General features: G+C 38.1%; 1 pseudogene; it reads right to left on the reverse strand.

Moving 5' to 3' along the window:
- Positions 1-23,403: 23,403 nt before the first annotated feature.
- Positions 23,404-39,628, reverse strand: LOC140515365 (cleavage stimulation factor subunit 3 pseudogene; annotated as a pseudogene).
- Positions 39,629-72,089: the final 32,461 nt, after the last annotated feature.

The raw sequence follows: 72,089 nt of genomic DNA on the forward strand, positions 1-72,089 counted from the left end.
CTGGTATAGACACAATTAACAGCAAATTTATGTGTGCATGTCATTACACACCACACATATAATCAGATTTAACACCAAACAATAATTTACTGAATAAATCCAGCTTTCAAAGTCATCTTTGTTGAAGAAAGGATAAGCTTTTGTCATTAAAAATGTCTCTCCCTGTTTGATTTGGATTATTTGGTTCATCCAGTTGGAGTGATACGGAGTTGGAGCTAGCAGGCTGAATGTATACACTTAGGAATGAGCTGCATAGACATGATAGCTGAACCCATAGGAACTAATGACAAATGATGACCAAGTTCATTTGTTTTTGCTTATTTTCCACGGGGGTGGGGTAAAAAGAGAGAAAAGAATCCAAGAATCATTTCCCCCCTTTTATTTTGTCCTTCTGCTCTGCCCACTCCTCTCCAGGTCTGCCTTAACTTAACTCGACTCCACATAGATATTCATCTGTGCCCAAATGGAGCTTCAGGTCTAAATCTAATACTATTAGAGAGGGAGGGAGGAAGAGAGAAAAACTAGCTATAATCTTCAAGGTCCTCTTCCAGGACAAAAAAGAAGTCAGTCCAAAGATCCTTTGTTCACATTTTCATTATAGTTCCAGCTATCACAGTAGCTAGGGAGTTGAGTTCCCACAGCCTGCTTTGGTACCAACTTATGTTAGCCTCATGGTAAGCCAGTCAGCTGGCACAGGTAGGTGGCACTACAGTGCACAGAGTGTCAGACCTGGAATGGAGAAGACTCATCTTGCTGAGTTCAAATGTGGCCTCAGACACTAGATGTGTGACCCTGGACAAGTCACTTCAGCCTGTTTGCCTCAGTTTTTTCATCTGTTAAATGATCTAGAGAAGGAAATGGTGAATCATTCCAGTATGTTTATCAAGAAAATTCTAAATGGGATCATAGAGACATGACTGAGTAACAACAAGTTTATAACAGACATAGAAAGGTACAGTTATCAATAGCCTACCTCCCATATAGTGAGTGCAGTTCACTTCAAGCCCTAGACTGGCAGCCCAAACTGCCCTAGACTCCCAAATACCAAGGAGGAAAGTAGGTCCCATTGTTAAACAACTAGGAATGCAAGTGGAAGTAACAAGGCATTTAAAGAATCCTCCCTTCCCCAAACCTCCCTCACAGACATACCAGTGGGCCAAGGTGGAAAAGTCCAAGTTGGTATTGCTGCTGTTGCTCCTGCTCTTGTTGCTGCTGCTACTTCTGGTGCTATTGCTGATGGTCCTCGTGGTGTTGTTGGTGATGGTGGTGGGGCTGTCCTTGCTGTAATTATTACTCCTGCTGTTGCTGTTGTTGTTTTTCTGCTTTGGTTGGTGATGCTGTTTCATTATTGCTTCCATCGTTGATATTTTGGCTGCTACTGTTGTTGGTGCTGGTGCTACTGTGCCGTTGGCACTGTTTTAACCACAGCTGGTCTTCGTAGTGTGGAAATACAGCTGGAGTCTGAAGCTGGCTAGTTTTTCCTAGGCTTGCAGAGCACAGCAGGCTTTGAGAATGCCTTCCCTATTCCAGGCTAAAAAACCACAGACTAGGAGAAACCAATAAACTTAAACCATAAAAGTAAAACTTAAAGACATGCCTATCCTGTAAAAAGTCAATTAAACCACATAGTATTTGGGCCTTTCAACCTGATCCACAGGCCAATGATACAACTGTGTTTACCATGGTGTAAGATATTCCTTAAAGACAATAAAAAGCACTGGCTAAGTGTTTACTATGTACAAAGCACTATTTTAACCCACTAGGAAAACAAATAGAAAAATCAATCCTAGTTCTCAAAGAATTCACACTCTAATTGGGGGAGATAAGATAAAGAAAAACAAAGGTCAGCAGTAGAGAGGGTGGAAAATCTAGCCAAGCTAAGGGTGTGTGGCCTAAGAAAGGCCCAGGAGCCCTTAGGAAACCTTGAAATGCCTTCCCAGAGGGTGAACACAGAGGAGAGCAGCCAACACCACTGGGAAGGGGCAGAAGGAAGCAGTGATTCTGAGTTCCTCCAATAGGAGTGAATGTTCAGAGATCAGAGGAATGGGGAGGCCCTGCGGGGTGCCAGTTCTGACTGGAGCACACCCAGCACCCCATTCCAAGGTGGAGTTCAAGATGGGAGGGGGAAGGGGGTTCCTGTTTGACATCTTTATTAGAGTTTACATCAATCACATATTTTAGGCTGCTATGTGTATAATCAGATGTTTACAAATACAGCTATAATACTTATGTGATTGACATCTGTCTTTCTCCTACTTTATACTATGGGCTTTCTATATTTGGGCTGAATATGATTTTGTTACTAATAGAATTTTTTTGACTTCTAGATAACTGGACAAGTACTGATTTATATAAACCTTCGTGTCTCCAGAATGTAGCCCAGTACTTGGTACCTAGAAAACACCTAAATGCATCCTTCTGAATTATCATCTTTAGTTTAAATAATCTGGAATAAATCCAACATTGAACATCAACTCCAGGTTTCCAGGAGTTTATTTGGTTTTTTTTCCCTTGTTGGTATGGAAACTGGTTCTGTGCTACTTTTAAATTGACATTTTACCTAATCAGCATACCACAAGCCCAAGATTCAATGAGGGTCCCCATGCATTTTGTTAATAGAAAAATAAAGAGCTCGTTAGACAAGAGGGTCTCCTTTTATACTCCTCCAGGCCACCCCTGCAATACAGGGCCTTCTTCCTAGGTATACTTACTTTTTCAAATGCTAATTTTGGAATCCTCTTTTCACTGAGGTCCTGTAGTTTTTGTCTATTTGGAAGTGTAGCATATATTTCTTAAGGTGAACTTGCAATAGTATATTGATGTAGGATTATTTTCTGCCTTATTCTCAGAAAAAGTCACTAACAACAGTAGGAAATAGATGCACTTTCTAAACCATCCAATCCAATCCAATCCAATCATTTTTTTAGAGTGCCTTGAGGTGCCAGTCACTGTGCTAAGCACTGGGGACTAGGAAACTGAATTGACAATTAGCAGTCATTTGATTTTTGGAGCGCAGCCCCTTTAGAGAAAAATGCAGATAATTCAAGACAGGAGCAACAAGACAGAATAATTCAGAGAAAACTCATTTCCCCTAGAATTCAGGAAAAAAGGCCTTGCTTTCAAGAGCCTGCTGACTGTGTGACCCTGGGCAAGTCCTGTCATTGGGCAGTGCTCTGGGGAACTTCCTTCTCTGCCCCGATTCCCTCCCCCAATTAAATGCAAGGAGAATTTCTAAAGCAGAAATTATTTTTTAAAAATTAATTAATTTTTAATTTTTAACACTAGCTTTTATAAGATTTTGAGTTCTAAATTTCTCCCCTCCCCAAGATGACATGTAATCTGCTATAGGCTATGCATGTACAATCATATTAAACATATTTCCTCATTAGTTGCGTTGTGAAAGAAGAATCAGAACAAAAGGGAAAAACCACGAGAAAGAAAAAGAAACAGCAAAAGAAAGAGAAAATAGTATGCTTCGATCTGCATTCAGACTCCATCGTTCTTTCTCTGGATGTGGATAGCATTTTCCATCACATGTCTTTTGGAATTGTCTTAGAACCTTGCATTGCTGAGAAGAGCCAAGTCTATCAAAGTCAGTCATTGTACAATGTGGCTATAACTATGTACAATGTTCTCCTGGTTCTGTTCATTTCACTCAGCATCAGTTCATGCAAGTCTTTCCAGGTTTTTCTAAAGTCCACCTGCTCACCATTTCTTATGGAAAAATAATATTCCATCACATTCATATATAACAACTTGTTCAGCCATTCCCCAATTGATGACTATCCCCTCAATTTCTAATTCTTTGCCATCACAAAAAGAGCTGCAATAAATATTTTTCTACATGTGGGTCCTTTCCCCTTTTTCACGATCTCTTTGGGATATAAACCTAGTAGTGGCATTGCTGGATCAGAGTGTATGCACAGTTTTATAGCCCTTTGGGCATAGTTCCAAATTGCTCTCCATAACACTATCAACAATGCATTAGTGTTCTGATTTTCCCACATCTTCTCCAGCATTTATCATTTTCTTGTTTGGTCATGTTAGCCAATCTGATAGGTGTGAGGTGGTACCTCAGAGTTGTTTTAATTTGCATTTCTCTAATCTATAGTGATTTAGAGCATTTATTTCATACAACTATAGATAGCTTTAATTTTTCCATCTGAAAACTTAAGGCAGGAATTCTTAACCAGAGGTCTGGGAACATTTTTTTTAAATACTGGATATATATATATATATATATATATATATATTTTATGTTTTTAAATGTTTTTAATCATATTTCTGGATATATTATATATATATTTCTGAATATATACATTTATATGTAATTGCTTTTCTTTGTAACTCTATATATTTTATTTTAAGCATTTTAAATCATTATTCTGAGAAGGGACCACTAGGCTTCACCAGACTGCCAAAGAGATCTAGAGCACAAAAAAGTAAGTTGACAAAACCCTTTGCTAAGAATTTTAGTTATAAAGAAGGTCATGATGTGCATTAGTAAAAGGAAACTCCTCTCCTGTGAGTTCTAAATATTCCAAATAAGATCTTAGACTGGGAGCTCCTGAAGGGGGCGGGGGGGGGGGGGACAGGGAGGGGGAGGAAGTCTTCTGCCTTTCTATCCCTAGGGCTTAGCAGAGTGCCTGGCACATAGTAGGTGCTTAATAAAAGTTTATTGACTGACTCACTGAGTTGAAAGGTACCATAAAAGCCAGCTAGTCTATCCTCCTCATTTTACAGATGAGAAAACTGAGGCCCTGGGAGGCTAAGTAACTGTCATACAGGCAATAAGTGTATTAGGCAGAGTTTAACCTTGGTCCTCTGATTCCACAGCTGCTTCATTGTCTACACAATAAAGTTAAATAATATTCTACCAAGCTTTTAAAAATCCACACTCTTCAGGATCAAAATTGAGCTGGTAAAATCCTGAAATGTTAGATTTGGGAAGGAACTTTGAGATAATTTAGTTCAACCCCCTTGTTTCATAAAGGAAGGAAGTGAGACCCAAAGAGATATCGCTTGCCCAAGATCACACAGCTAGCAAGTGGCAGAGGCCAGGAATCAAGCCCAGCTTTCCTGCTGAAGCTTCAGGACTCTTTCTACTATACCTTGATACCTAGAGAAAGGGATTATCTAGGTTAACTCAGCAAAATCTCTATCATCTCTAATTTATTTGATTATATAAAAGCTTAATAAAACCTATAAAATATAGTTTTCCATTGCAGTTCTAATTTGAGATATTCAAATGATACATTATCTAAGAATTTGATCATTATATTTTCAGAAATTTCTATGACAGGCATTGATTGCCTCTGTTAGAATGGTATTACAGTGCTCAGTAATGACAAACACTGTGTATTACCATCATGTGGATAAAGAATAAAGATTAAGGTGGAAAGCTATTTTGTGTAATAGCCATTTGTCAGTTCAGAGCTGTTGAATGATGCTTGGAAGACTAAGATGAATTATAATGGTCCATTTTTCATTAGGCAGATGTTCCATCTTATTGTGGAAGGTTCTTTTTATCTAAAAAGAAGTTTTGTCATTAAAATACAGAATTTTTTAAAGTATAGATTAATATACTTTATCATTAAGTCAATTGATTTACCAAGTAGAACAATTAATGTCTCAAAACCATTGACATTTTTAGTCTACTACAAAAGCCTTTCATGTTTTATACAGTAGCAAATAAAATATATATGAAAGAAAATCTTCTATTGGAATAATACTTTCCCGGCCATTGGATAGGACTTTAAAAAAAGAGTGGAACTCCCTCATAATATGTCTCATTACATGATATCTCATATACTAAAGGACAAACAGTGTCCTTTAAAATATAACTGTATAGTGACAAAGCCAGATCTAACACAGTTAGTCTGTATCATATCTCCTCCTAGCACTGACATAAGAAAGAGTCAGAGACTGGCTAAGACTGGAAAAAAACTTGAAAATTCATCTATGTCCAACCCTTTTTTTGGACAGTAGCTCAAGAAATAAGTCATATATTCATAAAAATAGAATCTCAGAGTGGAAAGGCACTTCAGAGATATAGTCCAACTACCTACTGAGTGCAAGAATCACCCCTCAGAAGCTTGACAGATGGCCATTCAGCCTCTACTTGAATATTTCCTGTGATGATATGTTCACTCTCTTAGAAAACACCTCTCACTGTTAGAAAGACTTCCATTATTTTTTAACTAAAATCCTTCTCTCTTTATGGATAGAAGTTAGTTTTCCTCATTAGAGACATACAGTATTATTGCAATCCTTCTTCTCCATGATAGAACTGGTAGATTGTTTTTTAAAAGCCAATATTATTCCTTCCAAACTTTTTCTTGCCCGATGTCATCCTGCTAGATATTAACAGAGACTGAATTAGACCTTGGCTTCCCTTCCTTTAGTAGTTCTGTTGAATAGGAGACTGCTGCTATAGCAAAGCTGACAAGATCTGAGATATAGTTGAATTCTCTGATCCTATCCAAAATACTGAAGATAAATGAGTTTTTCTTTTGGAAAAAAAGAAATAATTATGGTAGCAGTTTTGACATACTGGTTCATTTTTTAAGTAGTGTCTTACTTTACCCAATTTTATCTAAAGACAATTTCTAGCATTCATTTTTATAAGATTTTGAGTTCTAAATTTTTCTTCCTTCTTCCCTTCCCTCTTCCTAAAACGGTAAGCAATTTGATATAGGTTATGTATGTGCAATCATGTAAAACACCTTTCTATATTAGTCACAGTTATGAAAGAAGAAACAGATCAAAAGGAAAAAAAACCATGAAAAAAATAAAGTGAAAAAAGTATGCTTCGATGTTCATTCAGAGTCCACTAGTTCTTTCTCCGGATGTGGATAGCATTTTTCATCTTGACATACTGATTCTTAGTTCATGTTCCTGAACTCACACTGAGATTCTATACATTGGTTATTATATGTAAGCTTAGGCACCAAGAGAGAAATTCTTTGGACTTTTTATAAGCAAGGACTAAAAGTGATTTTTCTTTTCAATCATCCTTGACATAGCAACTAGAAATAAAGCTTCCTTTGGAAGTCTATTTTTTAATCAGTCTCAAATCCTATGCCAAAGTCATTTGAATTTTCCAACATTTCTTATGTCCTTCAGGAACAAGATTACATCACCATGTTCCTCCCCCATCTTTTGTCACCTACCTAGTTGCCATAAGAGAGAACAAGGGACTTGTTTATTTCAGCTCATGAAAATGATGCTAGTCTGACAATAATAATAATAGCTAGCATTTATAGCGTCCTTGAAGGTTTGCATTGCACTTTGCACTTTTTATCTCATTTCATCCTCATAGCAACTCTGGGACGAAGGTGCTATTTTTATCCCCATTTTATAGACGAGGAATTTGAGGCTGAGAGAGATTAAGTACCTTGTCCAGGGTCACATGGCTATTGCTAAATGTCTAAGGCAAGATTGGAACTCAGGTGTTCCTGACTCCAAGTCCAGAGCAACAGTTGCTCACCATTGATCACTCATGCCCAAGAACAGCCACAAAGCTAAAGAGACAGTCTAGTCTCTGGATTTTGTAGGCCAGTACACATGCTCTAGCTATGTTTGGGCAGTTGTGAAATCTAGGGGTAGGGCAGGGCATCTGGGACCTGATCTAGTGCTGGTCACCATATCTCAAGTCCCCATGAGAAAGTTAGAATTCACAGTTCTAGAGTAAAAGTATCTGCTAATTCTCTTTTTAAACTAATAATATCCCTTTCCCTCACCTCAGCAAATCAAATGGGGGCATACTTGCCAAATTTGTCCATATCCTTAACTCTGGAAAAGTCTTAAGGGTTCTGAGGAGACTCAGGTACTTTCTCTTGAAGTTTCTGTTCCAGTGCTCTGCATCAAAGAGTATCCAGAAAGATCATGTGGGAAATCTTTCAATGGCTTCCCCAAAAGTCATATCAAAGAGTTCCAAACAGTCCACTCAGGAGTTTCCTAGGATATTCCTTTTCCCTTGCCTTTCCTTTCTTTTTGTAAAATAATAAAAATATAACAAAACCCACATTTTACTGATCTTCACAACCTCTCAAAACTCCCCTAAAGAATTTTGCACAACAGATAAACTAATTGAAGCTTTTCTCACAGGGTAACATTGAGAAGTTGAGGCAGGTAACAGTCTGATGAATTAAGAGCAGGGAAGGCTAATTCCTAATGCCTAATATGTTCATTCAGTCCTCTCTCCTCCAACAACCTCCCCATGGCAGGGTGGTACAACAAGATCTGCGAGCTGATACTGTAGTTTCTGTCAGCACACATTGCCTCTTCCCCTACTCCACTAATTTGTGCCAATAAACAAAAACTCAGTTATTCTACCCTTCCTCCTCATTCCACATCCCTGTGTGAAGGAAGTAGAAATATAGGAAAATCATAAGCATGTGCTCTCCAGGACTTCAGTGTACTGCTATAGCAGCCCTCAGAGAACTAAAGAGTAGAGAGAACTGGGGCAGGGGATCAGGATGTGTGGGAGGCTGCATCAGTCCTTAAGAAAAGGCAACTGGCATCCAGATGGGGCCAGTTCTGTCCTATCAGAAATTATTTGAGGCATGGACTGATCCCAGTGGAAAGTAAATTCTCCACCATGTGAGGAAATTGAGACAGTTTCCAGGTCTAGCCTTCAGGAGATCTGCCATAAAAGGGTAAGGAGTTGGCAACTGAGCAATAGCAGAATATAATCGAAAAGAACTGAAATTACCAAAGATCTCAGGAGGAAGGAAACTCAGCTAAAAACCTGGAGCACAAACAGATAAATCAGTGCCAAGATACTAAAGAGAAAAGGGAATATGGGAACCAGGACACTTAAAAGAGTCCAAATATTTCTGAATAAATATGGCAAGACCAAGGAAATTTAATCATCACCTGAAGAAGCAGAGGAACTTTTAGATTCTCAAGAGAGCATGGAATTACAGCAGGATATTCCCAAATGGTTCAAACAAGAAATATATTTTATGAGAGCAGAATTTATTGCCTGCATAACAGAAATAATTTGCAAAATAGAAAAACTTTAATCTACAATGGCAAGTCTCTCCAAGAAAGCAAAAGGGAAAATAACTGATTGGGAATGCACCAAAGTGAATGTACAGACTGGGAATGTACAGAAGTTAAGAACAATCTAGAAAAAGAAGACAAAAGCAATATCATTAAAAGAAATCATGATCTCCATGCAAGCAAAACATACTGATCTCAAAGACAGGAAACACAGAGATAACTTAAGGATCATAGGTCTCCAGGTTAAAAGACCTAAACACTATAATGCAATAAATAATGTAAAAAAAAAACTGGCTAGAACTGTTTAATACAGAAAACAAAGTGCCAATTGAAGGAATTCACATATTGCATCCAGGATAAAAAAACAAAAAACAAAAAAATCAGTATACAGAAACCTCCAAGACACAAAGTATTCAATTTTTTAAAAAATAAGTTTTTTATTGAGATCTTACTTTTCTTCTATCATCATAATTATCCCAAGCATTCCTCCTCCTCTCCCTCCCAGAGAGCCATCTCACTTAACATGTACAATGTATAACACTTGTGGACCTCCCACCTCCACAGAGGAGTAGATTGGGGGTATCCTCTTATATCTCTTCATTCATGTCTTGCTAGATCTTTGTGATTTTATTACATTTACTTTAGTTTTTTGGTATGTAGTCATTCTATCCATTTACATTGCTGTAGTTACTGTGTACATTATTTTCTTAGCTTTGCTCACTTCACTTCATATCAGTTCATGCATATTTTTCCATGCTTCTCTGTATTCATCACAGAGGTGTGATGTGTGTGTGTATATATATATATATATATATATATATATATATGAGATGGGGAAGGAGTACTGACTGAGCTCAGGGTATGCGAGCATCAGGTCATGGGGTTTTTTTTAACCTTTTTTTGGATTGTGGGTATCTCAGATCATGGAAACAGCCGAAGTTTCTTTATCTTTGTTTCATAGTTTATGTTTTAGAGAGGTTTGAGAGGTTGTGGGGATCAGAGAAAACGTTTAGGCCTCCATCTTGTTGCTTAAATGACCTGGAAGTCCCCTAAGTGTTTAAATTTATTTTTAATTCTAAAAAAATATTTACTTACTTATTTTTAGTTTTCAACGTTCACTTCTATGTTTTTTCTTCAATTCAAGTAGTGAGCGTTGGAGTGAGCAAGATTCTTAGTGAATGGCCTATTTGTGACAATTCGTGGTAACAGAAAATCAAAATATGTTGCATTTTGGAGTTTACGGTGTTATTGTTGACACCAATAAGAAGTGGGCCAAATTTTAAGAATAGGAGTCTCAACATTCACTTTTATAAGATTTTGAGTTCTAAAATTTCCCCCCTCCCTTCACTTCTCTCACTAAGACAGCATGCAATCTGCTACAGGCTATGCATGTACAATCATATTAAATATATTTCCACATTAGTCATGTTGTGAAAGAAGAATCAGAACAAAAGTGAAAAGCATGAGAAAGGAAAAAAAGAGAAAACGGTATACCTCGATCTGCATTCTGACATAGTTCTTTCTCTGGATGTGGACAGCATTTTCCATCAGCAGTCTTTTGGAATTGTCTTAGATGATTGCTGAGAAGAGCTAAGTCTAACAAAGTCAATCACAATCAAATCACAATCAAAGTGTTTAAATTTAACAATTATGGTGACAATAAATTCTGGGTATGATCACAAGAAAACTTTCAAATATAAAGGAACATAGCTAACAAAAGACTGCTCTGCACCCACCAGAAAGCATGAAACCACAGAAGAGAATGGCATGATGTGTTCTGAAAAACAAATGGAGTCCAAAATGTAGTCCAAAGTGACATACCCTGTAAACCTGAGCTTAATCATCAATGGAAAAAGATGGACTTAAATAAAATGGAGGCATTTGAAGCATTCCTACAAAAAAAAAAACCCAGACGTGAGCAGATTTGTTCACTTTGCAAACAAGTGCGACAACAGAAACACAAGAAAAGTAAACAAATACAGTTACCAAGGAAAGCATAAGAAAGTAAATAAATTAGTCCAGAAAAAATGGGGAAAAGTAGAAAAAGGAAGATTAAATAAGGGATTAAACAAGAATAACAACAACAACAAAAACTAACAAAAGGACCATTAAGAGATTTCTTTCTAAATGTACACAAGGTGATACAGATGAAAGTGGAACTTAAATGGAATAAGTGATGATGGAGGAACAGGCCTGAAACATCATGGACTAAAACTCACAACACTGACTAGAAACAAATTAATTTTTTGTGAGTTTAAACTATAGAATGGGAGAGCAACTAGACGGAGGGAAAGGAAGGAAGAAGAGAGAGAAAAGCATGATGCAATCTAATCAAGTCAATGGTAAACAATGCTGGGAAATAACTCCTATAGCCTCTCCCGAATAATAAGGGGTATTGGAGAATGGATGAGGTGGCAAAAGAAAGGACTGAAAAAGAGGGAAAGAAGGGGAAAATCTCAATTCAATAGTGGGAGGGTAATCAAACTCAGAGATATTTTATGTAATGGGAGATGGGGACCTTACAATGCATATAATCCACAAGTATTTAGGGTTCAGAGGAACTACTATGTCTGAGACAGTGTCCCTCCAGGGAGAGCATCCTACCTTAAGAGCAGAGGAATTAGAGTTCTGGGGGCAACAAATATCCAGACTAGTGTGAGGATATAGACCCAGAGAGGAGACTTCATGTCAGATGGGAAAGAAAAGGATCATGGAGAAGGCAGGGGATAGAAATAAGCCACACAATCAAGTGCACGGGATAATTTCTACCATGGGTATTACTTCTATTCTCATTATCTCCTATTGAATACTTCTAAGAGTGAGGCATGACAGAAACTAAAAGGAAAGTATGGGAAGATCTACAAGGTAATAACATAGAAATTGTTCAAAAGAGGGAAATCAAAATAAGTACATTAATAGTTTTAAATTAATGAAGAACACAGAAACTAAACAAGTAATCAATAAAATATAAATATAAATAAATAAATCATAAACCAGAGAATAAAAGTTTAGAATCGAATGAGAATTAATGAAGAGAACAAATGAAAGAAATAATTTTCAGAAAAAGTCACAGAAAATGTAAAGAAACCAACAAAAGAATTTGAAGGAGAACTGAGGAAGGAGGATTATACTTAACTAGGAGGGGAAAAAAGAGGAATAATGAGAGAATTAAATAAAAGGAAAAAAAAGAATTGATAAATTAGGTAAAACTCCCAAACTAGGGGAGTGACAAAGGATACTTGAGAGTGAGAAGAAGTGAGAAGACCACCTATGGGGAATAGGTTTGCCTGTAAGTTTTGTTATTTAAAAATATTTGTTATATGAGATGGCTATTTGGGTGGGTTGTTGTTGTGTTTGTCCGTTGCCGAAGAACACCGTGCCATCAGAGAAATGATGACATGAATTGCGCTTGACTTTGTTTTGAGTGAGGGAGGGCTGTGCAGGTCACCAGCCTCACTTCTCCTCCAGAGTCATCTGAATCCAGTGACCAGATATTCATCAGGATGACTGGAGATGACCCAGGGTGAGACAATTGGGATTAAGTGACTTGCATCTCCCAGGATGCAATGGGAGACCTTAGCTCCTTTAGGTCAAGGCCTATTCAGTACCCACTTAGGGTGAGGTGACACCCATTCAGTGCATAGGCCTGTTTAAGAAGTAGTCAGGGGATGGCCCCTTTAATGAGGCAAAGAAAAATAACTACATCAGGTTGGGAGGAAAACAGCAACAGTTCCTATTGATAATCACTCAAACCACATGGGGCCAGAAAACAGCCCTTAAGTGGAGCTTGGGCAGGAGCCTAAATTGTCCAATCTATGGGTGTCAGAGTACAGTAGGATTAAGGTTTTGGGAAAGGAAGGTGAGGGGAGGGGAGGAGAGGGGAGGGGAGGGAAGGAAAAGAAAGGAAAGGATCTAGCCAGTAAACCCCAAGTTAACTGGGCATCCTCTGGCCACCCAAATTTACTTTCCTTTGGATAGGAGAAGGAGGGGAGAGGGAGACATATAGGAGAGGATAAGCTGAGGGAGAAAGTTACTGGAAGAAATCTGGGACATATAAAAACAAAAGAAAAATAAAGCAGTATTTTTTTAAATGAATGCTTAGAAGTGCTCTATATTATTAAAGCTCCATTTTCTCCCAGTAGAATTATAATCAGTTTTTCTAGATAAAGTATTCTTGGTGGTAAGTCTATATCTTCTACCTGTAGGAATATCACATTCCAAGCTCTCAACTACTATATAGTTGTGGCTTCTAAATCTTGTATTATTCTAAATGTGTCTCCTCAATGTTAGAATTCTTTCTTTCTGGCTGCTTGAGCATTTTTTTTTTGAATTTTTGCTATGACAGTTTTCATTCTGAGGTTTCTTTCAGAAGATGACAAGTGGATTCTTTCTATTTTCATTTTGTCCTTTTGTTTGAATAAATATGAACAGTTTTCTTTCATGATTTCTTGAAATATAATATCCAAGTTTTTTTGGTCATAGTTTTTAGGCAGTCCCATGATTCTTAAACTCTGTGTTCTTAATTTGTTTTATAATCAAATGTTTCCAATAAGAAATCTCTTACATTTTTAAAATTTTTCAAGCTTTTGATTTTGGTTTAATATTTCTTATAGGCTCTTGGATTTATTCATTTCTTTTTGGTCCATTCTAATTTTCAAGGAGTATATTACTTGGGTAAGATTTTGTATTTATTGTGGTAAACTCTTAATTCCCTTTCTAAGTCTGCCCTCCTCGTTTACCATCACTTTTTCAATTCTTTTTTCTTTCATTTCATTACTTTTTAAAAATTCTTCATTTCTTGCAGCAATTCTAGCTGAACTTGTGTCCAAACTGACGCTTTTTTTGAGATAAATGTGTTGACGTGTTGGGAGTTACCATGTTACCATAATATTCTTTACGAAGTGGGATTATTTTTTTTACATATTCATTCAGCCTTATTTTTTGAATTAGGACTTTGTGTTAGAGCCAGGTTCTGCATACTTCTGGAGGGAATTCTGGGCTTTGCTTGAATAGTCTTTGTATCCTCTTAGGTGTTGCTGCTTTCTTAGGGTACTGAATGCTGTGTTCTTCAAGGATCTCAGAGGTGGCTCAGGCTGGAGACCTGCAAGCTTTTTAGTGTGCCATAAGTTGCCTGATCCGGGGTGAAGTATGATTGCTTCTTTCATTATCTAAGCTTTGCAAGCTTCTGACCTGGGTCTGAGCTTGGGTCTGGACAACACAACTGTGAGTTTGCTCCTTATTGAACTCCAGTCATTTTCAGTTAGCTAGAAGGTTCTAAAGGATCAGAGCAAGAACCATTCTTTGGTTTGTAAGTTTATCCTATGAGCTGCATAACAAGCTTTGGCAGGAAAACTGATTTTAGTAAGTGAATATTCAACTGTATCTCAAACAGATGGAGTATGGAAAATAATTTGTGAAAAATATCAAGCACTGAATTCTAGATGTTTTATTGAATGACATTGATGGCAACTTCTCTTTGATGAAGTAGCCAAATTTAATAAAGAGATAACACTTGGTGTTTTCTGCTGTGGGCCCAGTTCAATTTTCAAGACCCTCCATCAACTGAGAAACCAGTTGATGCTTATGAGATGATATTTGAATACAAAAGCTCTCCCTTGGTTTGAGATTCCTGCCCTAGCTTATTTAGCTATAGCCTTCTAACTGGACTAGGGGCTAAATTTAAGACCTTGCTCAACCGTAAGAACCACACAGTTGATACTAGTTTCTGTTCCAATTTCTTATCCTAGCATACAACCCCAGACCTGAGAATGCTCCCTGATCTATGCTACCACCCCTAAATGCTGATTTCCCTCCTCTGCCTGCTTGGATTTGTGACCCAACTCTGGGACACAAGTGACAGAACTGGCAGTTGGCACCTTTTCCTTCTTCTTGCATAGTGTCAGGCCCATCTGTGTAGGATTCAATACTTTTTGCCTTAAGATATAAACCAGGGGTGAAGAACCTGCTGCCTCAAGGTCACATGTGGCCCTCTAGGTCCTTGGATGTGGCCTTTTGACTGAATCCAAGTTTTACAAAACAAATCCTTTTATTAGGATGTGTTCTGTGAAGTTTGCATCCAATTAGTTGGCCATACTTGAGGACCTAGAGGGCCTCATGTGACCTCAAGGCTGCAGGTTCCCCACCCCTAGTATAAGCAAAGGGACCAGTTGAGTCTCAATGCTGAAGGTTCCATGTGTGGATACCTTCCTGGACAGACTACATCCCCACTATCTGCAGATCCCTGTCTGCCTCTCTATGCCAGGCTGGGTTGAGAAAATGATTCACTGTGATTTTTCCCTGGATTTCCCAGTTAGGACTTGGTCTGGTGCTTCTCTAGGCCTTTGCTGGAGTAGTAGGAAGTTTGAGGGGAGGTGGACTGGATTGTTTCCTCCTACTCTACCATCTTGACTGCTCTCCCACTTAGCAGTTTCCAAACAATTTCCACTCAACAGTCCTTATGGAATATCCAGGCTAACCAAAGCCAGGAGTCCTGGAAATCACTATATCCTCAAATACAGTAATGCGAATTTTTTATATGATTGCTTATAACACTTATCTTCTGGGCATAGTTCTTAAAGACCCAAGGTATATTCATGTGAGTCTTAATCACTGAATGCCCATAGATAGTTTTTAATCTCCCTGAGATCCCTCATGGTATGTGGTCAGAAGCCCCTTGGCCAGAGTGTACAAGACATCAGGGTGTCCAATCAACCAGGGCTCCTCTTTCATGTTGCCTTTCCCCCACTTTGACCACGAGGTCTTTCCAGTCTGGTCTTAACACTGTCAAATGATCTGGGCCATGACTGACTTAAGGCATGTGGTTAAGATTCAGGACTGAAATGGAAGGAAACATTCATGGACCATCTAACACTTAACAAAAGGAAACTGACTTACCAATATTGAAATAGTATTTAGGAAGGACGTGGCATTTGTTCAGTTGGGTATGGTTTCTCTACCTCCACATTTGCCATGGTAGAGGGTAGTTCAGAAGTGGGTCAACCCTCAGAGAAGAGCCTAACTCTTCCTATACTGTGTTTTGCATTTAGGTGACCAGGAAGCTAAGCTAGAGGTCCATGTCCTTGTCCCCTGGATCAGTTAAGCCTAAAAGATGATTTCAATACCTTTTAAGTAAAAGCTAGTCTAACCTGTATAGGGTAAATATTGCTTCTCCAATAATTTTCAAGCTATATATCTTTGTGACAATTTAAAGTTAGAACTTTCAAAATGCTGGTCGAAATCATTCATAAAATGTGAAAAAGTGTCAATGCAAAAAGTCAGCTTTATTCTATATTAGACCCTTGAATAGCTTTAATTTCCTCTTGGCAGCTTTCCTTAGGTAAAGTGTCAGTAATACAAACCAAAACTATGCTAGTTAAGACCTTTTGCATGGGATAGTTCCCACATTCATCTTGTCTTTTAATAAGGCCAGCTTAATTTAAGTAATGAATCAGTAGTCCTTTATTTCCTCCTGAAGAACTCCAGTGGTTTTCTAAACTCATCAACATGGGTATTTTTTCTAATGACCCAGATTGCAATTCATTCATGCCTGCCTATCCTGTACAACTCTTGACTATGTCATCTCCATAAGTTCAGTACAGGTGAGTCACCTGACACACTAGAGGTCTTCCTAGAGTTCTCGACTTTACAAGGGTACTGGTGGAACACTAGAATTTGTCCATTTGTTATCCTTCACTCTCAGCAGGTAACTGTTAGTCCATCTTTTTAGTCATCTGACTTCATGTCAAGACTGACTCAACTCACTTCCTCTAGTACCGTATCTATTCATTGGTCACTGGGAAAACAATATAAATTTTGAAAAGGCAAAAATTAAGTTACTATATGTAAGTGACCTAAAATCTGTGATTCTAAGCACATTCAAGTCCCTTTTCTGCCATCATTGCTGCATAAGTACAAGAAAAGCAGGGTAAAGGACTGAAGGTCATTTTGTATGTTTTTCTTTATTTTATAGGTTGCCATGGCCAAAGAATTCATTACTAAGCGGTCAGTTGATGATAAGCCTCTTTGTACTTAGCTATGCCAGTCCTTATAAGCAGATGGGGGACAGGTTGTGTGACCATACCTCAAGTCTTTCCAAGATGGTAGAACGCTTCAGAGTGTGTGCTCTTCTGCCGTAGCTTTTGAGAAGACAGGGTCACCTCTAGACCATTATGAGGTACTGAAGGGGGACTCTGTGAATATCAAAGGGACTTACATGGTTTTATTTCTAGACATTATTCTAAAAAGTTCAAGCCCTAACCTTCATCCTCCAGTATGCCATAATCATGCCTGCTAATCACGATAACTTATATACGACTTTTTGTTAGGTGTGGCAGCTATATTAAGAAAGTACTTCAAACCAGTGAGGATTTTTTTCTAATGATGACAACTTGGAATGGGCATAGAAAAATGAAACAGGTGTATTATCAAGAAAACAAGTGATGGCAGTGTAAGAGGGAAAATGCCTACATCAAATGAAGTAATTATGCTTAATTGTACGTACTTTTGTCTGGCACTTTAATTACTCAATTTATCTTATTAATTTTTTCTAGAATCAAAATTGTACTGAGGATTAAAAACTCATATTTTACAAAGGACATTTTGTAAAACAATGTTCCAAAAGTAATCTTCTTTAGTTGATGATATCTGAAGGAGAAAAAAAGTGCTTTTCAAAATAATTTCATTTTTATCTTTGTTGACATGAATAAAGTGAAGAGAAAGGAGAGTACTCTTCAATTGCTTTTCATATTATTGCTATTTTTTGACTATAGTATAACATAAATGGCTTAATTCCAACTGCTACTTATGATAACCATAAGATTTTATAGGTGTTTTAGTCTGAGGGCTTTGCCAAAAAGAGACTAGTTTTTCTAAACTATCCCCCTAGATGCCCCTGAAGCAAACCACAGCCCTCACTTCCACAAAGAAAGGAGATGTTCACCAAAACCACAACCTCTGTTTCCACACACAAAAAGGAAGATATTCCAAATCATTCTCTCCACCTTCTGTGGTTTTTATTGATGTAGATTAGGCAACTCTTCAGTTGGTGAGCCTGTGAAATGGTAAGGTTAGAGGAGGTCTTCATGTTTAAGCCCCCTCCCTTTTACCACCCCCATACTCATACGTACACATACACGCACAATGCAAAAAACGTGCAAGATATTCCTTATGACAGGTAAGTAGTATTGCAATTATGACAGATTGTGATTGGAGCAGAGGCAAACAAGGAGAGAATGTTGAATGTTTGACATTTGTTTTAAAAGTACCTTACTACCCTATACCCTTTACCATCTGTCTGTTATCCCTCCAAATACCCACCTCCATCTTCCCACAAGGTCCTATTGTGTGCAGTTCCTGTTTCTCAGGGGCGGAGCCGCAGGAGGCAGCCATGGGTGCTATAATAAGCACCTGCAGCCGGCACAATGGGCTGTGGGTGCCTGTGGGAGAGACAGATTGATGTATTGTGCGCGGGGGAGGAGGGCTGTCACTTGAATCCATGTGAACCCAGGCTTCAGGGGCAAGGAAGATTGACAGCTTTTGTAGGTCGCCTTTCTTTTTTCAAAGCTCGGCTTTCATAGACAGTAAGTTTGGGGCCCCAGGCTCTCACTCCCATCATTCTAACCGGGGCAATCATGAGTATTCAGAATTTCGGTTTTTTCCCCCCTTGTTCCGCATTAAATGATTTCAGTAAAGGAATGTGCAGCATTCATTAGAATTTGTTAGCAGATACCGAGGGGAAAAGTTTCTTCACAACAACTCTAGTAGATGTCACTTGCACAAAGACCTCTTTGTTTTCTCTCCCCATTACATTATCACTGCAATATGTAAGGTAGTGATTCTTTTCACTGGAATTAAGTGGAAAGCTACTAAATCTTGTTTGATTCTCCAAAAAGAATAAGGTCCTTAACACTTATCTTTTAACTTCTTTCATTCCCTAAGGTCCATGTTTGCTTTTGCTTTCAGTGCTCTTCATTTCCTGGTCAGCCTGGTTGGAGATCCAGTTTTGTGTACCATTTAGCTCCTACAATGGCAGCCGATCCCTCCAAATATATAGGGATTGTTGTCTTGTGAAAACATCTACTGTTAATATTTAAGATCAAGGACACACTAGGAGTTTTGGGGAAACATGCCGTGAAACACAAAGTTCGTGGTACCGACTTTGCATTGTAGTTCATTCTTCTAAAACCTTTATCCCTGTTTGATATTTCACCTTAGATATGACATGAAATTGATAGAAGAATGAGGACCCAGACCCAGGAATGCTTGTTTTCTTTTTTCCACAGGAGGAACATTCTGAAAACATTTCACCTCATTTAAATACCAAGGGACTCGAAAATGACTCTTTTCAGCAAGGTTAATGACCTTGACTATGGCCTTTTATTTTTATTTTGTTAAACTTTCATTTTTTACTGTTTTGGTCTATTTTGGATGAGAGCCAAGCAGGGCATACACTACAATGCAAACAGAAGCAAACTGTCTTTGGCATCTGAGGATCACATAAAGCATTCAAATGGTTTGGGGACATTTTTTCCTCACATCTCAACTATATGAAACCATTCCCATTTCCCACCCCCCTTCCCCTGTAAATGAACTGAAAGCCAATTGAATCATAATTTTTCTTCAGATTATTTTACATAAATTTGGAAGAGCAAAAGTGAAAAAAAATTTCTCAAGAAGAATGTATTCCTACATTGCTGTCTAGGTATTAGTAGCATAGTGGTAACTGGGGCACGAAGTACTCCTTTGTCCCTCTCCATTTTTAAAAATTTCAGCGTTGGATTCAACATTTCAGCAAGGAGGCAATGAAAATTACATATTAGTGCTCGTCTGCTATAAGTACTAATTAACTAATTAATCAGGTGCTGAAACTGAATAGAGTATCTCAGCCAGACCACTGCCGCCTGAGCAGAGAGGGCTGCATTATTAAAAGACAGTACAGCCTTTCTTCTTGGTGTTTAGGCCATTCAGAAATAGAAAGGGGAATATGCTATCCTACTGTCATTCATTTTAGCCCAAGTCTCTTAAATTAGGGAATATAAACTATAAACATGGACCACTGATAAAAACTAAGGCAAAATCTATGATTGGTAAAACCCAAAGCACTGGAAACCTTTTTGACTACTAGTACATAACACAGCAATGCTTCTGTGAAGACAGAGGAGAGCAGGTATCTTTACGTTTTTCTTCTATACATGGTGGTTGTGATGTGTGTGTGCGTTTTTTAATGAATTTGAACAAGAAACATCTCCCCTTTGGGGCTGATCTTCGCTCTTTTGCCTCATCCCTCATGCATGTAAATGAGAGGAGTCCAATTACACATATGGGAAAAAGGTCTAATGACTCGTGAAAAGGCCCAGTTTGTGGAAAAAGGGCACAACCACCCTACCTCCCCTCTCCCCTTATCTTTTTCTTTTTTAAACTTAGAAACATCTATTTCTCCTTTTAGGCAAAATACCAGAGATTATTTTATTTGCTTCTTAGTTTTTCACGTGTGAAATATGAAATATACCTTTCCAAATGAATTAATTTCTTATGCCTTCTTTATACTGCAGTTATTTCTAGGGCTTTAGCAAATAAATCACAACAAAAGTATACAAGATAATTTTTAATATATTTGTCAAAAAGATGAGTCTTTCTTAATAATAGCAATATAGCTCTTTATTTTTACAAAATGTTTCCTCACAAGTTTAGTCAGATACAAATAATGCTTACTAGCCTTTTATCCAGACTTTTCTATAACTGTTGCATTGACAAAGTATTAGAATATAATAATATAATTCCCATTCTTCTTTTGGATAGCTATAATTGTCAGGAAGTTATTCCTTACACCAGAAATAAGGAAGCTTTGGCCTCGAGGCCACATGTGGCCCTCTAGGTCCTCAAGTACAGCCCTTCGACTGAATCTAAACCTGAAGTCCATTCCAAACTTGGATTGTGTCAAAGGGATGCACTTGAGGATCTAGAGGGCCACATGTGGCCTCGAGGCTGTAGGTTACCCATTCCTGCCTTACACTCATATAAAATGAGGGGGTTAGAAGAAATGACCTCTGAGGTCCCTTCCCACTTTAGAACTATGAAAACTTTACTCTTCCCAACTTTTCTACACTGGCTGTAGTTTTATTCTCTAAGGCAAACAGATGAAGCCTAACTACTCTTGCATATGACAACCTGTCAAATAAGTTAAGATGGACTACTTTGAAGTCTTTTCTTTTTCTTCAGGCTAAACATGACCAGTTCTTCCAGATGATCTTGGTATGGCACATGTTTTTGTACTCCCAGCATTTTGGCTGATCCATCTGGACACATTCTAATTTGTCAATGTCCTCTCTAAAAGTCTACATCTCAAAAAGAACTACAGTGTACTCTTCACCAAAACAAAATTAGAGAACTGGGGAAATATTCATTGTCCATGAAGCCAAAGTATATCTATGCTACCTATATTCATGCTTGGATTTAATGCTATATGCCAAACTACCAATCTGTTACTTTATAGAGCCACACAAAATAGCAAAATGCAACTGGAAGAACAAAAGGCAAAGAATCTCAAAGAAAAAAGGGGGGAGTGACTTACCCAGGGTCACACAGCTAGTAAATATCTCAAGCTATATTTGAACACAGATCTTCCTGACTCCTGGCCCAGCATTCTATTCACTGTACCACCTAGCTGCCTTTTTGGCACTCAAATACCAAATAAATTCATCAGAATGATTAGATGGCCAATTCTGGTTCCAATGTATAAATGATTCAACATGTAACAGGAGGAGTTTATCAAGAAATGATTGTGATGTTGGAAAAAAAACAATAAATTTTATCTTAGTGGATCTAGATCATTGTTATTTATTTATCATTGTCATTGAGCTGTTATATTGCATAGGGTGGAAGTAGTCAGGTTGGATGCCATAGTAGTCCAGATCAGGGGTTTCCACATGTACTTACATCACAGATATGTTGGGACTGAGTAAGGGGGTATACTAATTTCATTAATTAAATCTATATTTTCTTTATGTCCTTCCCCCATTCTGCCCTCCCTTCTATCACACCCTCCCTTCCCTTATCCCTATCTTCTCTCTTTTCTATAGTCTGCCAGCAGTTCAGCTGTCTTTGGCATTTGTGGGTTGAGCAATCCTAGAACTGCTGCTGCTGGTGGCTCTCTGAAACCTGTTTCAGGTCCTGGTGCTGCGGTGCCATGCAACCCACACTAGGCTGCGCTTCGCTCCACGCCCTGTGCAATAGACCCTTTCTGTTGGCCTTCCATGCGTGTGTGCGTATGCCCATGCATGTGTGCGTGTGCGTGGGTGCCCATGCGTGGGTGCGTATGCGTGGTTGCCCATGCGTGTGTTGCGTGAGTGCCCATGCATGGGTGCGTATGCGTGGCTGCCCATGCGTGTGTTGCATGAGTGCCCATGCATGGGCGCCCATACGTGGGTGCGCGAGTGCCCATGCGCGTGTGCGTATGCGTGGGTGCATATGCGCGGGTGCCCAGGCGTGGCTGCCCATGCGTGTGTTGCGCAAGTGCCCATGCATGGGTGCCCGTGCGTGGGTGCCCATGCGTGGGTGCGTATGCGTGGCTGCCCATGTGTGTATGCATGGGTGCGTATGCACGGCTGCCCATGCACGTGTGCGTATGCGCGGGTGCCCGTGTGTGTTGCACGAGTGCCCATGCGTGGGTGCGTGTGCATGGGTGCGTATGCGTGGCTGCCCATGCGTGTGTTGCGCGAGTGCCCATGCGCGTGTGCGTATGCGCGTGTGCGTATGCACGGCTGCCCATGCACGTGTGCGTATGCGCGGGTGCCCATGCGTGTGTTGCACGAGTGCCCATGTGTGTGTGCGTATGCGTGGGTGCCCATGCGTGTGTTGCGCAAGTGCCCGTGCATGGGTGCCCATGCGTGGGTGCGTATGCGTGGCTGCCCATGCGTGTATGCGTGGGTGCGTATGCACGGCTGCCCATGCACGTGTGCGTATGCGCGGGTGCCCATGCGTGTGTTGCACGAGTGCCCATGCGTGTGCGCGTATGCGTGGGTGCCCATGCGTGGGTGTGTATGCGCGGCTGCCCATGCGCGTGTTGCGCGGGTGCCCATGCATGGGTGCCCATGCGTGGGTGCCCATGTGTTGCGCGAGTGCCCGTGCGTGTTCACTTATGCGTGGGTGCCCATGCATGTGTTGCGCGAGTGCCCATGCATGGGTTCCCATGCGTGTGCGCGTATGCATGGGTGCCCATGTGTGGGTGCGTATGCATGGGCGCCCATGCATGTGTGCATATGCACGGGTGCCCATGCACGTGTTGCGCGAGTGCCCATGTGTGTGTGTGTGTATGCACAGGTACCCATGCATGTGTTACCCTCATATGTTTGCTTCAGTTTCCTCAAATGCAAAATTGAGATAATATAATTTCTACTCTTGTTAGCAAAATGTTTCAAAGAGATTCAGATTTTATTGGAGCACTGGAGCACTAAAATAGCCATACAAGAAACAATCTTAAAATTCATATTTGGATATAAGTTCTTTAAAAAAAAATGGCTGAAAGGATATTATAATTATATAAAGGATATATACATAAAAAACAGTTCTCAATTCACAGGTTTTGGTATCTGAATTTTAGTTCATATCTCAGTGGAACAAATTTGGTCATCTCATTTATTCTACAATCTTAAAATACAAATGGAGTTTGAGATACGAGGTAAGAAGTATGATACTAAGAGTTAGGCAGGACTTTACCTGCCATAAATAAAAGCAATTAGGCAGGACTTTACCTGAGCAAACAGAGTACCTTTCAGAACAAGTGAATTAAAATAAAAGTTTTTTTGAGAGCCACTTGACAGAAAGTAGTACTGATGACAACATAACTTTTTCCCCAGATGCTTGTGACAAAGTGTTGTCTCTTAAACAAAGTACTTAACAGGCAAAAGGAATATCTGTACACAAGTCTGTCTTTGGCAGTAGAATTCTGCACTTGTCTCACCAGAATCTCTGGAGCTGTCAGGTTCTGTAGGTGTCATCAATGGGCAGATTCACTGTGCCATTTTTCTTTTCATCCTCTTCCAAACTGTCACTGGGTCGTTTGACCCCTCTTTGGAGCACAGTGTCGCTTTCTCTGGGGTTGTTCCCTTCCACTGCTCTATCTTGTATTCCTCCTCTAATGATCCTCACAGTTTCATCAACAGAGCTTGGGATATTGCATCTTCGGAAAATTTCCATCAATACGTCTACTCGCACAAAAGGACCTTGGAAACAGATGGGAGGAGGGAGGAGTTTCATTAAATCTACAGCAGCAGGTGGTATTGGAAACACTCCACCAGGCACGGGATGTAAGCCTGGGGGTGCTAAACGTCTTGGCAGAAAGGGGATCATTTGTTGGACGTCTGGCTTGCAGTATTTAGGTTTTGCATCTATCTCATCTTTAACGTCAGGCTGTATGGAAGGAGCTATAGAGTTGGAAATAATGGTTGCTAGCTTGTTCTGAAAGATGTCCTTATAGCCAAGAGCCTTCAGTTCATTTGCAGAGCAGGGATACAAATCCATGAATTTGTACCTATGGACCAGTAATGCTGTTTCCCTGTATTCATATTCTTCCTTGAATGTTGTGAACAGTCTTTTCTCCACTTTCAGGATACTGGCCAGATCACCACTGCTACTTTCGAAAGCTAGGAATCTGGCCCAGATTTCTCCAGATTTCTCAGGTGGAAGGATTCCAGAGGTTAATATTCGTTCAAACAAAAGTCGTGTGTCATTATTCTCATTCAGGTGAGAAAGGTAGTCAATATAGGCTAATACATATTCTGGAATGTCCCCATATTTTTTGAACCCCAGCTCAAAAATCTTAAAGGAGATTAATTTATCCTTACTAAAGTAGTACTCCATTAATGCTGCAGTAACATAGATATGATAGCGTGTTCTAGTATCCTGTCTTGCTTTTTTAAATACCATCCTTCCAGATTTGATGCCTTCTGCTCGCCTTGCAAACTTCATATACTGGATATATACCAGAGTAGGGTCAATATCCCTAATTGCCAGGAGTCTATTGTATATGCCATGTACCTTTTCAAATTTCATTCTACCCTCTTCATAATCTGCATATGCAAAATAAAGAAGCATATTTTTTTTCATTAAAGTGCTAATAGCTCTCTCATATATCTTAGCAGTTTCATCGCTAAATAATTTAGCATGAATAGTGTCCCCTTTCTCAGCTAGCAGCTTACTGGCCTGCTCCAGGTACTGGGCAGCTTCATACCAAATATCTGGGTGATGGCCCAGCACTAGCAGGCACTGCTCATATGCAAAAATAACTCTTTTTATTATGAGCCCCTGGTCTTCGGTTTGGAGAGGGTTGTTCTTTTCCCACCGTATATAGTTCTTCCACATGCCTACTTGCTGAGCCTCTTGGAGAGTATTCTGTGGACGTACTGGAGGGGCACTGCGGTCTAAACCTTTCATTACTGTTTCATACTCCTTTGCTACACGTCTCGCATTCATGTAATTTTTTCTCCTATCTTCAATCATTTTTTTAGCTAGATACATGTTGATGCCCTCTTCATATCTTCTGTAATCCCACCAAAGGTACTCAATATTGACCATTGGATTAACACAACCTCGTTGATAAACTCGTCGGACAGCTGCTATTCTTTGATTTTCTGCATAACATCCATCAGCTTCCATGCCTTTCAAGAAATTAATGTAATCCATCCAAATCGGAAAAGATGTAACTTCCATTCCAATTTTACTCAAAGAAAAGTCATATGCTTGTGCCAATTTTTCTTTGTAATTGGGTAGTTTTGTCTTGTTTTCTCTGATATATGAAAGATAACACTTCCACAAATCAATATTTAAAACCTTTAAAAGACATCTCTGAAATAACTTTTCAACCTCCTCATAATTTTTAGTTTTGAGCTCCGCTTCAATGTATAGTTTCCAGAATCTGCCAGAACTGGGGAACTGGGTAACAAGGCGTTCATATGTCTTCCGAGCTTTGTCTATAGGATGATTCTGTGCATCTTGAATCAGAATGCTCCAGGCAGCAAGGTCATATGGATTCTCTTCTAATTTCTTTTCTGCTTTCTTCACTTTTTCTGGGACGTATTCAGCAGCCTGCCTGACGGCTCCATTGCCAAACATCATGTTGCAGTGCCTGGTGAAAGCATATGACTTGGTCCACAGTGTGGGACTAGAAAGAAGAAACAAAAAGGAAACTCAAAGTCACCTCCTGAAAAAAAGAAAAAGCAGATAAGATGCCTGCCCCTGGAAGGCAGCTCCAGACCGTCTGCCAGCACCCATTGCCACCATTTTCTATTCTGAGAGAAGTTAAAATGATGGCACCCTAACCCTGTCAGGGGCCTGAAGGGGGAACATCCTGGGAACCAAGAGCTGCTGTTATGTCATCAGTGCTCTTACGCAGCACCTAGACAACATAAACCATGAGGCCCTTCTAATATAAAGTCATTTAAATTTATACTATGCTTTAAAAGTGTTACAAAATGCTTTAAATAAATTTTCTCATTTTATCTTCAACAATATTACCCATGATTATTTAGGGTTAGAGTTTGACAAATGAGGCAAGTGGAACTTAGAGAGAAGCCAGTTACTTAGCGTCATACTAGCTTTTGTGTGTAATGGGGGAAGAGGTTTTAAACCTGGGTCTTGCCTAACTCCATGCAACAGATTAAATCCCACCACTCATACTACCCCTGCAGCAGGCAGCATCAAGACTAATGGAAATGATTTTGGTGGGTACCTCCTCTATTCACAATTCTAAGGAGCTCATTTTCATTTGGGCTGGCCTAGAGCCACAGGATCTGAACTGGAAGGAACCTTCTAAGCCACTTGTTTAACACAGAATTTGTAAGCAGCAAGCTCCAAAGATCCAATGGGCACACAGTTAAGAGTGGTTATTAACAGCCTTGATGATAGAAAGTTGGAGGGACCTGCTGTTAAGGCACATGGCACCCAATTTAGCCCTTGTTCTTTCCATTCCCTAAGTCAAAGACTTGAATTTTAAGTGTGGCTACTCATCTCTAGTCACATTCTTGGGCTTTTAAGAAGAAAACCATGAGGCCTGGAGGCATAGTACTTCCAAAACTCAGCAGAGGGGTGCAGAAAGAAAGTTTAGGAAGCAATCTTTATTGAGAGAGGATACTCACATAGTATAGAGATGGTCAGAGGGAAGGGAAAATCGAGAGAGTGTGGACAAGTAGGGAAATCCTCTGGAATTCCAGATGGTCAGGCACCTAATGTGAGGTAAAGAAGATAGGTTTTAAAGGGAATGGAGCCAAGATGGCAGAGAAAAGGCAGGTACTCACCTGAGTTCTCCCAAATTACCCTCCAAACAACTTTAAATAATGCCTCAAAACAAATTCTGGAGCAGGAAAATCCACAAAAGGATGGGGTGAAACAGTTTTCCAGCCCAAGACAACTCAGAAAGTAGATGGGAAAGGTCTATTACATTGATGTGAGAGTGGAGCACAGTTCAGCATGGGTGGTGTCCCAGCAAACCAGCAGCAGGCTTTGGAGATGACTGAATTAGCAGTTGCAGCAGCTGCTTCCACAGCTCTCAGACTACAGATAGTAGGGGTTCAGAGATCTGGTCAGAAGGAGATTATAGGGGTCCCTTCTTTGATGGCACTAGGGTGCAGAGCTCTGTTGAACTGTTCATACTTGGATAAGTCACAGTTTTAGGGCAAGAAGGAGCACTAGCACACCGGAGGTTGTGGAAAAAGGGACTGGGGACCCTGGTCACAGTTCCAGGGCACAAAAGAATATACATAGTTGCTCACAGACCAGTATACAGGCCAGGACACTGGTAAACACACATCTTCTTAGATCATAGCACTTTGGAAGAACTGGAAACTTATAGGTCCCCAAAACTAGCTCTGAAAATAGCTACACAAAAAACATAAAGCTTGAGACAGGGCCTCTTCTACCCTGTGAACAGAGCTCAACTTTCTTTTTTTTTTTTTTCTTTCTTTCTTTTTTTTTTTTTATTTTGTAATGTTTAACAATCACTGCCATACAATTGTGATTTTATCCCCCCCACCTACCCCCCACTCCCCCCCTCCCTCCCCACGACTGCATACAATTCTGTATAGATTCTACATATACTTTGCTATTGAGTATATTTTCACTATAGTCATGCCATGTAGTCAGACTAAGATAAATGAAAGAAATCGTATAACAAATCAGAACATGATACACAAACACATACACATACACAAACATGATCTGCTACAATATGTGAGTGACTTCCATATTTCTCTCTCTGAGTGTGGCAGGCATTTTGCCTTGAGATCCTCCATTGGGATTTTTTTTTTTTTGGTAAGAAGTTCTTGTGTTATTACAAAAATCTAAGTCTACCAGAAAAAACTCTCACACACTATGGTTGTTGCTGTGCATAAAGTTCTCCTGGTTCTGCTCCTTTCACTCAGCATCAGGTCATATAAGTCCTTCCATGCCTCTCTGAAGTCTTCTTGTTCATCATTTCTTATGGCACAATAGTACTCCATTACATTCATATACCATAATTTATTCAGCCATTCCCCAATTGATGGACATCCCCCTGACTTCCAGTTTTTGGCAACTACATAGAGTGCTGCTATAAATATTTTTGTACATGTGGGACCCTTTCCCATTTTTATGATCTGTTGGGGATATAGTCTTAGTAGCGATATTGCTGGGTCAAAGGGTATGCACATTTTTGTAGCCCTTTGGGCATAGTTCCAAATTGCAGAGCTCAACTTTCATGTAAAGTTAAAAGTCAAGAAACTGGCTGGAAAAATGAGCAGACAAGAAAAAAAGAACCTGACCATAGAAAGTTACTGTGGTGACAGGGAAGATCAAAACATAGACTCAGAATAAGAGAGCTAAATAAAAACTACTACATCCAAAGCCTTAAAGTAAAATGTGAACTGGTCTCAAGCCCCAAAAGAATTTCTGGAAGACCTCATAAAGGATTTTCAAAATCAAATAACAGAGGGAGAGATAAAATTGGGAAAAGAAATGAGAGTGATGCAAGAAAATATGAAAAAGGAGTCAACAGCTTGGTAAAGGAAGTACGAAAAGAATGAAGAAAATAATACCTTAAAAAACAGAATAGGCCAAATGGTAAAAGAGGTGCAAAAAAATCTACTGAAGAAAAGAACACTTAAAGGTGTTCTTTTAAAGAAGAAGAATTGGCCAAATGGAAAAAGATGTAAAAAAATTCAAGAAGAAAAGAACTCCTTGATAAAGTAGAATTGGCCAAATGAGAAAAAAAGGTAAAAATTAGAATTAAGCATGTAGAAGCTAATGATTCCATAAGACATCCAAAAAAAATAAAGCAAAATCAAAAGAAGAAAAAATGGAAGGAAATATGAACTATTTCATTGGGAAAACAAGTGTTCTGGAAAATGGATCCAGGAGAGATCATTTAAGAATTAATGGACTACCTAAGACTCATGATAAGAAAAAGAGCCTAGACATCATCCCTCAAGAAATTATCAAGAAAAACCACCCTGATATCCTAGAACCACAGTGTAAAATAGAAATTAATAGGATCCACCAATCACCACCCAAAAGAGATCTCCAAATGAAAATTCCCAGCAATATTGGGGCAACTAGGTGGTGCAGTAGATACAGCACCAGTGCAGGAGTCAGGAGGATCTGAGTTCAAATCTCACCTCAGACACTTGACACTTACTAGTTATGTTACCTTGGACAAGTCACTTAACCCCAATTGCCTCCTCCTGGGTCATCTCCAGTCATCCTGATGAATATCTGGTCACCAGATTCAGATGGCTCTGGAGGAGAAGTGAGGCTGGTGACCTACACAGCCCTCCCTCACTCAAAACAAAGTCAAGTGTAAGTCATGTCATCATTTCTCTGATGGCATGGTCTTCTTCAGCAAAGAAGGATGAACACATACCCAGGAATGTTATAGCCAAATTCCAGATCTCTCTTGTCAAGAAGGAAATATTGTAAGCAATCAGAAAGAAACCATTCAAATATTGTGGAGCCATAGTCAAGTAACAAAAGATTTAGCAATTTCTATTTTAAAGGACTGAAGAACTTGGAATATGATATTCTAGGGGGCAAAGGAGCTAGAATTACAACTGAGAATCACTTACCCAGCAAAACTGGGTATAATCCTTCGGGGGAAAATATAGATATTCAATGAAATAGAGGACTTTCAAGCATTCCTGTTGAAAAGATCTGAGGTGAATAGAAAATGTGACTTTCAAACACAAGATTCAAGAGACGCATAAAAAGGTAGGCAGTACAGAGAAACTATAAGTTATCCAATAAGGTTCAACTGTTTATATCCATACATGGGAAGACATATAACTCCTGAGAACTTTATCACTATTAGGACAGTTAAAAAGAGTATATATAGACAGAAGGTACAGGTGTGAACTAACTATGATGTGATGATATACCCCCAAAAAATTAAAAGATGAGAAAGAGGGGATGCATGGGAAGAAGGAAGGAGGGAGAGGTAGAATGGGGAAAATTATGTCAAATATAAAAGGTGCAAAAGAGCTTTTATAGTGGAGGGGATATGTGAGAGAGGAAACACTTGAACCTTACTCTCACTGGAATTGGTTCAAAGAGGGAATAATGTACACACTCAGCTGAGTATAGAAATCTATCATACTGTAGAATAAAGTAAGAGGACAGGGGGAGAAGAGAATGAGGGAACTGATAGAGGGGAAGATGTATTGGGGGAGGTGGTGCTGAGAAGCACAACACTGGTGAGGAAAGACACAGTGAAAGGACAGGAGGATAATAGGGCAAAAAATAGGATAAAGGGAAATAGAGTTAGTAATCATAAATGTGACTAGAATGAGCTCACCTTTAAAATGGAAGCAGATAGCAGACTGAATTAAAAAAAAGAATCCTACAATATGTTGTTTAGAAGCAACATACTTGGAGGAGAGTGACACACATGGAGTAATGGTAAGGGACCAGAGTAGAATCTATAATGTTTCAGCTGAAGTAAAAACAAGCAAGAGTAGAAATCATGATCTCAGACTAGGCAAAAGCAAAAATAGATCTAATTTTAAAAAAAAGCAGAGAAACTACATTTTACTAAAAGGTACCATATATAATGAAGTAATATCAATAGTAAACATATATGCACCAAACGACAGTGTCCAAATTCTCAAAGGGCAAAATTAAATGAGCTACAGGTGGAAACAGACAGCAAAATATTATTAGTGGGGTACATAAAATTTCCACTCTCAGAGCTAGATAAATCTAACCAAAAAATAAACAAGAAAGAAGTCAAGGAGATGAATAGTATTTTAGGAAAATTAGATATGATAGACTTCTGAAGAAAACTGAATGAGAATAGAAAGGAGCATATCTTTTTCTCAACAGTACATGACACTTACACAAAAATGACCATGTATTAAGGCATTAATAACCTAACTACCAAATGTAAAAAAGTGGTCATATTAAAGGCATCCTTTTCAGACCATTATGCGATCAAAATTACATTCACTAAAGGGCCATAGAAAAAAAGATTAAAATTAATTGCAAACTAAATCATCTAATCCCAAAGAACAGGTCAAAGAACAAATCATAGAAACAATAAAAAATTTCAATAAAGAGAATGACAACAAGACAACATACCAAAATTTATGGGATGCAGCAAGCAGTATTTAGGGGAAAATTTATATCTTTAAATGCATACAGCAATAAAATAGAAAAAACAGATTAATGAATTGAGCACACAACTAAAAAAGAACAAATTAAAAATCCCCAATTAAGTGCCAAATTGAAAATCCTGAAAATCAAAAGTGAGATTAATAAAATTGAGAGTAATAAAACCTTTGAATGAATAAATATAACTAGGAGCTGGTTTTATGGGAAAAACAATAAAATAGATAAACCATTTGTTGATTTGATAAAAAAATTACCCATATCAAAAATGAAAAGAGTGAATTTACCACTAATGAAGATGAAATTAAAGAATTTATAAAGAACTATTTTGTCCAATCATATGCCAATAAATCTAACAATCTAAATGAAATGGATGAATATTTACAAAAATCCAAACTTCCCAGATTAACAGAAGATATAGAATACTAAAATAACACTACCTTACAAAAAAGAAATTGAATAAACCATCAATAAACTCCCTAAAGAAAATCCCCATGACAAGATGAATTCACAAGTGAATTCTACCAACCTTTAAAGAACAATAAATTCCAATACACTATAAACTATTTGGAAAAACAGGCAGAGAAAGAATCCTACCAAATTCCTTTTATGACACAAAATGGTACTGATGCCTAAACCAGAAAGAGTGAAAATGGAAAAAGAAAACTACAGACCCATTTCTCTAATGAATATTGACACAAAAATTTATATTAAATACTAGCAAAAAGATTTCAACAATATATTAAAAAGAACATGCTCTATGACTAAGTGAGATTTATGCCAGGAATTCAGGGCTGGTTCAATATTAGGGAAACTATCAGTATAATTGACCACATCAATAACAAAACCAGGAAAAATCATGGTTATCTCAGTAGATGCAGAACTTTGACAAAATACAACACTCATTACTATTTTAAAAAAAACAAACACTTGAAAGCACAGAAATAAATGAAGCTTTCCTTGAAATAATAAGTAGTATCTATCTAAAACCATCAGCAAGCATTATCTGTAATGGAGATAAGCTAGAAATCTACTCAACAAGGTCAAAGGTAACTATAGTAATAAGAGAAAAATAAGAAATCGATGGAATTAGAATTGGCACTGAGGAAACAAAACTATCATTCTTTGCAGATAATATGATAGTAGACTTGGAGAATCCTAGAGAGTCAACTAAAAAACAAGGTGAAATAACTAACAACTTCCACAAAATTGCAAGATATTAAATAAACTCATATAAATCATCAGAATTTTTATATATTACTAACAAAGTCCAGCAGCAGGATATAGAAAGAGAAATTGCATTTAAAATAACTGTAGACAATATAAAATACTTGAGAAACTGTCTTCCAAGAGAAACCCAGGAACTATATGAACACTATTACAAAATACTTTTCACACAACTAAAGTCGTATCTAAACATTTGGAAAAATATTAATTGCTTGTGGGTAGGCCTAGCCAATATAATAAAAATGATGACTGTATCTAACTTAATTTGCTTTTTCAGTGCAATACAAATCAAACTACCAAAAAATTATTTTATAGAGCTAAAAAGGTAACAAAATTGATCTGGAAGGACAAAAGGTCAAAAATATCAAAAGAATCAATTAAAAAAATATGAAGGAAAGTGGACTAGCCATACTGGATCTTAAGCTGCAATCAACAAAACAATATGGTACTGGCTAAGAAATACAGTCGTGGACAAGTGGAATAGATTAGGTACACAATACACAGTGGCCTTGATATAAAGGGAGATATAAGGCAATCAGAAGAACATGGAACATATTACCTATCAGACTCATGGATGGGAGAAGAATTTGTAAAGAAATGAGACAGAGAGGATTGTGACATGTAATTCACTATAGTTATCTAGTCTTTGATAAATACAAAAATCCAAGCTTTATGGACAAGAGCTCACTACTTGACAAAAACTGCTGGGAAATTGAAAAGCAGTTTGGCAGAGACTAGGCATAGACCAACATCTCACACTTTATACCAAGATAAGGTCAAAATGAGTACGTGATTTAGACATAAACAGTGATACCATAAGCAAATTAAGGGATTATGGAATAGTTTACTTATCAGATCTACAAATAAGGGAAGAATTAGAATTGGCCAGATGGAAAACAGGTACAAAAATTTACTGAACAATATAATCCCTTAAAAGTTAGAACTAGACAAGTGGAAGCTAATAACTCCATGAGACATCAAGAAGCAATAAAACAAAATCAAAAGAATTAAAATAGAAGAAAATGTGAAATATCTCACTAGAAAAACAACTGACCTGGAAAATAGATCGAGGAGAGACTTAAGAATTCTTAGCTACCTAAACTAACCTACCTATTCAATGCTATCCCAATTAAATTACCTAAAAAAAATTTTATTGAGTTATAAAAAAGTAATACAATTCTTTTGGAAGAACAAAAATTCAAGAATATCAAAGGGATTAATGAAAAAAATGTAAAAGAGGAAGATTTAGCAGTACCGGATCTTAAACTATAAGGCAACAATTACCAAAATTATCTAGTACTGACTAAAAATAGAAAGGTGAATCAGTGGAACAGAGTAGACATATAATACACAGTAATAAATGATTATAGTAACCTTGTGTTTGACGAATGTAAAGATTTAAGCATTTGGGATAAGCATTCACTGTTTGGTAAAAATTACTGGGCAAATGGAAAATAGTCTGACAGAAGCTGGATATAGACCAGGGGCAAGGAACCTGTGCCCTTGAGGACACATATGGCTCTCTAGATCCTCAAGTGAAACTCTGAATCCAAACTTCACAGACCAAATCTCCTTAATAAAAGGGTTTGTTTTGTAAAATCTGGACTCAGTCAAAAGTTTGCACCTGAGGACGTAGAAGGTTTCATGTGGCTCTGAGGCTGCAGGTTCCCTACCCCTGGTATAAATGAATATGTTACATCATTTACCAAGATATCAAAATGGAATGTGACCTTGATACAAAGGGATATATAAGGAAATTAGAAGAACATGGAACATATTACCTATCAGACTTATGTATGGGTGAAGAGATAGAGAGGATTGTGAGTTGTAAAATGGATAATTTTTATTACATTAAATTAAAAAGATTTTGTAGAAATAAAACCAATGTAGCCAAGATGAGAGGAAAAACAAAAAAGTGGGGAAGAAGTTTTATAGACAGTTTTTCAGATAAAAGTTCATATCATTTGACCATTTATCAATTGGGCAATGACTCATTCTTATGAATTTGATATGAGTCATTGCCCAGTTGATAAATAGTCAAAGATATGAACAGGAAGTTTTTAAATCAAGAAATGAAAACTACATATAGCCATATGAAAAAAATTCTCTAAATCACTATTGATTGGAGAAATGCAAATTAAAGAAACTCTGAGATATCATCTCACACCTATCTGATTGACTAAAATGATAGAAGGGGAAAATGACAAATGTTGGAGGGGATGTGAAAAATTGGGGACACTAATATACTGTTGGTTGAATTGTGAACTGATTCGACCATTTTGGAGAGCAATCTGGAATTATACCCAAAGAGATATAAAGATGTGTATATTCTTTGACCCAGCAATACCACTATTAAGTCTATTTTTCAAGGTGATCAAGGAAAAAAGAAAAGAATCGTTATACCCTAAAATATTTCTAGCAGTTCTCTTCGTGGTGGCAAAGAACTGGAAATTGAAGAGATACCCTTCAATTGGGAAATGGCCAAACCGGTTGTGGTATATTATCGTGACAGAATACTACTGTGTAAAAATGATGAGCTGGTTGATTTTAGAAAAACATGGAAAGACTTGCATGAAATAATGAAGAGTGAAATGAGAACCAAGAGAACATTATATATAGTAACAGTAATATTGTTTGAAAAATAACCGTAAACAACTAAATTATTTTGAGTATTATAAATACTCAGATCAACTACAAAGGACCTATGAAGGAAAATGCTATCTCCCTCCAGTGAAAGAACTGATAAATATATGTATGCAAAGTATGATTTTACATCTATCTGTCTGTCCGTTTGTCTATCCATCCATCCATCCACCCATCCATCCATCTAATTCAAATAGTGACCTCTGATGTAGGTGGGGAGGTGCAGAGAGAGGGAGATAGCTTGGAACTTAAAATGTAAGAAAAAAATAAATAAAATTTTAAAAACTAATATGCTTGAAAAAAGAAATGACTTAAAAAGAATTATTGGACTACCTGAAATCATGACAAAAAAAGCACCTAGCCATCTTCTTTTGAGAAATTATCAAGGACAACTGCCCTGAGATTTTAGAACCAGAAGGTAAAATCAAAACTGAAAGACTCCACCAATTAATTCCTGAAAGAGAAACCAAAATGAAAACTCCCAGGAACATTATAGCCAAATTCCAGGGTTCCCAAGTCAAGAAGAAAATACTACAAGTAGCCAGAAAGAAACAATTCAAATGTTGTGGAGCCACAGTCAGGATAACACAAGACTTAGCAGTGCTGACTTTTTCCCCTGATCTAAGTGAATCATATATGTGCTTGATTAAAGTGATTGTTGTCCCCTCAAAAGTTGCTTTTGTTTTAGAAAAACAGATCTACGAACCTGTACAGCAGGCCTTCTTGTGTATGCTGGGGTCCTTCCTGTTAGAAAATGTCAGAGATGAACAGAAAATTTAGACTTTCAAATACCACACTCAAGAGAATCAAAAAAAAGGTAAACAGGAAAGAAAAATCATAAGCTATTCAACAATGTTAGACTGTTTACATTCTTACATGGGAAGATATATGCTACTCCTAAGAACTTTCTTATTATTAGGGCAGTTAGAAGAAGTATACATAGATGACATGGGTGTGAGTTGCTTATGATGGGATATCTAAAAAAATAAAATTAAGAGGTGAGAAGGAAATGCATAAAGAGAAGGGGAAAGGGAGAAGCAGAATGGGGTAAATTATCTCAGATAAAAGAGGCAAGAAAGAGCTTTTACAGAGCGGGGGAAGATGGAGGAAGTTGAGGGATGGAGGAAGCACATGAACCTTAACTTGTAATTGGCTCAAAGAAGGAGTAACATGTACACTCAGTAAGGTATAGAAATCTATCTTACCATACAGGAAAGTAGGAGGAGAAAGGGATAAGAGAAGGGGGAGGGGCTGACAGAAAAGAAAGCTGATTGGGGGAGGTAAAAGTCAGAAGCAGAACACTTTTGAGAATGGACAGGGTGAAAGGAGAGAGAGAATACAATAAACAGGGAGGAAAAATAAGAAGGAGGGAAATACAAGTATATCACAATAGTTTAATTACAATAACATGATATAATATATTACATAATAAATAATATGTATTTATATAACATGTAATGTACAACATATCGATATCATATAATGTTATAGTATAATATATAATCATAACTATTAAAAATTTATAGCAAGTTTCTCTGATAAAAGCCTCATTTCTCAAACATATATAGAACTTAGTTAAATTTATAAAAAACAAGAACCATTCACCAACTGATAAATGGTCAAAGAATAGGAACAGGCAGTTTTCAGATAAAATAATCAGTTACCCACAGTTATATGAAGAAAATGCTCTGAATCATTATTGATTAGAGAATTGCAAATTAAGACAACCCTGAGGTACCACTCCACATTGATGACAAGTCAATATGATAGAAAAGGAAAATGACAAATGTTGGAGAGGGTGTAAGAACACGGAGACACTAATGTACTGTTTGTGGAATTGTGAACTGATCCAACCATTCTGTAGAGCAATTTGAAAGGATGCCCAAAGGGCATATACCCAGCAATATCACTGTTAAGTCTATATCCACAAAAGATAAAAAACTAAAAGGAAAAGGCCATATATGTACAAAAATATTCATAGCAGCTCTTTTAGTGGTGGCAAAGAATAGGAAAACGAGAGGAAGTCCCTCAATTGGGGGTGACTGAACAATTTGTGGTATATGAATGTAATGGAATACTATTTTTGTGCTATAAGAAATGAGGAGCAGGATGCTCTCAGAAAATCCTGGAAATGAGCAGAAGTAGAGGAACATTGTACACAGTAACAGTAGTACTGTAGGATGATCAACTATTAATGACTTAGCTATTCTCATCAATACAATGATCCAAGACAATTCTGAAGGACCTTATGATGAAAATGCTCTTTATCTCCAGAGAAAGAACTGATGGAAGTCTGAATGCAGATGTAAGCATGATTTTTAAAATCTTTTTTTAAAATTAATTTTTAGTTTTCAACATTCACTTTCTCAATATTTTGAGTTCCAAATTTTCTACCCATCTCTCCCCTCACCCCACCCCAAAAAGGTATGCATTCTGATTACCCCTTCCCCAAATATGCCCTCCCTCCTATCATACACTCCCCTTTTCTTATCCCCTTCCCCCCTATTTTCTTGTAGGAAAAAATAGATTTCTATACCCCATTGCCTGTTATCTCTTATTTCCCAGTTGCAAGTAAGAAATTTTTTTACATTTGTTTTTAAAACTCTGGGTCCCAAAATCTCTACCTTCCTCCTCATTGCCATTGAGAAGGCAAGCAATTTGATATAGGCTATACATGTGTAGTCATAAGCATACTTTTGAAAAACTTTCTTTTTCTTTTCTGGGGTGGTGGTCTGGGTTTTCTTTCATAACATGACTAATATAGAGCTATATTTTGCATGACTGCACATGCATAACCTATATCAAATTGCTTGCCTTTTCAATGAGGGGGGAGAGAAGTAATTTACCGATTCATTCATCCATTTATTTATGTTTATATCTATATGTATATATGGAGGCAATCTGGCTTAAGTGACTCACCCAGGGTTGCACCGCAAGCAAGTATCTGAGGCAGGATTTAAACTCAGGTCCTTCTGCCTCCAGGGCCTGTACTCTATCCACTGCACCACCTAGCTGTACCAAAGGCAGAGAATGTAAAACTCGAAAGTTTAAAAGAAATGAATGTTAAAAATGGTTTTTACATGTAATTGGGGGAAAAATAAAATATTAAATAAATAAAAGATGTGTTTTTAATAGGCTTGTTTTTTGGGTCAAGTAGGGTTGGACTGGGATGTAGCCAGGGAAACTTGGACCTGGAGTCAAGGTTCAGGACTGGTGCTGACTCACGCTGCGGGGTGGGGGGAAATGGGGAAGAGTGGTAGGCTGTATTTCCTGCTGGTGGGGAAAAAGGGGTTTGTGGAAGTTCCTTCTGGTATCACTCTGTCTCTGTCGCTCTGACAGAGTGATAGTGGGGGTTTTTTGTTTTTTAGCTTCCCAGGGTTTCATCTTGTAGTTGATTGGGAAGGCTACCTCATTCTTTATAACCATTAATTCCACTGTCCTCCACCTTCATTTTACAAAAGAAGAAATGAGACCAGCGCTGTGGAACTCGTGGACTCCAGGCCACATGTGGTCTTTTTCCTTCTTGGGGTGTGGCGTTTTAACCGACTCCAAATTTTACAGAACAAATTCCCTTAAAAAAAGGACTCAGTCAAAAGGCTGCTCCCAAGGCCCTAGAGGTCCACCTCTGAACTAAACAGGGACCTAAATTTAGAACAGGGTCAAAATTGACAGCTGGAACTTCTGACCCCCAATCCAGCACCATTTCTATTGCGTTGAACCAGCCACTGTCTTCTCATCAACTTCCTTCATGCCTTATCTTTCTACTTTTGACTCTTTCCACGTGATTTGGAGGCGCAGCATCAGCGCAAGCGCCAGGTGCAGCCCCAAAATGGTTGCCGAAAGGGGCTCCGCGGAGAGTTATTAGGCGTTCCGCAGATGAGGGGTCCTTGGTCAGAGAAAAACATTTACAGACCTGATCGAGAGAGCGGCGGCCCACTGCGGCATCGTTTGGGCCAGGTTTCTGCCAGCACCCATCCCCCTCTCCAGCCCCTCACCGAAGCCCCTACCTTCTCGTTGCTTTTGCGTCGAAGCCCCACGTGCGGAAAGGCGGTAGAGAGGACACTGCCTACTCTCTCGAGCTTTGCTCTCGCGCTGGCATGTTTCCCATTGGCTCTTCACAAGCCCCACCCCCTTCCCCCAAGCTGGCTATTGGATGTGAGGTACCGGAAGGGGGGTGAGGGTGAAAAGGAGAAGAGGCCTGTGTGTCTCAGCTGGAACTCGAACCCAGGGCCTGTTTCTGAGCTCCTCCGCCCACCTGACGCTGCGTCTGGGGGCAGCATCACCAAGTCCTCCATCTCCTTTTCTGGGCAGCGTGACACCGCCTAGTAATAGGACAGTCCTCGATGTACCCCAGTCATTGTCCCTGGGCGGGGCGGGGGGGGGGGGGCGCACGGAGGGGCAGGGCTCATCCCAAATTGCTTGTAAATCATGATCTGATTAGGAAGTGATATATTCATCGGGGACTCTGGCATCAGACTTATTCGCGTATTGTGACAAAATAAGTACTGTTTACTTTCCACCGTTTTCTGTGAATTCTAAAGATTTCTTCCACCTTAAAGGCTCCAGTGGAATCTGCAGGACTGGGGCTTGCCCACTAAGAGTATAAAGGCATGCTAAGTTAAGTTGATTTGCCTGTGAAAGAAACGCTTCCATTATTCATGTCAGTAGCCTGTCACATCAAATTGAGGGAGTGGAGAAAATCCTTTTTTATCTACATTTAGAACCAAGAAAAACCAGCCATTGAGCCTTGAATTTCAATTGGGAGAAAGTCAGGCTGAAAGCAGGGTTCAAAAAAAAAAAGTGGGCATTTGTCTAGTGTTGGCTGAAACTTCTTATGTAGCTAGCCAGAATGAAACTTCTTAAAGCCAGCAAGTACTACATCCAATCTTGATGTCTTTCATGTGTAAACGTGTCAAAAGTAGTTAAGCTAATTCAAATTTAAAGCTCTTTGGATTTCTATTCCTGGACTTTTAATTTGTTTAGTTTAAAGGATTTCCCCACTGCATCTCTTTGCTCTTGAAAATTTGATGAATATATTTTGTTTTTCAAACTTTGGAAATTTTATAGTGTGGACTGGGAGATGAAAAAGCAGGTCCAGCGATGAGAGAAAACGGAAGATAGTGAAGGCAAACTCTCTGTACACTTGTCTCTGTCCAAATATTGTTTCCATATATGTATGATGCACAAGACATCACTTAAAATGAGAAATAAGATGTTATGAAAATTGAAGTTCTCAACCTGAAAGGATTATTCCTGTGGACATAAAATGTTGTTGGATTGTCTGTTTTCTTCAGGAAATCTTTTTAGTACTTATAAAGAGTGGTTTCAGCTGAATCTGTAAATATTTGAACATTAATTTGAATACCTGGTAAACACAAACTGGTAGAAAAAAATTATTTTTATATTTCCATACTGGAAACTCTTGCATGCTTTTCACTCTTTCTCACTTCTACCTTGAAGAAGATGCATGGTTTGGTATGGTAGAGTAAAAAGAACTCTGATATTAGGTTCAAGAGCCCAGTGTGTGAGTTTCTGCTCAGACACTTATGAGCTCTGCATCTTTGGAAGAGTTATTTGTTTGAGCCTCAGTTTTCCCATCTATAAATTCAAGGTGCATAACATAATATCCAAGATTTCATTCAGTTCTAACAGTCCATGGATGCACTGTAATGTAACATGAAATCATTGACATTCATGTGCTGGAAGAAGTGTTAGATATCACCACTTATAGAAACTTATTTTTTAAATTCAGCAGATTAATCTTTCCAAAAAGTGTTTTGATTTGTGCTCCATAATTGTTGAGTGCATTAAATTATTAAATTGGATGCTTTTGCTAAAAGTAATATTCTAGTGTGGGTACTTTGGTTTTTATTTGATTTTATTAAATATCTTTCAGTATACTGGAAAAAAAAAAAGGCATTTAACTCTAGCTTCTAACTTGTTACCTATTAAGACATTGTAAGATTTGCGTCCTTAAAATACCTCCCCCCAATATTGTGAAGAACATTTTAAAGCTTTCAAGAAACTCTTGCCCTGTCTCTATTATGATGCATAGTTTTTTGAGCTTTGTAATTCCCTGACTTAAACCATTGCTACAGTTGAGGTGGACCCTTCTGTAATACATTATGGTATAATTAAATTTTTATGCTAAACTGAAATTTATGGTCAGGGAAAATAAGAATAATTTTACCTCTTGTTAAAGTAAAAGTAATTTTACCTCTTGGAGTGGCCATAGATACAGACAAGTTGTTATTCTGTTGGAGCAGTGAATTAAGCAGAGAGGCAGTTGTTCTGTGGAGGGTCGTAGCAAGACAAGAATTAATGGCGTAAAGATTAATATTTTGGCTTGCTTTCAGTGATGTTATAATCTCCCATGTGACCATTAATGAGGAATCTATAAAGAAAAAAACTAGAAAACTTGGATATTTATAGGCAGAAGTTCAGTGACTAACACATTTATTTAGAGGCGGTTTTAATGATTTTGATATTTGCAGTTGAAAAAATGATTAAAGAGAAATGCTCAGCCCTGTTTCTCTTGTCTGGCGGTTTGTAGTTAAATACAATATACCAGTCCCAGAAGGTAAACTTTTGTATGGAGAAGACATGATAGTCTCTGTGCAATGGAAATGAAAGATGATAAATTCAAGTTTCAAACTGGTCCTGTCTTTTTATGTTTATTTCTTTACAAGATGTTGAATATGAAATAAACTAATGTAAAGGTGATGTTAACATGTAACCTGTAACTCCTATTTCTTTCTTGACTTATAATTGGGATATTTCCCATCCATTTAGTTAGTATTTCATTTCCACTGTCATAGAGAGGATTGAGAATAGCAATTTCATGTAGGAGTTTAGATCTTGGGGCATGTAGAATGGATCAAACTGAACTGGAGTTTTACTTTGAAATTGCTTGGTTCTAAAGGACCTACAAATTCTGCCTCTGCTTCTTAATGGGGTGATCATGGGCAACTGGCTTAACATCACTGTGCATCAGTTTTCTTGTACATAAAGTTTATATATTTACTATTTTCTATTTTACTTGTAAAGCAGGTATTTTTTAAGATTGGTATAGGGATGGGGACTAGACTTGTGATTTTATCGGTATAAGGATGAGAAAACATCCTTTCTCAGTGCAAGTCAGAGCCTTCTCTGAAGCTTATAGTCAAGAGAAGTGTTGGCAAACTCAAACAGAAACATGAGCCACAAAACAGTTCGTAAAGATCCCTGTAGGCTAAAAATTGATGTAGCTTTAAGATATGATATAGCTACATTTTATTGTATATTTATTTTGTTAAATGTTTCCCAGTTATGTTTTAATTTGCTTTATGCTGCACTTGGGAGTGTTGTGGACTGCATACTGGTGGTTATGTGTCTGGCACCTCTGGCCTAGAGCACTGAGAAGTTAAGTGACTTGACCAGGGTCATACATCCTTTTACATGTCGTTGATGGAACTTTAACCCATTCTTTTATCTAAGGCCAGTTCTTACTATGCCACACCACTTCTTCTACCTTCAGTTTAAGTCAGGAAACATCCCAAATGTGTGCTAACCATAACTCTTTCATAAGTATAATCACTGTAATCTTTCTTTATTAATCAGGTAACAAATGTGAAGAGTTTACTTTCCTTGATTTCAAATACTTTGTTTTTCACAGTTATCTATCAGATATGCAGGGTTCAGGAGGATTTTTTAAAAATGCTTTTGCTAATTATCATCACTGAGAAAAATGACATTTTCTTCTTTAAGTTCAAATACCTATCAAAGTACTTTGGTGCAAGAAAGGCACAATAAAGCTCTGATATCAACATGCAATTTGTTAAAATTAAAATGCCTTCCCTTTCATGAACTGTTTTTAATACAGTTGATTATTTTTGTAACAACTTGGAAAAGTAAATCTAATTCTCACTCATCTTTCCTAGAATAAATGGTGATTTGTGGAGCAGGTAATTCAAGCAGATTAAGCAAGGGGCCACATTTACCACTAGTGCTTGTAAAACTGTGTTTCAAGCTGGCATTGGTTGAGTTCTTTTGTAGGAGAGCCAAATTCAACTCCTCCACATGATATCATTTTTAGTCTATAAATTATACTGAAACTTTATTTTGATGTAAAATAGCTAATTGATAGGTTTGCAAAGTAACAAATCTTCTCTACCATCAGTTTCTTTAAGATTATATTGGTATCTTGTTTTTACATTATCTTCTTCCCAAATATTTTCCTTTCCCTTCTCTCTCCCACCACAGAGAGAATATTATCCTTTATTATAGAATAAAATAGAAAAAATGAAAATAAAAACAGTTGAGCATAAATAACTAACAAAGCAACTGTATATGGTGGTATATAAAATTTTCCCTATTCATAGTGTCATAGCTCTAGTTCTTCCTACATTCTCATTTTAAGAAGGACCAAGCCTACCTTGTCTTTCTTCCTCTCCAAGTAGTATTCTTGACTCTTATTACGCTCCTGCTCTGGAGGGTATCTGCTGTCCCCTTTTTCAGTTCCTTTTAATGTGTTATCTTATTAGAACGTAAGCTCCTTTAGGGCAGGCTTTGTCTTTCTGTTTGTTTTTATATTCGCAGAACTTAGCACAGTGTTTGGCATGTAGTAAGGGCTTAATAAATGGGCACTTAGGTGGCTCAGTGGATAAAGTGCCAGGCCTGGAGTCAAGAAGATTCATCTTTGTGAGTTCAAATCTGGCCTCAGACATTTACTGGCTGTATGACCCTAGGCAAGTCACTTAACCTTGTTTGCTTCCATTTCCTCATCTGTAAAATGACCTGGAGAAGGAAATGGCAAACCACTCTGGCATCTTTGCCAAGATCCCCAAACAGGATCTTGAAGAGTCAGACACAACAGATAACTACAACAAAAGGGCTTAATAAAGGGCTTTTTTTTTACTTGACTTAGTATGCCATCTTTGACCCAGTGGTAGTTTGGTGAAGTGGATAGAGTGCTAGACCTGAAGTCTTCAAACTCTAAGTTCAAATCCAGCCTCAGACACTTACTAGATATGTGACCCTGGTCAGTCACTTAACCTCGCTCCACCTCAGTTTCTTCAGTTGTAAAATGAGAGTAATAATAGCACCTACCGGTCAGGGTGGTGAGGATTGAATAAGATAATATTTGTAAAGAGCTCAGCACAGTGTCTGACATCTTGTAGACATTTAATAGATGTTTGTTTCCTTCCTTCCTTTGCAAAGAAGAGAGGGTAGTACATTCTCATCCTGTCTTCAAGGCCCATCTTAGTCATTATAATTACAGTACACAACATTTATAGGATCATAGGTTTTAAGGTCATCAAGTCCAACTCCCATATTTTAAGAATGAGGAAATTGAGGCACAGAAGTTAAGCAACTTCTCCAGGGTCACAGCTAGGAAAAGCATCTAAGGCCAGATTTGTACTCGGTTATTCTTGACTCCAAGGGTAGAACACTAGCCACTTCACTATTCAGTTTCAATTATTTTGTTCATTCTTTCCATTTATTGTCGGTGTTATTGTGTCTTATTTTCCTGGCTTAGCTTACTTAATATCAATTCATATAAGTCTTCCCAGATATACTATATTCTTCTGTACCTAGGAACTTACAAATCACATTTTCTGAAATCGAATGTAGCTCATGAAGGCCTAGTACATTCTTAGACAACTGTAGCCTCCAAATGCACAAACTCTCCCAAGATCAAACCTACCACAATGAAAATATTCATCTCTTCCCCTAGGGTACCATTCCAGAAAGATATCTCTTATCCACTTACATTACTTAACCTCCCTCTTTCATTCTCTTGGTTCCAATTTTGCCCTTCTACTTTCCCACTCTCCCATGGTTTTCTTGTCTTGCTGAGAGACTTAAGGTCTCTTCTTTCACTGTTTGCTCATGGCTGTGGCAGGGGTACACTACCTACTCCCTTATCTTCCTCTTTTCCCCCACATTCATATAATTTCCCACATTACAGCTCCTTCCCATAACAAACATTGATTCATCTGTGAGAGATCAGGACATTAAATTTAGTCCATGAGACATCAACTTCTAGTCTTCCATCTTAACTTCTCCGAATTCTTTAAATTTACCTTAAATCTTTAGACTCATATCCTTTTTAATCCTTTGATAGTTTTTGTTCTTTTACCACATAGGTCACTCTCTGTTTTAAATAAGTAACCCATAAAGGTAAAATAACTGATTTCATTATTTATTCTTTTCTTGACAATGAGACTTTTAAAAGTTGTACTTCTATTGCTTGGGGTGTTTTCAAGTCAGATAATCTATTCGTGCCTGTTTCTCTTTTTTAAGCTGAGATGCCTCAAATACCTTTTGGTGAAAGTCCCTCGGTTTTGTTAGGCTTGTGTTTGTAGGGTATGTCATTTTTGGGTTGCAGCTTACATTCCTTCACTTTTTGGGAAAATAGTTCATTCCCTCCTGAAGATTCTCATGAAAGCAAAATGATTTTGAGTTATTCACATTTCTTCACAACTGAAAGTCTTTCTCATGGCTGCTTCTGAAATTAATATTTCTCATTGATATTTTTTAATTTAAACAGTATGTGTTTGTAAGTTTGAAGAACTGGGTTTTTTCTGGTGGTGATCTGTAGATTCACCATCTCTTTAATAAGTTTTAGACAGGCTTTTTGGTATTTCTTGCATCTTGGCATTCAATTTTTTAAAGAGTTGTCATGTTCTGGCAGATCTATGATTGCTGTTACCTCTGCACGTGCTGTCTTCAAGATAAATTTCTTTAGCTTGTGTAAAATTTATGTATTTTTAAATTAATGTCTCTTTTATCAATTTTAAATTAATGTCTCTTCTAGCATACAAGCATGAGCATTTCAGTATACAAGGAACAAAGTATTATATATGAAACAGAACTTGTTAAATATTTTAAGCATATATTAAGTTTTAACATAATACAAAATTGCCTTCCTTGTCTCTATACATACCCTATGAATTTCCTTATGATTTTGTATATTTTTGATGTTTTATTTTGTTTTTGTATAATTATCAGTACCTGCTCCCACCCTCAAAGAAGTCCTTTCTTAAAACAAATAAGTATAGTCAAGCATAGCAACTTCATACTCTGACCATGCCTGAACATATTTGTCTCATTTTATTCTGTACTCCTCCTATTCCTTCAGCTCTCTGGCAAGAGATTGGAGTTAGGTTTCACCATCAGTTCTCTGGAATCACAATTGGTCATTGCATTACTCAGACTTTTTAAGTCTTTCACAACTGGTTCCCTTTACATGCTTATTGTCATTGTATAAATTGTTCTGGTTCTGTTCACTTTCCTCTGCACCAGTTCATTATAAGTCTTCTCAGGCATCTCTGAATCTGTCCCTTTCTTCATTTCTTAAGGTGTAGCAATATTATGTTACATTCATATAGCATGATTTAGTCAGCTGCTCCCCAATTGGTGAGTACTGACTTCCAGTTCTCTGCTACAACAAAAATTACTGATATGTACAGACAGATCCTTTCCCTCTGGCTTTGAACTCTTTAGATGATGTTTCTAGGCTTAGGTCAAATGATATGAACGGTTTAGTAACTTTTAGAGTATCTAGTCACACCTTCTTTTCCCCCTTTCCTCAGCTTTCCTTTTACTTTAGAGAAAATTGAGGATATTTAACCCAAGCTGCCTTTTCTACCTTACTCATGCTTTCAAAGTCTCTTGACATCATTGCTATCTCCCTTCCTTTCCTTTAATCTCTAACAATGAAGTAACTGTTCTCTTTACCGAGGTTAACCCTTTAATCACTTGAAATTGTTCTTTGTGGTTAACCAACAATGTCCTAATTGCCAAATTTGAAGATTTTTTTCTCAGTTCTTACTTTTTCATCCTGTCTACTGCATTTGATACTGTTGACCTTGAGTTCTGAATGCTCACTTTTTTCTGGGTTTTAGTGACCCTATTCTTTGAGTTCTTTGTTTATCTAACTGCTTCTCCCCTTTGTGCTGGCTTATCATCTGTATTATACTCAATTATCTGGATGTTGGCCAAGTCTCTGACTAGGATCTTCTTCTCTACTCTCTCCTTTGGTGACTTCATTAGCTCCCATGGATTTAATTATCATTTCTATGCAGATGACTCACAGATCTATATATCCAGCCCTAATTTATCGTCTGTGCTTCAGTCTCCATTCACCGGTTGCCTATCAGACATTCCATGCTGTATCACAGGTAGATTTGTAGCTGGAAACGGCCTTTGGGGAGTAGAGTCCCATTTTGCAGACAATGAAACTGAGACACTGCGAGGTTAAAAAGCTTGCCCAGTATCACACAATTAGTCATATCTGAGGCTCACATATAGGTCTTCCTGATTCTAAGTCCAGTGCTTATCCATTATATCATAAGTTACCTTTTTAAATGTTCTAGAGATATCTCAAATACAAAATGTCCAGAAAAGCTATAGTTCCCTTCCTCCCACCCTGAAGTTAACCTTTTTCCAATTTCCCTCTTTCTTTTGAAAGTAATATCTTCTTTCCAGTTTCTCAGATTACTAACTTCTCCATTGATCAGTCAGTCAGTAAACATTTAAGTGCCTACTACATGCCAGGCACTGTGGTAAGTTAGCTGGAGATACAGAAAGATGCAAAAGACAGTCCTTGCCCTCAAGGAGCTCACAGTCTAATGGGGGAGATAAAAAGTAAACAAATATGTACAAACAAGCTATAGATATAGGATAAATCATAAATAATGAACAGAGGGAAGACACTAGAATTAAGAGAGGTTGAGAAAGGCTACCTATAGCAGATGCGATTTTCGTTTGGACTTGTAGTAAGCCAGGGAATCCAGGAGACAAAGATGAAGAGAGAGAGCATTCCAGGCATGGGGGACAGCCAGAAAAAATACCCAGAGAAAAGAGATAAAATGTCTTGTCTGTGTAACAGCCAGGAGGTTAGGATCACTGGATGGAAGGAGTACATGGCAGAAATAAGTTGTAAGGAGACTGAAAAGGTAGTGGGATGGGGAGTGGGGATGCAGATTAGGGAGGATTTCTGTGTGAAATAGAGGATTTTGTATTTGATCCTGAAGATACTACAGGGCCACTGGAGTTTATTGACTATGGAGTGTGACATGGTCTAACCTGCAATTTAAGAAAATCACTTTGGCAAGTGAATGGAAGATGAATTGGGGGTAGACGATGAGAATTTATGTCAGGTAGACCCACCCATATGGTACAGGCTGTCATCACCTCACACTTGGACTACTGCAATAGACTACTGGTGGGCCTCATACAGAGCACCCCTTGGGTGTGATCAAAGTTCTCTCTCGGTTGAGTTATTTCACTGTTTATGAAAAAATTTCTTTGCTCTGTATTATCTTGTATATATTTTCCTGTGTAGACCTCTGGTTTCTGTTTTGCTATTGATTTGGATAAATGGGGTTTTTTTGCCACTTGCTATGTGTTTTCATTTGGAACTGGTATTTGGTGGAAAAGGGATCAAGCACTGGATATAGAGTTTGGGGGTCCCCTTTAACTTCAGAAATAACAATGAAATTAGAAGTTATATTGAACTCCTAAATCATATTCCCTAGACTCATAATATTTAAGGAAGCAGATAGATATAATCCTAGCCCAGTACTTCTTCTCTGTCTAAGGAGAGCAAAGTAACCTTCAGCCCCAACTTTCTGATTCCCCTACTGGCAGGAATGAAAATGTCCCTTGGAGAAGGATGGGGGGAGAAAAGATTAGAGAGGTCTATTCTGCCTCACTTCAAGCCACACAGTGAACAGCCTTCTCCTCATTAGATGCAGAGGGCTCTCCTCTGTACACTTGGGGTCTTTCCCTACACTAAGATAAGTTCCAAATGAATATATTACTTAGATAAAAAGGAAGGCATCATTAACAAATTAGAAGAGTAAGGAATATATTGCCTATTAGATCTAAAGATAGAGGAAAAATTAGCGACAAAACAAGGGAGAGAGCATCACAGAAGGTAAAATAGATAATTTTAGTTACATAAAATGTCAAAGCTTTTGCACAAACAAAACTAGTTTAGTTAAAATTAGAGGGAAATGGGGAAAAATTTTGCAGTAAGTTTCCTTAATAAAGTTCTCTTTCCTAAATGAATAAAATTTATGAGACTCAGAGCCATTCCCCAATTGATCAATAGTTAATGGATGTGAAAAGGCAGTTTTCAGAGGAAGAACTCAAAACTGTCAATAACTGTGTGGCAAAAAAATGTTCCAGCTCACTAATCATTACCCCCACTATTCTAAAGATTAAATAAAGAATAAAAGGACCCATAAGCACAAAAATATTTATGGCAGCTCTTTCTGTAGTGGTAAAGAAATGAAAACTCAGAGGGTATTCATTAATTAGGGAATGGGTGAACAAATAATGATGGCATATGAATATGCTGCAAAAATGATGAACAGTTTCAGAGAAACCTGGAGAGACTTGTATGAACTGATGCAGAGAAAAGTGAACAGAACCAGAAGAACAATTTACAAAAATAACAATACTGTAAAGTATAAAAGCTCAAATAACTTTGAAGGACTTAATAAATCTGTTCAAAACAATGACCAATTATGATTCCAGAGGACTCATGGTGAAGCATGATACCTAACTCCTGACAGAAAGGTGATAGACTCAGGATGTAGAATCCAGAATGTATATATTTTTTAGATGTAGTCATTAAGAAAATGTTTGCTCCACTAAACATATTTGTTACAAGGGTTTTGTTTTTCTTTTTTTTTTCATTAAGGGTAGGAAAAGTGGGAAAGAAAGAAGATGGATTTTCATTAATTGAAAAAAATGAAATAGATGCATGGATGTAATTTTTTCTAAATGTGTATATATTTATATATATTCTACATATAATTTATTTATTTTAATTACAAACTCATATCTATATGTATGGGTAGAGACATAGAAGGATTGTCAGTCTAATTTTCCTATAAAGAAATTCAACTTTATAAAGAGTTCCAGAATATAGTAAGCTTTTAAGTCGCAATTCTAATGGATCTTAGACTTGGTTCAAAATGGTTGCCTCAATCATTTCTGCAACATGTGACACATCTGTTTATTTTATAGCTACAATGTCTATGCCTCTTTCTCTTAAATATACTATGTCATGAAATCAATAGGAAAGTGAAAAAATACTAAGTTAGTTATAATGCTATAAATTTACATCTGAAAGAGTTTATAGATAGTATGTCCAACTCCCTCATAGATGGAAAAACCGAGTCCCAGAGAGGCCAAGGTCACACAGGTAATGTGAAAGCCAGGCCCTGGAGCGCTGATCCAAATCTAATGCCCTTTATACTACACTAACCCTAACCCTAACCCTAACCCTATTTAATAGAAATGATTAGTTGGTTGCTTGTTGTCCTTTGTCTCTGAAGAGGACCAAAATGACATCACCATGATAAGGTGAAATTTCAGTGTGTCTGACTGTGGCTGATCAGACCAATGTGAGCTCAGAATACTCTACTACAGATTGAACACAGATAGTCCGTGTGAATATTTGGGGTGGTTACTCCAAATTTGTGCATCCTGCGTTTCCTTTGTGTTGTCTCAATTCTGTTTTGCTCATAGAGCACAGCACCCTTTCTGATGTGGGCACACCACAATGAGTGGTCCTGTGTCAGTGTCTCCCATGTTGTACAATCAAATCCAAAGTTCTTGAGATAGATCTTAGAGTGTCCTTGTATCTCTTCTTTTGACCATCATGTGATCACCTGCTCCATGTGAGTTCTCCATAAAATAGTCTTTTTGGCAAGTGTACATTTTGCATTTGAACAATGTGGCTAGCCCATTGGAGTTGTGCTCTCTGAAGCATAGTTTGAGTGCTTGGCAGTTCAGCTCAAGCAAGCATGAGATGTTTATACCTAATTTCTGCCAAACTGTTTTCCAGCTTTCTCACAAGTTTTTGTTAAATGATAAGTTGTTATTCCAATAGCTGGGATCTTTGGGTTTGTCAAACAATAGACTACTTATCATTTATTTTTCAATATTTATACCTGATCTGTTCTGTTGATCAGCCTCTCTATTTCTTTATCACTTGCCAATCATCTTGATAGCACTGCTTTGTATTATAGCTTGTGATCTGGTACTGCTACATCCCATTCCTTCCCACTTTTTTCCATTTTTTCCCTTGAGATCTTTGAACTTTCATTTCTCAACATGAATTTTGTTGTCCCCTCCCCCCCATTCTATAAAGTAATCCTTTGGTAATTTGATTGGCTTGGCATTGAATGGATAAATTATAATTTTGTCATTTTTATTATTTTGGCTTGGCCTACCTATGAATAATTAATATTTCTCTAATTATTTAGGTCTTTCTTAATTTGTATATGGAGTATTTTGTAGTTTATGTAGTTCTATATGTCTTTGGAGGTACACTGTCAAGTATTTTAGACACTTCACAGTTATTTTACATGGAATTTATCTCTTCTGTCTGGTATTTATTAGTAAAATATAGAAATCTTGATAATTTATGTGGATTTATTTTATATCTTGAAACTTTACTACAGTTCTTAATTACATTATTTAATTTTTAAAATTCATTCTCTAGGTTCTCTAAGTAAATCATCCTTTCTGCAAAATCTGATAATTTTGTTTTTTCTTTGCTTAGACTTATTCCTTCAGTTTCTTTTTCTTGTCTTATTGCTGTTGCCAGCATTTCAAACACTATCCCAAATAATAATGTTGATAATAATCTTTGCTTTTACCCGAATCTAGTTTATCTTTATATTGTATATTATTCTGGATCCTCATTTTGGATAGCTAGATACTACTTATTATGGAAAGATTCATTTATTCTTTCTGTTGTTTTAGTAGGAATAAATGTTTTATCTTGTCAAAAACTTCTTTATCTGTTGATATAATAATATGATTTCTGTTGTTCTTGCACATTACCTCCCCTTCCTTCTTGTTTATATAGTCTATGACTTTCATCATTATATGATATAATTTCCCCATTCCTTTTCATTCTCCTCCCATTCCCTTTCTCCTCATTTTCCTTTCTTGTTTTAAGATTCAAACTTATTATTGTTGTTGTTTGTCCTTTGCTTTCAAAGAGGACCAGGGTGATGTCTTGACTTGCACATGAATTGGATTTAAGTGAGGCAGAGTTGTCATCAAAGTCCAGTGGCAAGACAAAAGTCCCGACAACTGGTGATGATCTCAGATGCAGTGAACAAATCTGACATCCTTGATGTCTGACAAAACTCCAAGCTCACCACAGGGCTTGCTTCAGCCACCTTCATGGCCCTTAGGACAAGTTGCTCTCATGTGCCTATTGCACTGGGGAAGTCTTCATGTGCTTGCAGTACACATCCCCTAACTCACTGCCAGGTTTGAGGCTTGTAGGTCACCTTTAACCTGGTTTAGCCTGTCTGTTTGAGACAGTTTACTGGGGTGTGGCCTCTGCACATTTTGTGGCTTCTTGGAGAGACTTGGGTTAAAAAGCACCCCAAGGCCTTCTAATCTTCTTAAACTCCCTCCCTAATGACCGTTGATAATGAGGCTCTCAGGGGACACACATATATCATCTCTCTATATGACAATGTAATCATTTCATCTTTATTTAGTCCCTTGTGATTGACTTCTTCATGTTTCTCTGGATTCTTATATTTGTATTCTGAAGTTTTTCTGCAGCTCTGTTATTTTCATCAGGAATGCCATGAAGTCCTCATTCATTAAAGGACTATTTTTCTCACTGTAGGAGTATAGTCAGTATTGCTGGGTAAGTTATATTTGGTCATAAGTTTATATCATTTGTCTTCTGAAATATTGTAGTCCAGGGTCTCCACTCTTTTATAGTGCTGGCTGCAAAATCATGTGTAATTCTTACTGTATTTCCTTGGTATTTGAATTCTTTCTTTCTAAGTGATTGAAGTCTTTTTTCACTGACCTGGAAGCTCTGGATCTTGGTTATAATGTTCCTGGAAATATTTTGTTTGAAATTTCTTTCAGGAAGTGATTGGTAGATTATATCTTTTTTCTCTTTTCTTTCTAGTCCTAAGAAATCTGCTTGAAATAGTATATATAGGCTCTTCTTTGATTATGTTTTCCTCGTAGTCGAGTGATTCTTAACTTATCTTTCTTTGACCTGTTTTCTAGGTCAGTTTTTTATGAGTTGCCTTAAATTTTCCTCTATTTTTAAAAGTCTTTTGACTTTATTTTAATATTTCTGTTATGCCATTGATTCATTAACTTCTGTTTGGACCATTCTAATTTTCAAGGAGTCTTTTGCTTGAGTAAGGTTTTGTATTTGTTCTTTCAAGCTGTTAATTCCTTTTCCAATTATTTCTTTCATAACTATAATTTCTTTTGCTGTTTTTTCTCCAGCACTTTCTTTTACTTTTTTTCATCTAGCACACTCATTTCATCTGCAAAATCTAAAACTCTTAATTCATCTTTTCCAGCAATTCTAGTTGAATTTGTGCCTAACCTGTGCTTTTTCCCTGAACCTTTGCTTATGGATGCTTTTGAGTCACTTTCTTCTTCTAGGATTGTGTCTTGAATGTCTCTGTAACCATAACAGCTTTTTCTAAAATTCAGTTTTATTTTTATTTTCAGTTTCAAACTCTTTCTCTCCCTCTACTCCCTCCCTATACCACTGAGAAAGCAAGAAATACAGTACCTGTTATACCTTTGAAGTCATGCAAAATACATTTCCTTATTAGGCATGTTCTGAAAAAAAAGAGAAAAATATGCTTTCTTCAGCAATCAGAGTTCATTAGTTCTCTGTCTGTAGGTGGGGAGAATTTTTCATCATGAGTCCACTTTGTAATGGATCGTTGGATTGATTAGAGTAACTACATCTTTCACAATTGGTTATCTTTACAAAATTGCTATTACCATGTAAATTGTTTTCCTAATTCTGTTTACTTCACCTTGAATCAGTTCACATAAGTCTTTCCAAGTTTTTCTGATACAACCCCTTCATTTATATTTAAAATTTTTTATTTCCAATTTAAAATTTTCTCCCTCCCTCTACTCTGCTCACATCCATTGAGAAGGTGATAAATATAATACTATTATACATATGGAGTCATGCAAAACAGATTTCCACATTAGCCATATTATTTTTTAAAAAGCCAGGAAAACAAGGAAAGTGAAAAAATATGCTTTCATCTGCACTCAGAGTTCATCGGTTTTCTTTCTGGATGTCGATGGCATTTTTCATCATGAGTCATTTAGAATTGTGATAGATCGTTTTATTGATCAGAGTTACTGAGACTTTCACAATTGATTATCTATAATGTATTGTACATATATATAGTGTACCGTGTTCTAGTTCTACTCATTTCACTTTGTATTAGTTTATAAAAGTCTTTGGAGGGGGGTAGAAAAGGGGTGTCTAGTCTGAATTTGTCTTTCATGCCATGCTGCTGCTTTCAGTTAGGGCATCATAAGTTTTTAGTGCTTTTGACATGATGTGATTTGGGGAGAGATCTGTCCCCTGCCCTCCTAGTCTGAGCTCTACTGCTTAATCTTTGCTTTCCACCATGGAACTGTGACCTGCAACTGGGTAATGGGTGACAGAGCTACCACATGGCATCTTATCCTATACCCAATGCCAGTACAAAGGTCACCTGGGATCTCTCTTTGGCCCGATTTTTAGTACCGTTATGGTCAATAGATGCTGCCTCTGGTGCTGCTTTTGCTGTGGCTCTGTGTTCCTAGCTATCCTCCATCCCTTTGTCCACAGTTCTCTCTATCTTCCTAACCTGCCCTAGGCTGGTAAAAATGGCTCACGGTGTCTTTTTCTTGACTTTCCTGTTCAGAATTCAATTTGGCACACTTTCTGTGGTCATTGTGTAAGAGATTTTGAGGGAGCTGTGACAAAATTAATACTTCTCATTGCCATTTTCACATCTCCCCATAATAGCTTTTAATGGTGGTGTTCTTTTTGCTGCTGTTTGCTCATTTTTCTAGCCTTATTTCTTGGCTTCAGACTTTATTTTAGGACCAAACTCTGAGCACCTCTAGGGAAAATATCTTGGTCATACTTGGTTCTGTTTTTTGTCCTCTTGGAGTGCTTTTTCAAGGTTTATAGTACTGTATTATTTAAGGATCTCAGGGTTAGCTCATAATAGCAACCTGAAAGCTTTCAGGGTACCCAGAGTTGTCAGATCTGAGGTGGTCTGAGCATTGTCCCCTCTAGTCTGAACTCTGCTAATTCCTGACTTAAATTTGGGATTGAACACCACAACTGTGGTCTTGCCCCTGGTTGGAGCTCTAGTAGACTGTTGCTGGACTAGGCCACTATCAACCAGAAGGTAAGCTTAGCAGGTTCAGAATGGTAGAACTACAGGTTCCTTTTAGTCTGGGCTTCTTGTCTGGGTTATTCTGCAAGATTTAAAATGGGCTGGGGACTAAATCTGGGACCTTGTTCTGCTCCCTAAGTCAGAGCTGCACTATTGCTACTTTCTTAGGGACTTACTCCTTACTCAGTACACAGTCTAGGATCCTCTCTCTCCACAGCTGTCTGAGTCTGTCACTCCAAGGTGAAGTTCCTATCCTCAGTCTGCTCTGGATCTGTAAGTCAGCATTGAGCACCTCTTTCTGTTCTTGTATAGGATCTAGCCCCTTTCTATGATCTGGGACCTCTTTCTGGACACAGCAATGGGAAGGCACTCATTCAGTTTCCATTCAGGAAAACTCTGCACAGCATGCTCTTGACCAGACTTTGTCCCTACAGTCCACAGACTTCTGTGCTGCCCAGGATTGGAAAAATGACTCTTAATGACTTCTTTTCTTGGATTTCCTGATCAGGATTTGAGTTGGTGCCCTTGCTAGACCTCTATGGAGTCATCATGGTGGCCAGCTTGGCTGGTCTTCTTCCTGTTACTCTGCCACCTCTGCTAGTCTCCTATTTATTACTCTATTTTAACAGAATTTTTTTTAATCTTCAAATTATTTTAAGTAATCCTAATAGAGTGTGTTTTAAACTGCAAATGGAAATGATAAATGCTTAAGGTGTTGAACATTGTAAGATTTATGTTCTAAACATTTATCTCGGCATCCCTAATTAGGATATGACTCTATAGAGATTTTAAGCAAATTAAAAAGCTGTCTTTCTGGAATGGCTTGAGTTCAGTCCTGCTTTAAGTTCGATATAACATCTGTAGCTCTCCAACTCACCCATAGGGTAGTTTGAGTAGGGTAATGGAGCAGAATCAGAAGAGTTTTCTGAGGCAATATATAACCTGAGCAGTATATGCATCAACTTGTTATTACAAACACTTCTTTAACCTCCAGTGCTTGAGCTGTCTTTTGGGGGCTGGGGTCAGAGGTCTGCCTTCCCAGTGGATCAGCATGTTGCCAGAACACAGAATAGATTCCCACCCAGGAAGATACTCACATAGCTCTAACAGCACCATTTCTTGTTTATCGCAAGCTTACTTGGGTCAGTTTCTCTTTCCACTGATAAACCCAAACAAAACAAGGTTGTTACTGGTCTTAAATCCTATCCTTTTTAAATACCTCAGTTAAATACTTCCTGCACAGAAAAAATAGGCAATGCAATTATTTGCTAAGTAGCTCACATAATCTATAGTACTTCTGGGTTGCAATGTCAGTCATAGGCTGATGGACTAAATGACCTCTTGAAGTCTTCCTACCTTGTAATGTACTTTCATTTGCAGGCAAGCTTTCCTTCCATTTTTTCCTTAAATTCACTGCTATTATTATCCTTTTTTCGGTCACCTAATCACACCTTTTCACTGGTATCCCTCTTCCCCTACCCTCAATTAAATATAATTACATTCTGCATAATAGGGCTTAAAAAAACCTATTCATGTAAAACATAGCACATATTCCCCTAGCCCTCTAATAATCTAGAATATGTTGCTTGGAAAATATCTTTAAAAAATAGAATGTTTTTCTTCTTCAACATCAACCTTAACTTATCTAATCATATCCATTTCTTCCATACTTAGAAACTTTTAACAATATTTCAGTGGTTCCCATGTAGAGTACTTCTAAAGATTTGTGAATTCATTTACATGTTTATCTACACTGTTCTCCCAGAGAGTTGGACTGTTCTTCCGCCTGATGGTTAGAATGAATTGGATATTTTGAACTCATCCATCAGATTTGGAAATGATCTCTTAATTGATGAGGGTGTTTAACAGTTAATTGAACATTTCTGCTCTGAACTTTCATTATTCTTAAGTGCAGAAATAGCATAGAAAGAAAGACAAAGAAGAGTGGATCGTGCACAAATTCCTTCCTGCAAGTTTTTTTTTTAATTTTGAGAATTTATGAATATTTAAAATGTATCATAACAGCTTTATTTGTGTATTTTCTGGGTATTGAGTAGGTTGAGAAGAAATGTTAAACCTCCTATGGTCATGCACAAATGGCCATAAATCATATGGACATGGCTTTTGGCATTTAGTCATAGCCATTCTCCTCCATTAAGTGATATTATATGGATCTATTACATCTGCAGACCCCATCAGCTTTCTAAGATATTGTCTCTTCATGGTAGATGCTGGACAGTTGCTTCCAGGAGAGTTGTGATGAGGTGTGAGAGAAGTGCCTTGGAGAGAGTAGATCATATATCAGCATTCTTTAACTGGTTCCAGGTGGCCTACCATGTGGTTGTTGTCATTATTCAGTTGTTTCAATTGTGTCTGATTCTTTGTTACCCCATCTTGGCAAAGATACTGGAGTGGATTGTCATTTCCTTCTCCAGTTCATTTGACAGATGAGGAACAGGGTTAAGTGACTTGCCCAGAGTCACACAACTATTAAGTATCTGAGGCCAGATTTGAACTCAGGAAGATGAGTCTTCCTGACTTTGGGCCCTGCACTCTATCCACTGTACCACCTAGCTGCCCTGGCATTGTGGTTAGGAAAAGTATTTTTTCACTGGCAGTTTAGATGGCACTCTTGGTGTCTTCAAAAGGGCCTGGGTCAGTTTTGACCATGTTTTCTCTAGGGAACAAGGTAACTCCTTCATTCACAGCTTCCTGTGAAAAAATATGGTCTAAGGCAAAGGGCCATGAGGCCTTCTTCCCTTCTGAAGCCATATCATAGCCCTTGAGAAGCAAGGCTTCCTTGGCTTTATTATTCATTATTTCTAAGTTCATCTTGTGGAGTCTCTGATCTAAACCAGGAGTGCAAGTCACAGGGATTCAGGATCTAGGTCAGGTTTGGCAGCCAGCACAGCATTTATACCAAGCTGCTACCTTGAAAGTGACCTTTGGGACCCTAGTCCAGGGAGAGAACTCATTGACCACGAACTTGGTATTATTATGTAGGAACTGATATCTGAACCTAATTCATTCCCCAGCCCAGTTGGTTTAGGGGAGGATTATGGTTCTGAGACATCTGGAGGAAGTGTTTATATGTTTGTTTTGGCTATGTCTTTGAAGTAAATATCTCTTTGTAAAAGTCAATTGATGTTAAGTGGTTAAATGAAATCGGGGGTGAGGAATACAGCTGGGGGAGATAATGACAATAAAGAAGAGAGATCCCCTCCAGTTTTTCAGCATACACTGAAATTTTGAGAGGTGATACAACCTGTCTATCCCAGAGAGAATGGGGCTAGAGTATACATTTTATAATAACAAATGGACATTTATTGTCCCCTTGGCTCTCTCCTTCTTCTCAACCTGTATCATGTGACTTAAAAGCTACATTTATGTTAAGGGTACATAGCAACTAGGGCAGGGATTGTGCCATTTTTTAATCTTATATTTATTGCCTGCAACACCAGAATTCTTGCCTATAACACATACTGGGCAAATGACTTTAATCTCTCAGTGCCCCCAGGTAGCTCTCTAAGATTGAAAGTTGCTGATCTGCATTGGCAAAGGGAGTTTCCACACTGGAAGTTCACACAACCAATGAAATCATAGATCTGGACCAAAACCCCAAATCCTTAATGTACATAGTAGGTACTTAATGCAAAATTTTAAAATTAAAAAGTTTTCTTAGTAGGAAGGTTATCTTGTGCCTCAGTCCTGCTCTCTTAGCCTTGAAATTATTTTCATACAAAGAGACTTATCATTGCAATACTTAAGAGGATCTCTGATTTTATTTGTGTGGGAAATTCCATTGTGCATATCACAACCTTTATGTAATTTAGTAGAGGTTCTTAGAGAGTTTCTATGTCTAAGACTTTTATCACCCTGTGACTAGTTTGGTGAAAGCCTTTCAGCTCTTAGCTAGTTCCAGCTTGGTCCTTGTACAGACTGTCACTAAACCTATGGGCTTATTATTTTTTATTTGTTTTGGAGAAACAAAAACAAAACAAACAGAAGAGGCAATCATGAGTCAGGGAATTAAGGAAGAAAAGGAAAGGTAGGCAAAATCTTTTGCTTTTTGGAATATTATATTCCAAGATCTCTGATTTGTAGTTAGAAACTTCCAGGTCTTGTGTGATTCTGACTGTAGTTCCTTGCTGCTTGACCTCTTTCTGCTTACTTGCAGTATTTTTTCTTTGATGTGGAACCTCTGGATTTTGGCTATGATGTTACTGGTACTTTTCCTTTTGGAATTACTTATAGGAGATCATTAGTAGATTCTTTTTACTCTTACTTTCCCTGGGAAGTTTTCATTTATGATTTTTTAATTGTGTTTTTCAGGAAGTTGAATAATTCCTAAATGATCTTTCCTTGACATATTTTTCTCATATGTTTTCTGCATCATATATCTTGCATTTTCTTCAGTTTTTTTCAATCTTTTAATTACATTCTAATATATTTTTTTGGCAAGGCAGTTGGGGTTAAGTGAGTTGACCAGGGTCACACAGCTAGTAAGTGTCAAGTATCTGATGCTGGATTTGAACTCAGGTCCTCCTGACTTCAGGGCCAATGCTCTATCCAGTGTGCTCCCTAGTTGCCCCATTCTCATATTTCTTGATGTCTTGTAGAGTCACTGATTTCTGTTTGGTCTATTCTAGTTTTCAAGGACTTTGTTACTTGAGTAAGGTTTTCTCTTCTAGGCTGTTTATTCTCCTAACTCTTTTTTTTAGAGATTTTATTTGATTTTTATGTCTTCATTTCTTCTATTCATTTAGAAATTGTGAAAAGTCTATTTTTTTCTTTCAGCCTCTGCTTGTAGTTGCTATGGAGTTACTTGTTCCTTCTTTGGTGGAGGGAGAAGGGGATCTCTAGATCTGCAGTATTTTTTAATACTGATTGTAATCTTTGATTTACTCATGTCTTCAGCTTTAATCCTTGAAATCGGGCTTTATGCCAGGGCCAGGCTCTACCCTTTGTTGCATTTTTGTGTTGGGATCATTGGCCCTGCTTGTTCTCATGCTGGGTCATGTGGATTCCTTCATGGACCTTCCACTTCCTGGTATTTGGACTTCTTGGATCTTTGAGGTTCAGAATATTGAACCTTTAGGGCCCTGCCTTGTGTCCCAAGACAGAGTGTAAAGGACCTCAGCACCTCTGGGCCTGGAATATTCTAGTCTGTGTGCTGTGGCAGTACTGCTGGCCACTACTAACGCCGCCCCCCCCCCACACACACACACACATACACACACACACATAGAACTTGTCTACAGAGTCTGTCTCTGGTCTAGCTGGGAGGCTACCCATGCTAAAATTGGTCTTACTGGCAACCTCTTTTCTGTTGCCATTGGGATTCTAGCTGACCTCTTGTGTGGTCCTGGGGTGGAAGAAATCACTTCATCTAGCTAAACTTGGATTTCTTGATCATTTTTCAGTCTGATATGAACCTCAGGGTTTTGCTGCTAGAGTAGGTTTGTGACATCTGGGCAATCTGCTTCCTGTTCCAGTAGCCTTCCTCAGCCTTTTCAGGGACTAAGCTTGAGGGCAGGGGCCATTTTTTTCTTTTGTATCCTCAATGCACAGTGCCTAGCATACATTAAGTGCTTAATAAATGCTTATTGACTGAATGACAGCCCAACTGTCCTTGACCTCTAGTCCTTGCTCCGTGTTTTTTGACCTCTCTGTTGCTCTGTTCTGCCCACCTGGTCCTCTCCATGTTACATGCTGACACACTGCAGCTCCCTCACCTTTCATGCTCATACTAGCATATTGTTTATCTACCTGGAATTTCCTGTTGTCTGTGCCCAGGACCTCCCTTGAAAGACTGATCTGATCCCCAAGAGATCATAAAAATGGGAAAGGGTCCCACATGTACAAAAATATTTATAGCAGCACTCTATGTAGTTGCCAAAAACTGGAAGTCAAGGGGATGTCCATCAATTGGGGAATGGCTGAATAAATTATGGTATATGAATGTAATGGAGTACTATTGTGCCATAAGAAATGATGAACAAGAAGACTTCAGAGAGGCCTGGAAGGACTTATATGACCTGATGCTGAGTGAAAGGAGCAGAACCAGGAGAACTTTATGCACAGCAACAACCACAGTGTGTGAGAGTTTTTTCTGGTAGACTTAGATTTTTGTAATAACACAAGAACTTCCTACTAAAAAAAAAATCCCAATGGAGGATCTCAAGGCAAAATGCCTGCCATACTCAGAGAGAGAAATATGGAAGTCACTCACATATTGTAGCAGATCATGTTTGTGTACGTGTATTTGTTTGTGTATCATGTTCTGATTTGTTATACGATTTCTTTCATTTATCTTAGTCTGACTACATAGCATGACTATAGTGAAAATATACTCAATAGGAAAGTATATGTAGAATCTATACAGAATTGTATGCAGTCGTGGGGAGGGAGGGGGGGAGTGGGGGGCAGGTGGGGGGGATAAAATCACAATTGTATGGCAGTGATTGTTAAACATTACAAAATAAAAAATAAAATAAAAAAAAAAAGACTGATCTGCCCTTATAGATTGAATCTCAGAAGTAGGTGAAAAAGAATGATTTAAAAGAAAAGACATGTCAGTATAAAGAGAAAAGTGATTTTCATGGAGAGGAGGAGACGAGTAAGGAAGAATTAATTTTAAGAAAGGTACCATGGATTCTGTACATTCCTATGTGAGTGTGCAGGGAAACAGTTGAGAAGTGACCAGAGGTGGCCTGCATTCAAGGTTATCACACTATGTGACCTTAAGCTTCATGTCTCTGGGCCCCAAGCAACTCTGGGTTCCTAAGTTGCAAAGAAGACAGTGATCTACAGTGACTGAAGTTCTCACTAATGAAATCGTAGGTTCATATACCACCTCACCCCTTCATTATAGGTGAATATATAATTATATAGAATCGTATCTTATGCCATTCCTATTATGCCAATTTTACAGACAATTAAACTGAAACTCTGAGAGGTTAAACAGTGCTATAGTAGAAAGAGTGCTGGATCTGTAGTCACAGAATTTACATTAGGAACTTTGCTTCTGTCACTTCCTATCTAGGGAGCTCTCCCTCTTTGGGACTCATAATTTTTAAAATGTGCATGTTAAACTTGAAAATCTCTCATGTCCCTTCCAGCTCTAAGTCTGTGACCCTGTGACTTTGCCAGGGCCACACAGCTGGTAAGTATTCTGTGGCAGGGTCTGCACTGCTCCAACTCCAGTACTTGCTTCACCATGCAGTGCTGCCTCTCATGACTCCTAGGGGGCTTTCTACTATAATAATCATAACACATTTATATGGTAGGAAATGGTTTAAAATACCTCCTTTGAACCTTTTGATCTAGGCAGGGTATATACAGGTATTTTAATTTAATTTAAATTATTAAATATTAAAATTGCAGCAAAACTTCTTGGATGCCTTGTATTTTCATTCTTTTTCCAGAACAGGAAGCAAAGACTTGAAGTTCAGTGACTTAGAACTAAGTGACTGGAATTTAAAATCTGATCCCCAGCTTCTGGAGTTCATGTCTGGCATTCTTCCCATTACATTCAACTAATTCACCAACCATATCACTACTATACACTATTTTAGTCAAATAATTTCATAACTCCTATTGAGATGATGAAGTTAGCTAAGGCTCATTCTGAAGCATGGGGCAGTTAAAAGGTGAGGGAATGGAGCTAGGTGAGGTACTGCATTGGAGCTTTGGACATTTGGTGACCTCAAGTGACTCTGGGGTAAGGAAAAGCAGGGTTCCGGAAGGCGGAAATAATAAGATATGGGAGAGACTCAAAGCCAGATACCACCAGGAGTCCTTTCAGTGTCACCTCTGGCTCACCTGTACCATGGCATCTGCTGTTAACTAGCCAACTGCTGAGCTCCAAATGGAGAGGAAACATTCACTGGCATCAGTACTGTCTAGGAGAATTTTTTCCCCCTAAACCCTCCCCTGTAGAACCTTGAGTGTTTCAGAGTAGAAAACTCTGGCCAAATGGTCAAAAGGCTAGTCTTGCTGTACCACAGCCAATGTTTGTAAGAGCAATACGTCAGGTAGCATTCAGTTCTCTGACAAAAATGACATTGAATGAAGAGATGAAAATGTCTGGCTAGCTACTTGGATTTTTGTTTTTAGAATATCACTGTAAGATTATCACCCTATCTATAACAACAACAACAACAACAATCTATAACCAAATAATCGATTTACAACAATCAGTGTTTCTGAAAACTCATTTTCCATTCTCTTCTTGGCCTCTAAAAAGAAGAACATTCTCGAGCTCCCTCTGCTGGATTTACAGTAGAAGCACAAGGGTATGGATATCTGCTCTGCTTTGGGAAAGGTCATCCCTCAAAGAACTCTTCCCCTTCCCCCTCCTCCTTCCCCTTCCCCTTTTCCTCCCCCTTCCCCTTCCCCTTCCCCTTCCCCTTCTCCTTTCCTTTTCCCTTCCCCTTCCCCTTCCCTTTTCCTTTCCCAACTGTCCAAGTACTGTTTCTGGTAATGTCTAATTTAGGTTTTCAGACTCTTATGACTTACGGTTATGCAGCGTAGACCTTGAGTGTAGCTTCCTTCCATTTACTTCTATATTCTGGGGAGTCCGTCACTAAGATGACTTAAGTGCTTGACTTAAGTGCTTGCCATGTGCTAGATGCTGTGATAAGAGTTGGGTTTAGAAACACAAGTTGAAAGAAAGACAGTCCTTACCTTCAAGGAGCTTACATTCTAATAGGGAAAGGCAGTACATAAAAGATAGTGTTTGTGTGGAAGAGACAGTGGTACACAGTGAGGTAGGATGGTAGATGAAATCCTGAAGAATGAGAGATGTGGCTGGCCTGGACACCCTCAAATGGAGGATCTGAGAGGAGCCAGTTAACCAGAGAGAGAAATTGCAAGAATGGAAGGTACAGTCAGTGTGTGCACTGCAGAGCTGGAGTGAGACTTCAGGATGAAGATCTGGGGAATGGCAGCATAAAATACACAATGTAGCTTAAAGAATGAAACACTGTAATTTACATCCATATTCTGGGGAGGTCTGGATGCCAGTCCCATCACTGTCCTTGACATGTTTTATGATCTTGGACAAATTACTTCTTTTCTCTATTTTCCTTATCTGTAGGATAAGGGAATTGGATGAGATGATCACCAAGGGTTTTTCTAGCTCATTCACTCAGGCTCTATTAATCAACTCATTGAAATGTCAGTAGCAACAGCATCAAGAAACATTTTTTGAGCATTTGATACATGTAGAACACTATGCTAGGGTACTGGTGGTGATACAAAAAGAGAAAAGAGGTATGACCCCTGTCCACAAGGGGTTCCCAGTTTCACTGGAGAAATAGGATGGATACATTGAGATAAATAACAGCACCCACACATTATGTGTCAAATGCCAAATGAGTAAGATAAAAAGTAGAGCTCTCTAGGAGATCAAAGGGGAACAGAACAGTTGTAGGGAGTAGAACCAGGGAAGGCTTATGCAGGAGTTAGACCTCGAAAGATGGGTCCAACAACTTAGATAATTAGAGAGCAGATAGCTAGAACTGATAGAACAGAGGGATAGAACTGCCTGAACAAAGGCATGGAGGTGGCAATATACATGGTGTGTTGGGGAGCAATGAATGGACTAGGAATTTGGTTTAAGGTGATACAGTGAGAAGAAAGACTGAAGAGGTGGGCAGCTGGATTGTGTAGGGCTTGGAAGGACAGGCTTAGGAACTAGATCTTTATTTTGTAGACTATAGGGAGCATAATTCTCTAAATCTAGTCCTGAATTAGAATGTACAAGAAGAAGTAACTCAGATTTCCTCCCTTCTCCTGTTTCACAGTTCAGGGGATTGTATCATATAGATTCCCTATGAAGGATTTATGGAAAGATAGGGACCACAAAATCACACATGTAAAATCATGGATAGGTTACAATCTGTGTTGAGGGGACTAAGTGTGAGCACAGATCTTTTGAACTATCAAATTCTAGAACTGGGGCAGGTCCATAGTTGGAAAGGACTTTACAGCTCTTATAGTTTAAATCCCTCATTTTACAGAGGAAGAAACTGAGGCTCACTCGGTTGTACTTCTGTAGGTATACATTATTGAATGCCTACTATGCGTCTAGACCTATTTTAAATAGCTCAGTATAAAACATATGGCCTCATCACTCTTCTTTCTCCCAGAGTTTATAAACCAGTCCAGGTGGGGAGAAAGAAAACGTATATAGAAATAGAGAATATGGTAGTATCTGCCAAGTGTCTTACTCTTATTTCCATTAGAGTTTAAGGTTTACCAAATACTTTTTTTTCACAACAAACCAGGAAAAATAGGCAGTGTAAGGATTATTGTCTCCTTTTAAAGAAGACATAACTGAGGTTTATGGCTTGCTCAGGGTCACAAAGCTTATAAATATTAGAGGCAGGATTTGAACCTAGGGTTTCTGGCTCCAAATTCAGTATTCCTTCCACTACACCCCAGCAAATCACAGAGGAGGAATGACGTAGGACAGAGGTGTCAGACATTCGAGCCTCATGCTCTGGGGTATGACCTGAACCAGATTAAAATGTAATTGGGAAATATTTAACAATATAAATAAAAAATACAATAGAACATAGATGATGTTAATATGTAGTTTTCTGAGTCAATATGCACTGCCAGCATCCTTATGTAGGGTTTAGTGGCCTTCATTTCTATTTGAGTTTGACACCAGTAACCTAGGGTATTGACATATGTCAATGGCATTATGTTGATTTGCATTTGCTTTTAAGTCTCTTTGAATATTTATATGTCCCTTTCATGGGCATTTTTCTTATCTCCTTTTGAAATTGGGAGCTTCTTGTGGAGAGAGATTGTAGCTTTTTTCTTTTTTATAAACCCTTACCCTCACATATTGTTCTACCTATAGCAGGAGCTCAGTCAATTTCTTAATCATTTTAATAATTCAGTATTTCTGTGTTTCCTCATTCATAAAATGGAGCCAGTAATATGTATACTACCTACTTTATGTTGTGAGGCAAGCACTTTGTAAATTGCGAAGTACTATAGAAAATTTGGCAATTTTCTAAAAATTAATTCTGTCCCTATTTAATGTAAACCTGATGATAACAGTTTCTCCTTCAGTTACTGTTTCTTCTTTGGGTTCCTTTGGCCTCTATAAATGAGAAAATACTGGATACTCAGAGGAGCCTCTAAGAGACGGAACTGGTGTTCATGTGGGCTCTTCTCAGGGTGAGGATACATTATCTTGCTTTCTAATTTCCCATCACTCTTCTTCTATGTACCACACACATTGGCACTGAATTATAGTCTGCCTTGTATTGTTCTGTCGTTGTTTTTTGTGTGTTAGTCTTGTCTCTCCATCAAGGCCATAATGGCCCTCAAGGGCAGAGACTGTCTTGGGTTGCTTTTGAATTCTTCCCCGGTACCCAGCACAGGGCAAGGCCCTGAGGAGACACTCAATAAAGACTCGTAGAATCCAAAGGGTGGTTTTAATTGGAAATGACATTGTTTTGGCCTGTGTCATTTGGATGCCGCCATTTAAGCTGCATTTGTTTTGACAGCAGTTCTAAAGAAGAAAAGGATCCCCTGCTTGGGGAGAAGCGCATCGCCTAGGGAATACCTGCTCCCATTCATCTGAATTTCATCACTCTATACAAAAATGACCTGGTCCCAGCCACTGTCACACTTGCTGCCTATTTCGACTCCCAAACAGTATTTGTTCCATTTTCACGGGTGGGGAGTTACTGATTATGGCCATCAATTAATTATTCCAGACACTTTGGAAATGTATGTGCCTAATAAGATATGAGGATTTGAATTGAGCCATAGAAAACACTAGTCTATAGAGGCCATTGAAGGATTTGAACCCATAATGAGTGGGAGTAGCTTTATAGATTGTTCCAGGAGAGCATCAAAAGGTATTCTGTATCTTTATGCATTTACAAATATTTACAGATCTTTTAAGGCTCAAGTCCATCATTATCAGCCAGGGCTGCTGTAGATTGTCAACATCCACTGTGACCTCAGGAGAAGCCTGTGCTGGCCGAGTGCTGCTCTGGTATGTTCAGCTCTGCTGGATCTCCATAGAGTGGGACTGGAATGCGGCACCCAACAATAGCCAGAGCTCCCGAGAGCCAAGAATGAAGGGCAGTGGAGTTTGATAACCACATTAAAGCACCACCAACATCTGTTCAAGCCAAAGCCAACACTATCTCTAGGAATTAACCTTCTGAACCACTTAATCATTAACCTCAGCCGAGAGAAAGTTAGACAACAAGAGCCTATTTGTCAGCGGCCCTTGGAGAGATGTGGCGAGCCATATTTTACTGACCCAACAGCGTGAGAAGGCCTGCCCCAGCTTTGTACATTTCAAACACAGAATATATTTGTGTGGGAAACATGCAGACAATAGAGGTAAATAAACAGCGGATGCTACTTTGCAAACTTTCTTAGTTCATTGAACTCCAGACCAAAGGGGACTGGAATAGATCCCTCCGAAAAATAAAACTTTTGTGGATTTGCTTTCTTATTAGTGATTTCCCATTTATTTGACTGCATAATGGGAATTTTCAAATAACATGAAAATGCACAACTCATTGGAACTAAAATATGCATAAAACACTTGTGATAATAGAATCAGGGGGTTGGGTGGGAGAGGAAACAAACAACTTTTAGTAGAACGTTATATTGATCCTTGCAAAGACCATAAGCTCACCATTTCTAAGAGATCATGTGAGAATCTGCATGTGATGGGTTGAGAAAATTTGGGAAAAAATTAGGAAAAATCAAACTACTAGCCTAGGACAGTGGTGGGGAACCTGTGACCTCAAGGCCACATGTGGTTCCACAAATTCCCCATCGCTTACCTAGAAAAAAACCACAAATAGCTCTTTATAGGCAGTCATATTCTATAGTAATCTGTCATTATGGGTTTTCTTTTGTAAAACCTGAAGGCTAATACTTTCCTTCTGAGTTGGTGGCATGTACTTAGAAAAAAGCAACTTGTCTCCAGTTTTGTTTTTTTTTCTGATGCCTTTTCTGGGAGCTGTCTTTTTTTTTTATCACTTTTGAATTGAAACTACTAATAATAGAAACTTAGACTTTTAGAACTGCAAGAGACCTTAGAGGCCATCTAGTCCAACTTTTATTTTACACATGAGGAAACTCTGCCACAGAGATGAGCTGAAGGTCACAAAATTAGTAAATTAAGGAACTAGTATTTAAACCCAGGTCTTTTGATTAATATTCTTTATACTATACCACATAGAACTTTTAAGTTAAACTTGTATTTTCTTTAAACCTACAGGATTTAAATTTTTTCCACTTGTAACAAATATCTACAATTCAACAAAAGGAATTCCTACATTGGCCATGTACCAAAAAACATGTATTTCTCATTCTTCATTTTTATGTCTCTCACCACCCCAGAAAGAGATGCTACCAGCATTCTTCATCATTATTCCCCTGGAATTATAGTCAGTCACATCACCTATCACAATTCTTAAGCCTTTGTCTTTACCATGTTGTTCATATATATATATGTATGTATGTATGTATGTATGTATGTATATATATGTATGTATATAATATTATATATAAACTATATTATATATATTATATATGTATGTATACACATAAACACACAGACATACAGACACACACACACACACACACACACACACACACACACACATATATATATTGTTCTCCTGTATCAGTGCACCTAAGTCTTCCTAGGTTCTTATGAAGTCATTTCCTGTAATTCTTATAATGCAGTAATTCATTTCATTCACATACCATAATTCAGCCATTCCTTAATTGATGAACACCCCTTACTTTCTAGTTCTTTGCCACCACAAAAGGAGCTGCAGTGATATTTTTATACACATAGGTCTTTTTACTCTTTGTTTGATCTCTTGAAGTTACAGGCCTACAAATGGTATCACTGGGTCCAAGAGTTTAAATAACTATTTGAGCAAAGTTCCAACGTGTTTTTTTGTAATGGCCAGACTAAATCACAGTTCCACGAGCAGTGCATCACTTTGCCTGTTTTGCCATAGTCCCTCCAACAATTGTCACTTTCCTTTCTGATGAGTGTGAAATGGAACCTCCGAGTTGCTTTGATTTTCATTTTTCTAATTATTAGTGATTTGAAGCATTTTTTCTTATGTTTGTCTGTAGCTTTGTTAATAATTTCAACAGAAAATCGCCTGTTCATGTCTTTTGGCCCTTTATCAGTTGGCTCTCATTCTTATAATTTTGAATCAATAACTTGTAATTTTCTCTTAAAACTTGAAGGTAAATAATTAAAGGGTGGTATTGAACAACTCAGAATTGCTTTTTCAGTACTATCTAACTTATCTGTTAATAGACTTAAAATTAAATGAGTCAGAAGTGTAAGAACACAGGCAAAATATGCCCTTTTGTAATTCTGATCCCCTTTTGTGTACTGTATAAACATAGAAAACAGAAAACATGGGTTAATTAGATAATTTGCTGCATGAATATAAACTTGTTGTTGAATAAAGTGGTTCTGAGTTTTTCTGAGATCTTCTGTAATGTTTTTTTCTTTACTGTGACCATAGGTATAATGCAGTTAATATAGAACTTCTCCAGTAGTATTGCTCCATTATATAGAATGGATCTACTGCAGTGCCAAAGGCCTGCTGTGACTTTAGTTCAAGAAAAAAAGAATCTGTGTCTGCAAATGACAGTTACTTGCTTGGGGGACCGACTAAAGCCAGAAACGATAATTCTAGAAATGAGACTTGTTCTGCTTGGTCCCAGAGGGCAGAGCTGGGAGCAACTCCAGCTGGTGGAAGTGGCAAAGGAGCAACTTTAGGCTTGAGGTGACCTGCACAGCCCTCCCTCACTCCAAACAAAGTCAAGTGCAAGTCATGTCATCATTTCTCTGATGGCATGGTCTTCTTGGGCAACGAAGGACGAACACACACACAAGGAGGGTTTAATAACATTTGCACTTACGTGAAAGTGGGATAGGCTGCCTTTGGAGTGAGGTAGTAGGTTCCCCTTCACTGAAGTTTTTAAGTTAAAGCTGAATAATCGCCAGCATTTATATTCTTCTTTAAGTGCTTTATAAATTAAGTGCAAAGTGCTTTACAAATATCACCTCCTTTTATCCTCACAGCCACCCTAAGAGGTAGGTACTGTTATTCCCATTTTATAGATGAGAAAACTGAGGGCAAGCAGAAGTTAAGTGACTTGCCTAGGGTCAACGCAGCTAGTGAGTGTCTGAGGCTGGATTTGAATTCTGGTCACTGGGACAAGTGCCTTATCCACTGTGCCACTTAACTACCCCTAATGAATGAACAGCCATCAGCTATTTTGTAGAGTGGATTCTTGTGGAGGCACAGGTTGGTTAACTACTGAGTTCCCTTCCAACTCTGAGATTCTGTGAAACAAATAATTCTTAGTTCACAACCAGCAGATGCCAGAGAAGTCCTCGAATTGGCAGGGTTTAAAAAAATGTTGATAAGTGTGAAAAAATGCAATGATTTCTTGTTCATTTCCATTTATCTGTATCATGTGAAAAGTGTAATTTTTTATTGTTTTGTTTTATACTGTATGAAAAATATCCACTATTCACAAAGGTTTTTGGCCTGTTCGGGGTTCCTTAGGACAACTTATAGCTTTATAATGAAAAAAACTGCTTGCCTCTGAGTTACGCTGTTTGTGATGTCATTTGTAAATCTTAATCAAACTCATTAGGTTCTCTACCATTTGGGTACCTCTCACAGGCACAACATCACCAGACTAGAGAGTATTGCTGTTTGGCATGTCTCAGATTCTTTCACTCTACCTTGTGTCCAACTCAGAGTTATTTCAGGGTTGTGAATTTGAACTTAGATGAGCTTAGAGAAAAGCCTTGGATGCAGAGCTACTTTAATATAGCTCACTTCTCATTCTAGGGGCTCCTCAGGTAGATATGGGGTCATTTTAGGTATTCTGTAGAATTTGGATATCCTTGGGGTAGGGTTTTATTTGTGTTTCTATCATCAGGCCTTAACTCAAGCCAAGTCAGAGAGTATTAAATGCTTACTATGTAAGTGCTACAGATACAAAGAATGGCAAAAAAAAAACAAACCAGTCAGCTCTCTACAGAGCTTTCAGTATAATAGGGTAGACAACATGAACACAGTTATGTACAAATAAGATATATATAGGAGAAGTTGGAAATAATCTCAGGGAGAAGGCACGAGTATTAAGAGGGGGATTCGGTCTGTTACAGAACTAATTGCAAAAACAATGAAAATAGAAATCTGATTTCTAATAGGTTTAATAAGTCTAATAGGATAAACAGAAATGAGCAAAATATTATTCTGTTCCATTGTTTACCAAAACTTTTTTTAAAAATCCTGTCATTTCAATGACTGTTTTGCATGTGCT

Source organism: Notamacropus eugenii, chromosome X (assembly GCF_028372415.1).
Source record: "Notamacropus eugenii isolate mMacEug1 chromosome X, mMacEug1.pri_v2, whole genome shotgun sequence".
Classification (NCBI taxonomy): Eukaryota; Metazoa; Chordata; class Mammalia; order Diprotodontia; family Macropodidae; genus Notamacropus; species Notamacropus eugenii.